The following is a 64,467-nucleotide window of genomic DNA, read 5'->3' on the forward strand; positions in this document are numbered from 1 at the left end:
TATTGGCGTAGAAGGCAATGGCACCCCACTCCACTACTCTTGCCTGGAAAATCCCATGGGCGGAGGAGCCTGGTAGGCTGCAGTCCATGGGGTCGCGAAGAGTCAGACACGACTGAGCGACTTCACTTTCACTTTTCACTTTCATGCACCGGAGAAGGAAATGGCAACCCACTCCAGTGTTCTTGGCTGGAGAATCCCAGGGACAGGGGAGCTTGGTGGGCTGCCGTCGATCGGGTCGCACAGAGTCGGACACGACTGAAGCGACTTAGCAGCGGCAGCATAATTGCTTTACAATGTTGTGTTAGTTTCTGTTGTTCAGTTGCTTAGTTGTGCCCAGCTCTTTGTGACCACATGGACTGCAGCACGTCAGGCCTCCCTGTCCTTAACCAGAGCTTGCTCAAACTCACGTCCTTGAGACAGGGACGCCATCCGACCGACTCGTCCTCCACCGTCCCCTTCTCCTCCTGCCTTGAATCTTTCCCAGCATCTTTATCTTTCCCATTAGGGTCTTTTCTAATGAGTTGGCTTTTCACATCAGTTGGCCAAAGTATAGGAGTTACTGTACAGCTAACTCCCCTCTTTTTGTGGATTTCCTTCCCGTTTAGGTCACCAGAGAGCACTGAGTAGAGTTTCCTGTGATACTTGCTCTCACATGTATATGCATGCATGCAAAGTCGCTTCAGTCGTGTTCGACTCTTTGTGACCCCATGGACTGTAGTCCGCCAGGCTCCTCTGTCCCTGAAATCCTCCAGGCAAGAATACTGGAGTGGGTAGCCATTCCCTTCTCCAGGGGATCTTCTCGACCCGGGGATCGAACCCGAATCTCTTTGTCTTCTGCATTGGCAGGTGTCCCAGGACCACTAGCGCCCCCTGGGAAGCCCAACATGTGCACATACCCCAAAACATATCCAAAAACATGCTCCATCCTCTTAGCACCATTGTTAACCTGAACACAGGCTACCTGCTTGCAGTGATAAGCAGTATGAGGCCCCAGGTAGAGGCAGCTGGCCCAATAGACCTGACTCCCAGCACCTTCTCCTCTGTGCTCTTCCTGCCACTATCCTCTGACTTGAGCTTTTGCTTCAGGATGACTGAGAATCTCTTACCTTAACCAACCATGCTTCACTCATACCTGGATATCCAACACCTTCAAACCCCAAATGACTAAAACTAGCTGCATTTTTCCCTCACAAGTCAAGCAACAGGAAGTTTTTTTTTTCAATGAGCTCAATTATTTTAACAGCACTACTGCTATTGTCACTGAAGTAAGAAAAAAATCTGCACACAGTCTTTGACTTTCTTCCTCTCCCTAGGCCCCAGCATCACATGAACTGCAAGCTTGTTCATACCTACTGCTTCTTCATTGTTAGCCTGGGTGAGGCTTCACTGAGCCCTTTACTTTCCATCTGGAATGTCCCACTAACCCTCCATCCACAGTCTTCACCTCCTACCAGCTTTTCTTTACTCCAGTACACCTTAAAACTGCAGAAGGATTTATCTTTCTGAAGTTCAGCTTTGCTCATGCCACCCTACTCTTTCCCTCTGGCCTGAGAATAAACTGCCAACACTTCACTCTGCATCGAGGCCTTCCAGGATCTGCCACCATCCGATTCCACTACCGTGGGCAAGTCCCGCACTGCAGCCACGTGGAGGCTAATGCTGGTCCCCAGACAGTCCAAGATTTCCTCTGTGCCTCACTCTGGATGATACCTCTTCCTTCAGTGGTTTTCTTCCACCACTTCCATTTCCCCAGTTCTTCATCCAAGTCATTTGCATCTTTCAAGTTCTAGTTCAAATGCCACTTCTTCCACACAGGCTTCTCTTAATTTCTTCAACTAGAACAAAAGCTTTGTCTGAAGTCCAGTCACATTCTATCTATTCCTTTCTTCCGTTCAAGTGAACAAATATTTATTGAGCTCTTACACTGTAAGGGAATATACCGGCCCTAGGAACACTGAGAGAAACACAAACAGGCATGCTCACCATCTTTGTGTATCTTACAGTCTAATATTTACACTTTCCAACTTATATTCTCTTCCTGTGTATATATTTCCCTTCTAGCCTGAAAAATTCATAAATGGGTATCAATGCTTCGATCTCCCAGACACTTTTTAAGCCTCTCTCACACATAGCACAAAGCAGAGTGTATCACATGTGCTTATTATTCAGTAAGTATTTGAATAAACCAATAAATATATTAAGGGTACCTAGACAGCTGAATGTTAGGGTCATTATTCACTTCCAAAACTTAAGGAACTGAGTAACTCTAAGCTCATTTCAGCTCAGTCGCTTTCTCATGTCTGACTCTTTTCCATCCCATGGACTGCAGCACACCAGGCTTCCCTGTCCATCACCAACTCCTGGAGCTTGCTCAAACTCATGTCCATCAAGTCGATGATGCCATCCAACCATCTCATCCTCTGTCATCCCCTTCTCCTCCTGCCTTCAATCTTTCCCAGCGTCAGGGTCTTTCCAATGAGTCAGTTCTTCGCATCAGGTGGCCAAAGTATTGGAATTTCAGCTCCAGCATCAGTCCTTCCAGTGAACATTCACAATTGATTTGCTTTGGGATTGACTGGTTTGATCTCCTTGCAGTCCAAGTGACTCTCAAGAGTCTTCTCTGATACCACAGTTCAAAACCATCAGTTCTTCAGTGCTCATCTTTCTTTATAGTCCAACTCTAACATCCATACATGACTACTGGAAAAACCATAGCTTTGACTAGATGGACCTTTGTTGGCTGAGTAATGTCTCTGCTTTTTAACATGCTGTCTAGGTTGGTCATAGCTTTTCTTCTAAGGAGTAAGCATCTTTTAATTTCATGGCTGCAGTCACCACTTGCAGTGATTTTGGAGCCAAAAAATAATAGTCTCTGACTGTTTCCATTGTTTCCCCATCTATTTGACATGAAGTGATGAGACCGGATGCCATGATCTTAGTTTTCTGAATGTTGAGTTTTAAGCCAACTTTTTCACTCTCCTCTTTCACTTTCATCAAGAGGCTCTTTAGTTCTTCTTTGCTTTCTGCAATAAGGGTGGTGTCATCTGCGTATCTGAGGTTACTGATATTTCTCCTGGCAATCTTGATTTCAGCTTGTGCATTATCCAGCCCACCATTTCTCATGATGTACTCTGCATATAAGTTAAATAAGCAGGGTGACAATATACAGCCTTGACATACTCCTTTCCCTATTTGGAACCAGTCTGTTGTTCCATGTGAAGTTCTAACTGTTGCTTCCTGACCTGCATACAGATTTCTCAGGAGGCTGCTAAGGTGGTCTGGTATTCCTATCTCTTGAAGAATTTTCCACAGTCTGTTGTGATTCACACAGTCAGAGGCTTTGGCATAGTCAATAAAGCAGAAGTAGATATTTTTCAAGAATTCTCTTGCTTTTTCTATGATCCAACAGATGTTGGCAATTTGATCTCTGGTGTCTCTGCCTTTTCTAAATCCAGCTTGAATATCTGGAGGTTCACAGTACACATACTGTTGAAGCCTGGATTGGAAATTTTTGAGCATTACTTTGCTAGCGTGTGAGATGAGCACAATTGTGTGGTAGTTTGAACATTCTTTGGCATTTCCCTTTTTTGGGATTGGAATGAAAATGGACCTTTTCCAGTCCTGTGGCCACTGCTGAGTTATCCACATTTGCTGGCATATTGAGTGCAGCACTTTCACAGCATCCTCTTTTAGGATTTGAAATCACTCAACTGGAATTGCATCAACTCCACTAAGTGGGCGAGTGCAAAAAATCTATGAATTCTTGATTTTAAAATTATTCACCTATTAAAGTGTACTCATAACAAAGTTGAGGGCACAAACTTCAGAATCAGATAGAACTGGTATGAATTACAGCTTTTCTATTTACCACCTGTGTGTACTGCACTATGATGGATCTGGGGGAATAACTTAACCACTCTGAGCCTCAGTTTTCCTGAGCCAAGTTTGGATGAGGATTAAATAGCAATAAATGCAAGGCAACTAACACAGTCCCTGACGTGTCCATGTTTGACCAAGTGAGGCTATTACTATAGCTATTTATTTATTGCTATTGCTTTCCTCTGAATCACAGCATATCAAAACCATTCCCCAGGGCTTGTTGGGTAACTGACTCAACCGTTTTTGCCAGTCATCTTCTTTCTTGCCATCTTCCACTCAGCAGAGCTAGAGATGGCCAGTGATCAGTTCTGGCCAAAGAGACATAAGCAGACATCTGCCAGAGAATTTCCAGAAAGATATTCGCCTTCCCACTAACAGAGATGGATATGTCTGGGAACTGCCTTCCTGCCAGCCCTTCTTCCTGCCTTAAATGTAGATAACACATTGCTTGGAGCTGCAGAAGAGTCTTGAGTTGATGAGGGAAAAGCCAGAAGAATTGATAGGCTGACTCAGACAACACTGAGCAGCTGAGCTAACGTCAGTAGTTGTCTGACTCCAGATTCCTCATGTGAGAAAAGTAAACCTTTTTTGTTTAAGCCAATGTAAATCAGTTTTTAATCTTTGCAATAAAACACAATCACAACTGATTCAACCTCTTAAAGTACTTTATGATATGTGTAAGAGAACATTATTAAAAGGCAAATTAGAGCTTCCCCGGTGGTCCAATGGTTGAAAGTCTGCCTTGCAATGCAGAGCACACGAGTTCGATACCTGGTCCCGGAAGATCCCACATCCCGTGGAGCAACTAAGCCCATGTGCCACAACTATTGAGCCTGTGCTTTAGAGACCAGAAACGGTAACTACAGAAGCCCACACACCTTAGAGCCTGTGCAACAAAAGAAGCCACCGCAATGAGAAGTCGAGCACTGCAACTACAGAGTAGCTCCCGCTCGCCACAACTAGAGAAAGCACATGCAGCAGTGAAGACCCAGCACAGCCAAAAATGATTAAATAAATAAATCTCTTTTTTTTAAAGCAAATTAATAATAGCTCTGTTCTTTAAAGACCCTCCAAAGGACAAAAGTTGAATACTTTTATCAAAACTTTGTATAGGAGTGTTCTACCTTAAAGTCTAAGACAGATTAAAATTAAACTAAGAGTCATCCTGAAATCAACTAATCCTGAGGGGAAAAGCTAGGACTCAGGACTAAAATCTGAATTGTCAGGGAAGGTTTCAGTGTGACTATCACCTAGATATGGCTCCTGCTCTAGCCTATTGTTCTATGTCTGAATAGAGGACTGTGAGCGAAACTGAAGGATCTGTGTGAACCTTTGGGTTTCCATTCAGCAAATACTCAACCCCCTTCCCCTTCCCACTGCAGGTGTATTTCCCTGCCCTTTGACTTCGGTCTTACCTATGTGTCTGTTTTTTCAATTATATTTTTGAGAATGTGACAAAAGCAGAAGCTTGAAATATAGTAGCATGATTGGGTTTCCCCTTTTGCACATCTGCTTCTCATCATGAATGGACTCAGGTGGCCACTGATCCAAAGAGAAGGAGAGATACTAGGAACAGACCAGATCAAATCATCAGCTTGAAGTCAAACCTTGTCCAGCCCAGCCAATATTATATCAAACCCAGGAAAATTGCAGATGTGAGAAAAACAAAATGGAAAACAAAAAAAAATATGTGTATTTCTGTACAACATTGAGTTTAGGGTATATTACTCAACATTATCATAAAAGTAACCATAAAAAACTATGTCCCAACAACTCTATAAGATACAGATGTTCAAGTTTCCTGGCTTTGGATCGCTTTAATAAAGCGGTTTTCAACCAGGAGTGATTTTGCCCCCAGGTAGATATTTGGCACATCTAGAGACTGGGACAGAGAAGCCTGGCGGGCTGCAGTTCATGGGATTACTAAGAGTCAGACACTACAGAGCCACCAAGCACAGCACAGAGACATCATTTACCATCTGATGGCTCAGATGGTAAAGAATCCATCTGCAATTCAGGAAACCTGGGTTCAATCCCTGGGTCAGGAAGATCCCCTGGAGAAGAAAATGGCAACCCACTCCAATATTCTTGGCTAGAGAATCCCATGTAGAGAGGAGCCTGGCCGACTATAGTCCATGGAGTTGCAAAGAGTCGGACATGACTGAAGCGACTTAGCAAGCAGCCAGAGACATTTGAGCTTGTAGTAAATTGGGATGGGTAGCATCCAGTGGGTGGATCCCAGGGACACTGCTAAGCATCCCACAATGCAAAGGACAGGCTCCACAGCAAGGAATTATCCTGCCCAGACTGTCAGTAGTTTTGAACTTAAGAAACCTTGTCCTAAAAAAGTAAAATGCTAATAAGGATGACATATTCTTTCCCATTTTGCCACACACCTCTACTCAGCCAAAAGAACACCTGGGGGTGTATATGTGTGTGGCAACATTGACTGATTAACTAGTTACATGAATAAATACTTAGTGAATGCCTGTCACCATTCCAGATGCCAAGGAACCAGGGTTGAATTAAAAGAAGCAATTTTTATTTTCATGGACTTTACATTCTCCTGAAGCAGACAGGTGATAAACAAGTAAAACAATTTTAGATCTCGTGCTGTCATGCATGCATGCTCAACTGTGTCTGACTCTTTTGCAACCCCATTAACTGTAGCCAGCCAGGCTTCACTGTCCGTGGGATTTCCCAGTTAAGAATACTGGAGTAGGTTGCCATTTCCTTCTCCAGAGGATCTTCCTGATGATTCAGGGGTCAAACCTGCATCTCCTGTGTCTCCTGATTAGAAGGCAGATTCTTGACCACTGAGCCACCTGGGAAGCCGTGGTTTTAGATCTAATGAGTAGTAAAAGGGTAATGGGATAAAGGATGATTACATGGGAAGACCTCTCTGAGTTTAACGTCATGATGAGGAAAGAGACCCAGTCATGCCATGGTTTGGGCAAAGAGCATTCTGGGCAGAGAAAACACTAAACACAATGGCCATGAGACAGAAGCAAATGTGATATCAGTGGAGCAGAAAGAAGGCCAGTGTACCTGTGGCATACTGGGTAAGGTAGAAGATGAGGTCAGAAAGACCTCTGCAGATTACACACTGCTGGCAGGATACCAAATGCAGATTCAAATGAAGCTCTGAGATGCCACGCCGTGGAGAGCTTGGTGTCTGGCAGTGACCACAAGCAGTGTGCACAAATATGCATGAACACATGGGTAGAATGTTTCCCTGGTATATGTGGAAAGCTGGAGTGGGGGTGATGACTTTACACTGAACTAAAGAGAATAAGTTAATAAGCAGGTAAGGGTGAGAGCAGGAGAATTTGAATTATTTTTGTTACCGTATCCCACAGCCAGCCAATTGATCCTAATGAAACTTAGGGAGGCATCTGAAACTAGAGAAAGAAAACTGTCCTGCACTTTCTTCTCTCACACATCTTGTGCTTCCTTGGATTGTGCCTCTACATTCCTGGCAGGCCCTGTGTTCTGAAGACCAGAGCACTGCCTCCTGACTACTTCCCAAAGATAACCTCGCGGCTTTTGGCTCCAGATTTCCTCCTCTGGTGTTCTGGAGCGTGGGAAAAGCTAAAATAAATCATTTAGGATCTCTGAAGCATAAGGGAAACCCTGAAAGTCTAGAGGCCAAGTTTATAACGTGCCATGTATCCAGAGGTGGTTTCTAGGCACACACAATTTTTATTTTTTTATGGAAACCAATGCTGTCAGATAGACCTAAGTGAGCAGATCTCTCCTGAATTGTAATTGCCCCACTTCAGGCTCGGTAAGACTTCCAAGGACAAGGATTATGTCCATTTATTTTTAACTGTATCCTCAGCTCCTAGTACTAGTGTCTGATATCGAATAAGCACTCAGTGTATGTGAGGTGAACAAATAATGCTTCATGGGCTTCCCTAGTGGTGCAGCGGATAGGAATCTGCCTGCTGGTACAGGGGACATGGGTTTGATCCCTGGTCCAGAAGATTCCACATGCCGAGAAGCGAACAAGCCTGTGTGCCACAACTACTGCGCCCACGGTTTAAAGCCCCCAAGCTGCAACTACCGAGTCTGTGGGCTGCAACTAAAGCCACATGCCTGGAGCCTGTGCTCCACAACAAGAGAAGCCACAGCAACGAGAAGGTCATGCACCACAATGAAGAGCAGCCCCTGCTCCCTGCAACTGGAGAAAGCCCATGCAAAGCAAACAAGATTCAGTGCAGCCAAGAATTCATAAAATTATTTTTTTAATGCTTCATGAAAATAGTCTCCAACTTATAAAAGTTAGATAACACAAAACACAATAAAATAGCTGGACACATCTATTCTCAAAAAGGTCTGTATATTTACAGATATATACTTCCAAGAGAAAAATAACTGTAACATTCAGTCATACGACCAGTTCATTTTTTTGAGCACCTACCATGTACAATGCATTGTACTAGAAGCTCATTTTTTTCCGAGACAGGAAAAAAAAAACAGTAAGTCATAGATGCTTCTGGGATGCAGAGGCCTACAACACAGAGTGGAGAAAGAAATACCTACAGTATGGTTTATTGGTGAGTAGAGAGGGAAAGGTCAAAAAAGCCCACACATGCTCCTTAGAACTGAATCTAAGGCTGCCTTTTTTTTTAAATCCTAATATATTTAAGCAAAATATTTACAGTTCAAATTCCATACCCAGCTGTTTTTAATATATCTAGATCAGTGGTTCTTAACTAGGGAAGATTTTGCCTCCAAAATGACATTTGCCAATGTCTAGAAACATCTTCAATTGTCATGACTGGCAGTATCCTACTGGAATATATGAAACAGAGGCCAAGCATGTTGCTAAATATTTTAGAATGCATAGGACATTATGTTGTGGACAGCCTTCCACAACAAAGAATTATTTTGTCCAAAATGTCAACAGAGCCAAGATTAAGAATCCATGATCTCGAATGAGAGAAAAATTAGGAAGTATCACAGAGATGATGGAATTCCAGCTGAGCTATTTCAAATCCTAAAAGATGATGCTGTGAAAGTGCTGCACTCAATATGCCAGCACATTTGGATAACTCAGCAGTGGCCACAGGACTGGAAAAGGTGTTTTCATTCCAATCCCCCCAAAAAAGGCAATGCCAAAGAATGCTCAAACTACCACAGTTGCACACATTTCACACACTAGCAAAGTAATGCTCAAAATTCTCCAAGCTAGGCTTCAACAGTACATGAACTGAGAACTCTCAGATGTTCAAGACGGACTTAGAAAAGGCAGAGAAACCAGAGATCAAATTGCCAACATCTGTTGGATCATAGAAAAAGCAAGAGAATTCCAGAAAAAAACATCTACTTCTGCTTCATTGACTATGCCAAAGCCTTTGACTGTGTGGATCACAACAAACTGTGGTAAATTCTGAAAGAGATGGGAATACCAGATAACCTTACCTGCCTCCTGATAAACCTGTATGCAGGTCAAGAAGCAACAGTTAGAACTTAACATGGGACAACGGACTGGTTCCAAATTGGGAAAGGAGACGTCAAGGCTGTTTATTGTCACCCTTCTTATTTAACTTACATGCAGAGTACATCATGCGAAATGCCAGGCTGGATAAAGCACAAGCTGGAATCAAGATTGCCAGGAGAAATATCAATAACCTCAGATATGTAGATAATACCACCCTTATCACAGAAAGCAAAGAGGAACTAAAAAGTCTCTTGATGAAAGAGCAGAGTGAAAAAACTGGCATAAAACTCAACATTCAGAAAACTAAGATCATGGCATCTGGTCCTATCACTCCATGGTAAATAGATAGGGAAACAATGGAGACAGTGACAGACTTTATTTTCTTGGGCTCTAAAATCACTGCAGATGGTGAGTGCAGTCATGAAATTAAAAGATGCTTGCTCCTTGGAAGAAAAGCTATGACAAACCTATACAGTATATTAAAAAGCAAAGACATTACTTTGCCAACCTAGGCCCATGTACTCAAAGCTATGGTTTTTCCAGTAGTCATGTAGGGATGCGCGAGTTGGACCATAAAGCAGGGTGAGAGCTGAAGAACTGACGCTTCTGAACTGTGGTGTTGGAGAAGACTCTTGAGAGTCCCTTGGACTGCAAGGACACTTGCAAATCTTTCAATCCTAAAGGAAATCAGTCCAGAATATTCACTGGAAGGACTGATGCTGAAGCTAAAGCTCCAATACTTTGGCCACTTGATGCAAAGAACTGACTCACTGGAAGACCCTGATGCTGGGGAAGATTGAAGGCAGGAGAAGACGACAGAGGATTAGATGGTTGGATGGCATCACCAACTCAATGGACATGAGTTTGAGCAAGGTCTGGGAGATGGTGAAGGACAGGGAAGTTTGGCATGCTGCAGTCCACAGGTGGCAAAGAGTCGGACATGACTGAGGGACTGAACAACAACAACAAAAACAATGGAAATAAAAATACAAGTAAATCATTTAATCAAAGTTTCTCTAATATAATTAATGTGATAATAGGATCATTTAATAGCCAACTCAAATGTAAGTCAATAAAACACAAGTAATGAAACAATCTATTTTTTTGTGATAACTATGAATGAAGTCTCAAGATATGTACAGATTAAACATTTAATCAGCCATGTTCCTAGCACTGCATATCAAACACAAGGTCTTAGGAAAACACTGCTTGATTAGAATTCCAAAGTGAAGAATGTCACACAAACAGAAATTGTGGGTTCTTTTATAGCTTTCAGCTTATAGGATGTAAAAGGCTTAGCACATTCCTTTTGAGTTTAAAATTACATTACATAGTCGTATGTTCAGCATCCTTTAGCTGGATACGTTTGTTCCCTGTAGGAAGTTTATAACTTGTAAAAGGAGTTTTATGCAGAATACAAATTGGGAGTATTACATGACTACCTCTTGAGGACACTGAGTTGTGCAAACAACATCGTTTTATCTGACGTAGTGGCTCTAGATTGGTCTGTCTGTTCACCCCAGGGCTGTCTGGAATTATAGATCAGGGACATCACTGTCATACCCCAGCTGCTGCAGAAAGCTACTGAAAGAAAAGGAGATTTATGAGTATTTTGGTTATACTGAACCAAGGATACAGGAGCTATACAACAGGGAGCCTGGTGGCTTTAAATTGTAGGCATTATGCAAAAAGAAAATGCAGAGTTGGGTGTCAAGGGAGCCCTCCAGGAGCAATAGGACATCTTTGTAAAATCTCTAAAGAATAAATTTAACAGTTATTAAAGAATACCACCCTGTTGTTCCAGGCACTGAACTTTATATCCCATGAAGAGATACAAGGGATTTGCAGGCAAACATCTGTCATTTAACAGTGAGATTGACCTCAGCTCTGACAAGCAATTCAAACCCCAGTTGAGGAGAGTTGTTTAACTCTTTGTGGTGGCTGAGTTTGGAGCTCCAATATTAGCAGGTTAATAATATCCTTGACAGCAGAGGACCTCTGATACTGAAGGAAAAAAATTATTAGGAACAACTATGATTGGTTCTGTTATACGAGCCATTTATCATTTCTCTTTATATCAAACTATCAGGTCATAATTAATTTTGCCCAAAGGCCTATGCAAACATTATGGAGAAACGAGTCGATGTGATATAATCTCCAAAACACATGATGAAAGATCAGGACTTGGTTAAAATAAATGTGAAAAAAAAAACACCCAAATTTTTGTATTAATTTTACATAAAGATTTACCAAGCCAATACTTCCTTTTCTCTCTTTTTTTAAATGAGCAATTTTTTTATTATTTATTTTTTTAATCTTTTGGTCATACCACAGGGCATGTGGGAACTTAGTTCCCTAACCACGGATCAAACCCAGGTCCCCTGCATTAGTAGTGCGAAGTCTTAACCACTGGACTGCCAGGGAAGTCCCTTCTTTTTCTCTTTTATCTCTAAGTAAAAATAAATAAATAAACTCTGACATTTAGGTAACAGTAAGAAAAGTAAAATGTAAATGCTGAAAGCCAGCTAAGCACCCCAGACAGTACTAGGTGTTAACTTATGCTCATTTAATCTTTGCTTCAGTTATACAAGGAAAATAGTGTCTTTATTTTATACATGAGAAAACTGAAGCTTTTCTTAATTTAAATGTTTTTCTCAAAATAGGCAAAACTAGAACACGGTACTGCTGCCACAGGGGTGGGGAACAGAGGAGAAGAAAGATGTTTCATTGCAAGGCTGAGAAGCGGTGTTACACTGTGCTGCCACAAGAAATTATATTTTTTGTCAGACACATGAATATTAAACTCATCACTTGAAAGAGAAAACACTGTAAGTTGATTATAAGCTCCTCATAGCTCCATGCCCATGTATCCAACAGCTTACTTGGTATCACCATTTCAATATCCCACAGGGAATACCAACCTATCATGCCCCCAAATTCATTTATCATCCACCTCACCTAAACTTGTTCTTTTTGCATCTCCTACCTTAAGGAACAGTATTAACATGGTTATATCCTTGTTTAGAAAACAAACAAACAAAAAGCAAATAGAGTTAAAAACAAAAACTTACTGCTTTCCCAATGGAACTTCCCACTTTACATTTAACACTATTCTTTCAGACTTTTTTCTGTGTAAACACATTTATGCATTTCTATACAAATATAGTGGCCACCAGTCACTTTCCTGGTGGCTCAGTGGTAAAAAATCCACTAGCCAATGCAGGAGATGTGGGTTCAATTGTTGGATCGAGAAGATCCCCTGGAGAAGGAAATGGCAAACCACTCCAGTATTCTTGCCTGGAAAATCCCATGGACAGAGGAGCCTGGCAGGTTACAGTTCATGGGGTTGCAAAGAGTCAGACATGACTTAACAACTAAACACCAACAACATACAAATATATAGTTTGGAATTTACATATATATATATATATATATATATATATATATATATATACATACATATACACACACATGCAGTTTTTCCAAATAAAATTCTAATATATCATTGTTAATTATCTAATATATCATTAACTGTAACTTGTCTTTGGATATTATTCCATGTCAAAATGTACAGGTCTCTCCCATTCTTTCTAAGGGCTATCTAGTATTCAACTGTCATGATTATACTATAATTACTCCCCTTATTATTAAATATTTAGGTTGTTTCCAATTTCTCATTATTACAAATAATATTGCAAAGACCATTTCTTTAGATATAGTCTGCTTCAGTTGTTTCTAGACACATTTCCCCCCTCCCCCATAGTTTATCTAATCTCTGGAGCTGGAATGCATTTTACAATTGATGACTTTTCCTATGATTGCTGTTAACCAGGTGGCATTTTTTTTACACCTTCTCACAATAGTAAAAAAGCATCAACCTCAATACATTTTAGATTAGATGTAACAAGTTATCTTTGCATTCATGTGCATTTCAGATTTCAGGAAAGTGAATAGCTACTTATGAAGAGGGCTGGATCAAATAATCTGTGCTTTTTAAATTTTGCAAGTTACTTCCAAATTGCCCTCCTAGATAAGGTGAAACAATTTATTCAGCCATCCACCATCTGAAAGAGGGCCCACTTTCCTCATCCAAAGTGGCTATGATATTTGAATATTTATCAACATAATGTTTGATAAATTGGAGCTCTTTGACTTAACCTTTGATCGCTTGTACATATTGCAAGTATTTTCCCCGCTTCTGTCACTCCTTTCAACGTCATTCAGGGTGTCTTTCACTCTGCAAGTTTCTTTCATGTCCCAAATTTGTCAGCATTTTTCTTAATGTATTCTGGGGTTTATATCTTGCTTAGAAAGACCACCATCCCAAAATTATGATGATTTTCCTACATTTTAACTTAGTACTGGTGTAGTTTTTTTAACTATGTCTGTTTTATCCATTTGAAATTTATTTTATGTATAGAGTGACATAGGTATTTACCTTCCTCCAGTGTGACTGTTCTATACTGTCGGTCTCCAAATCATTCAGTGTACTTTATCTTTTACCCTTGGTTCAAATTGGTATCTTCACAGTATACTATGATTCTATATATTATATGTGTTTCTTTAATCCATTTCATTGATCTACTGACCTATTTATCTTTAATGTATTACTGTAGTTTTGTTGTTCATCTCTAGTAAGAAACATAAGCCAAATTCTCCTCATTGTTGTATTTTCAAGTTTGTTTTTCTTGGTTATTTACTTTGTGTATGAATTTTTTAATCAGTTTAAATGGCACATGCTGCTAATAGTACCCCAACATCCATTTTCACCTTCCCTACAAAATCTGAATAGGTCCCTGATTTTTACCAGAAACATAACAATATAAAATATATACAATTCCCCACCTTCTTAACAGGTGTGTTCATGTGGGTGTTTTAAGCAATGGGATTAATGGAAGTAATATTCACATACTGAGGTGTGGGGAAGTCATTCTGATACATAATTTAACTTGAACTTTAGGCTAATAGAAACAGCCAGTTTGTGGTCTATTAAACATGCATTGTACACCTGCTTCAACCATTTAAGAAAAGAATGCATTTAAAAATCAAAATGGAGTAACTATGGTTCAAACATTCAAAATGGAGCTGGGTGGCCATTGTGGAAAACTTATTGGGGTGGTAAATTCATTAATTCATTTGAAGATAACTGACATCTGGACAATACTGAGCTTTTACCAACGAAAACATTAAATGTTTATTTTTTAGCTGTTTTACATCCTTCATTAAAGTGTACAGTTTTCCTCATATGGATCTTATACTTTCCAATTGTTTATTTGTAAATAGTATATATAGTACAGATTTATATTGCAAATAGGATTTTAAAAATTACATTTCAAATTGGCTCTTACCAACCCATAGAAAGCTACAGGTTTTTGTATGTTCAACTATTAAACAAAGCTACCTTTCATAATTTCTAATAGCTTTTCACTTGAATCTCTTGGAGGTACTATCTCCACAATCACATTACCTGAAATGACATTGTTGTCTCTCCCTGATATTTCTATCTCTTGTGGTTAAATGATTGTTGTGTAACCAACAGGCTTGATCCTGACTTGAATGTGGACATTTGCTGAAGATTTTTGGTAGATGTCCTTAGCCAATTAAAAAAATTTTTTTCTCTATTCCTAGCCTGACAAGACTTAAATCTGCAGGGAGTGTTCAACTTCAGAAAATATTTTTCCAGCATCTGTTGAGATTATATGATTTTTTCCCATTTAATCTGCCTTTTATAAAAGTCATAGTATTGAATTACATTAACAGATTATTTAGTATTCTTTGAATAAATCCTACTTTCCCATGACCATAGTCTTTCAGACTTAAGTTACTAATGTTTTTTTCAATGATTATATTTGTTCCTGAGATTGCTTTATAGTTATCTTTGACAGACAACATTCTGGAATAAGAGTAATGCTAGTCTCAGAGACCAAATTCAGAAGTGTTTCAGATTTCTGTATAATCTGGAATAGCTTAAATAAAATGGAAATTCTTTCTTGAAATTTCATTTTTATTTTAAAGCAAGCATCACAAGGAAAGTTTTTTGATTTGATTTTTATTGATTGTTATCCACCTGTTAATTTCTACTTTATTATATTGTGATAATAGAATGGACCCTATACAACTTCTCTGTGGCCTGCTTTATGATTATTTTTCATAGTATTTGAAAATATAACTATTAAAGTTTTAGAAATTTATGATACAAAACCTGTGTCCTCAACTTTGAACTCTTCATCTAATAATTTTTGAGAGCCATGTTCAAATACTTAGCTATGATAACAAATTTATTTCACAGTTTTTCATCACATAATTAACTTGATTTCAGGTTACTGAGACATCACTTTGTCTACAAAGGTCCATATAGTCAAAGCTATGATTTTTCCAGTAGTCATGTATGGATGGAAGAGTTGGACCATAAAGGATGAGTGCTGAAGAATTGATGTTTTCTAATTGTGGTGCTGTGGAAAACTCTTGAGAGTTCCTTGGACTTCAAGGAGATCAAACCAATCAATCCTAAAGGCAATCAACCCTGAATATTCACTGGAAAGACTGATGCTGAAGCCGAAGCTCCAATACTTTGGCCACCTAAATTGAAGAGCTGACTCACTGGAAAAGACTCTGAAGCTGGGAAAGATAGAAGACAGGAGGAGAAGGGGACAAAAGAGGACGAGATGGTTGGATGGTATCACTGATTCAATGGACATGAGTTTGAGCAAACTCTGGGAGATAGTGAAGGACAGGGAAGCCTGGCATGCTGCAGTCCATGGGGTTGCAAAGAGTTGGATACAACTGCGCGACTGAACAAACATGTTATTGAGTACTTAGTATGACAGTTAATTCCCAAATCCTTTTATGTTCTAGAATTTCTAAAATGCATTCATTGTTTACTCTCTCAAAATAAGTTTGATAGAATTCTAAATTCCAAACAATTTGTCTTCATACCTTTAAAAGTAACAGTTTATCTTTTAGTATCTCGATGTACAGATAACAAGTCTGAGACCAGTGTTATTCTTTTCCCCTTTTAAGTTTTCTTTAGATACTTTGAGATTGTTATTTTATCCTGGAATTACATAAACTTTGTCAGGATTTATTTTTCATATGTCTCCTTTTCCATTATTTTTTCTCAGTACTTTTTAATAGGCTTTTTAATACGAGATCAATCTCTCATCAGAATTTTTTTTTAACTGAAGGAAAATTGTTTTACAATGTTGTGTTGGTTTTGGTCATACACCAATATAAATCAGTCATAATTATGCATATATATCCCTTTCAACTTAGACAATTAAAATTTTTTTCCAATTTTTTTTTTCTGTTCTCACCTTCTGGAACTCATACCCATATACATGCACGAATCGTTCATTCAAAAATATTGATCACTTACCGAACACCTGGCACTGTGATGTATGCATAGTGAATTCTCTCTATATATGGCTCCTAAGCTTCCCACGCAGCCCAATGATTAAGAATTCAACTGTCAATGCAGGAGACTCAGAAGTGGGTTCAATCCCTGGGGAAGGAAGATCCCCTGGAGGAGCAAACGGCAACCCACTCCGGAATTCTTGCCTGGGAAATCCCATGGACAGAGGAGCCTGGCAGGGTACTGTCCATGGGGTCTCAAAGAGTCAGACAAGACTGAGCAACTAAGCATACGCGGCCTCTAAATTCATCAGGTTTTATTTTAAATGGATGGTATTTACCTGGATCGTCTATGTCTCTTTACTTTTCTATTTTTCACCTATTTGATTTTATAAGATTCTGTAATTATTTCTTAGGTCAAAATTCTAGGTCAGTAGTTTGATTTTCAGTCATGTTTATTCAATTACTTGGCCTAAAAGAGAAATTTTTATTTTAGCAACTATTTTTTACTTTCAAGATACTTCCTTTTCATAGCAGTTTGCATTTTAAAAATTAGATCTCTCAAATCTCTTTGAAGATTAAAATACATAACACTGCCCAAGGATTACATATAAAGTTCATTATTATAATTACTAATTATTATTTCACATAATACTAATTATACTTACTCTGAAGTTCTTTTTCCCTCCTGTTTTATTTTCCTAGGAATTACTTTTGCTTGTTAAGATTATTGCCTTTCACATTGCTCTTCCCCTTCAATTTTTGTTGCTTCTAGGTTGTTGTCCAATATGAAAACCTAGGGATCAGCAAACTTTTTGTAAAGGGCCAGTTAGCAAAGTATTTTAGGCTTTGAGGGGTAACTGTCATGTAGTCCGTTTTTGCTTCCTGCTGCTGCTGCTAAGGCACTTCAGTCGTGTCCGACTCTGTGTGACCCCATAGACGGCAGCCCACCAGGCTCCCCCGTCCCTGGGATTCTCCAGGCAAGAACACTGGAGTGGGTTTTGCTTCCTAAAGCCCTTTAAAAATGTAAAATTCATATGAAAACAGGCAGTGGGAGTCTTACAGATGGTAGTCTGCCAACTACTAGATTTTTCACTATTGTTACCTGGTTTATTTTTATTTCGAGGAAGCTAGCATTCTATAATATTTGTTGAGGAAGGTGGGAAGAAGTCAGAAAGAAAAATGGGAAATGGACAGCCCCCAGGTTTTCGTTTGCCTGTTTTCTAAGTATGAGGAATCAAAGCTCCTTGTGGTATCCACAGAACACATAAGGTGTTGCCACACTTCAATGGCCCTTAGACACAACCTCTGGGAGTCTCCTACATCAGAAGTTTCACTCCATTTAGCAAAAGCAAGTTGTGGCAATGGCTTTCACTTGAAGGATTCTATGAACCAAAGAGCTCTGAGCTTCCCTGTTCTTCACCATCTCCCAAAGCTTGCTCAAACTCATGTCCATTGAGTCAGTGATGCCATCCAACTATCTCATCCTCTGTCAACCCCTTCTCCTCCTGTCTTCAATCTTTCCCAGCATCAGGGTCTTTTCTAATGAGCCAGCTCTTCTCATCAGGTGGCCAACGTATTGGAGTTTCAGCTTCAGCATCAGTCCTTCCAATGAATATTCAGGACTGATTTCCTTTAGTATTGACTGGTTTCATCTCCGTGCAGTCCAAGGGACTCTCAAGAGTCTTCTCCAACACCAAAGTTCAAAAGCATCAATTCTTCAGCACTCAGCCTTCTTTATGGTCCAACTCACACATCCATATACGACTACTGGAAAAATCATAGCCTTCACTAGATGGACCTTTATCAGCAAAGTAATGGCTCTGCTTTTTAATATGCTGTCCAGGTTGGTCATAGCTTTTCTTCCAAGAAGCAAGTGTCCTTTAATTTCATGGCTGCACTAACCATCTGCAGTGATTTTGAAGTCCAAGAAAATAAACTCTCTCACTGTTTCCATTGTTTCTCAATCTATTTGCCATGAAGTGATGGGAACAGATGCCATGATCTTCATTTTGTGAATATTGAGTTTTAAGTCACTTCTTCACTATCCTCTTTCACTTTCATCAAGAGGCTCTTTAGTTCCTCTTCACTTTCTGCCATAAGGGTGGTGTCATCTGCATATCTGAGGTTATTGATATTTCTCCCAGCTGTCTTTGTTCCAGCTTGTGCTTCATCCAGCCTGGCATTTCCCATGATATACTCTGCATATAAGTTTAATAAGCAGGGTGACAACATAAGAGACTTGACGTCTCCTTTCCCAATTTGGAACCAGTCCGTTGTTCCACGAACAGTTCTAACTGTTGCTTCTTGACCTGTATACAGATTTCTTAGGAGGCAAGTAAGGTGGTCTGGTATTGCCATATCTTGAAGAATTTTCCAGTTTGTTATGATCCATGAAGTCAAAGTCTTTGCCATAGTCAATGAAGCAGATATTTTTCAGGAATTCTCTTGTTCTATGATCCAACAAATGTTGGCAATTTGATCTCTGGTTCCTCTGCCTTTTCTAAATCCAGTTTGAATATCTGGGAGTTCTCAGTTCACATACTGTTGAATCCTAGCGTAGAGAATTTTTAGCATTACATTGCTAGTGTGCGAAATAAGTGCAATTATGTGGTAGTATGAACATTCTTTGGCACTGCCTTTCTTTGGGATTGGAATGAAAATGTACCTTTTTCAGTCTTATGGCCACTGCTGAGCTTTCCGAATTTGCTGGCATATTGAGTGCAGCACTTTCACAGCATCATCTTTTGGGATTTGAAATAGCTCAGCTGGAATTCCATTACCCCCACTAGCTTTGTTTGTAGTGATGCTTCCGAAGGTCCACTTGACTTTGCACTCCAGTTTGTCTGGCTCTACGTGAGTGTGAGTGATCACACCATCATGATTATCTGGGACATGAAGATCTTTTTTGTATATTTCTTTTGTTCTTGCCACCTCTTCTTAATATCTTCTGCTTCTGTTAGGTCCATACGATTTCTGTCCTTTATTGTGCCCATCTTTGCATGAAATGTTCCTTTGGTATCTCTAATTTTCTTGACGAGATCTCTAGACTTTCTCATTCTATTGTCTTCCTCTATCTCTTTGCACTGATCACTGAGGAAGGCTTTCTTATCTCTCCTTGCTATTCTTTGGAACTCTGCATTCAGATGCTTATATCTTTCCTTTTCTCATTTTTACCTCAACCTCATTCTTAAGAGAGGACTATGTTACATGATTATATACTACTATAAAATATAAGATATAAATAAGTATGTTTTACAATAGCGTGATATTGTAAAATATAAATAGAATATCCAGATGTTATAATATAGTCAGGTTATAGTCAAATCTTGGGTACTCTAAAAACCACTCCTGTCTCAAGTAGGATCATAAATTCAAATGTTTATGGGGAGAGGCAGTTAATATAAATATGTTAAGACTGATATATAAGGCTGAAGAAGCAGAAAAGGAACAAAACACAGAGCCACAGATGCCACCCTAAAAAGATTTGAGTGTTTATTACACTGACTGGTATTGAAAGTCAATGAAGGATTTTAAGTAGGGGAATAACACAAGAGGAACCTTGTTATATGGAGAAACTACTCCTCCTATTATTATGACTTTATAAAATGCTAAGAAATAGTTCAGTAAGAAGAGAAAGAACAAAAACAAGACCCTTTTCTGACTCTGGAGGTCTGTAACAGGTCATTCCAATGCTTTCATAAAATATTATGGAGACTCTCTTAAACTTATAACAGCTTATTAAAGGACAAATGCCCCTCTTTGATATGAGAGTTTCAGTAGATTCACTAAAATTTCTGTAAAAGCACTACAAATATTCTCAAATGCAATCAATGAGACTACCCACAGAATCACCTGGGATACCTCTTAAAAACACACCACTGCCCAAGAATATGACCTAGGATATCTGGGGCACAGGTGCCCATAAATTCTCACTTTAACAAAAATTAAGAACTACTATCCTTATCTTTCCTCAGAGCAGCCTCTTCTAACATTTAAGGTACCCTAAGGATGAAGCGTCTACTAATGAAAGCTGACAGGTACAGGTTCCAGAAAATGCAAAGTTCTGAAGATAGGCAAGTTTCATTAAAAAACTAAAAAAGGCCATCAGAGCTGGTGGCAAGAATGATATAAAGTCAGAGATCTAAACAAGGCCTGACTGCCATGATAAGGAGTTTGGATTGTACAGGTACCAAAAAAGCCCCCAGAAAACTAACTTTATCTGAATTACATTTTTAAAAGATTATACTTTTGTGTGGAAAACTGAATCCTAACAAGGTAAGAGTGGAAGCAAGATTAGTTAGTAAGCTATTTCAATAGTTCAGGAAGGAGATGATGGTGACTTGAACTGGAGTTGGTAGCAGCTGAGGTGAAGAGCGAGCAGATAAATTCAGGAAGTAGAAAACACAGACCTCCTGACAGACTGGAGGCGATGGTTATTGTTTAGTCACTAAGTCATGCTTGACTCTTTTGCAACCCCGTGGACTGTAGCCCACCAGGCTCCTCTGTCCATAGGATTTCCCAGGCAAGGATACTGGACTGGGTTGTCATTTCCTTCAACAGGGGATCTTGCTGATCCAGGGACCAAACCTGCATCTCCTGCTTTGGCAGGCAGATTCTTTACCACTGAGCCACCAGGGAAGCCCAAATGCAGAGTGCATCACACAAAATGCTGGGCTAAGTCAATCACAAGTTGAAATCAAGACTGCCAGGAAAAGTATCAACTTCAGATATGCATATGATACCACTCTAATGGCAGAAAGTGAAGAGGAACTAAAGAGCCTCTTAATGAGGGTGAAAGAGGAAAGTGAAAAAGCTGGTGTGAAACTCAACATTCAAAAAACTAAGATCATGGCATCCAGTCCCATCACTTCATGGCAAATAGAAGAGGGAAAACTGGATGTAGTAACAGACTTTATTTTCTTGGGCTCCAAAATCACTGCAGATGGTGACTGCAGCCATGAAGTTAAAAGATGCTCCTTGGAAGGAAAGCTATGACAAACCTAGACAGCATATAAAAAACAGAGAGAGCACTTTGCCAGCAAAGGTCCATATACTGAAAGCTATGGTTTTTCCAGTAGTCACGTACTGATGCGAGAGTTGGACCATGAAGAATGCTAGGAGATGAAGAATTGATGCTTTCAAATTGCGGTGCTGGAGACGACACTTGAGAGTCCCTTGGACTGCAAGGATTCAAACCGTCAGTCCTAAAGGAAAACAACACTGAATATTCATTGGAAGGACACTGGAAGTAGATAGTGATAAAAAGAGACTACTACAGGTTAGTCCCTAGGCATCTCGTTTAAACAACTGTGCATGTTGTATATAAATTTCTTTGGTTACAGAACTACATGTTTAGCCTTTTGATAAAGAAAACAATACTTGGATAACAGAAGTTAAAAGTGTATTAAAGTGTTACATTTATGTAATATCACAAAAATATTGAAAATATAAACACTAAGGATCACAAAAATTTGCCTGCAAACTAAACTGCCTATATACAAATTATCTGAAACGATATACAAAATTTAAACCTCTGAATTAAGCACAACACAATATATTTTATTAATACTTAGCAAATAAACTAATCTGAATAAATGTTTTTACATGTTTCTGATGAAAATTACTACTTAGATGCTCTTTATCTCTCATTCTAAAATGTTTAGAAGTTGTTACAGAAACTCTTGTTAAAAAGAAATCTTTCCAAAAGTTTCTCATATCAAATTACCTGGGACCCTTTTTTTAAAAAAAGTACTGGTGCGCCAAAAGAATGCAATACAGTCATCCCTCAGTATCTGCAGTGGTTGGTTCTAGAACCCTCAGAGATACCAAAATCCACAGATGCTCAAGTCCCTTATACAGAATGGACATTCTGTTGTTGTTTAGTTGCTAAGTCAAGTCCTACTCTTTTGAGACCCCATGGACTGCAGCCCACCAGGTTCCTTTGTCTATGGGATTATCCAGGCAAGAATATTAGAGTGGGTGGCCATTTCCTTCTCCAGGGGATCTTCCTGACCCTAGGATGGAACCCACATCTCCTGCATTGGCAGGTGGGTCCTTTACTACTGAACCAATTAAGAAGCCATAACATGGACACAGTATTTGCATATAACTTATGTACATTTTTTCCTATACTTTAAATCATCTTTAGGTTACCTATAATACCTAATACAATGTGTTACGTAAAATGTAAATGCCACATAATTGTTGCCAGTGCTTGGCAAATTCAAGTTTTGCTTTTTGGAAGTTTCTGAATTTTTTTTTCCTGAATATTTTTGATCTGCAGTGGGTTGAATCTGGAGATACAGAACCTGTGGATACAGAGAACTGGCTACAATTCTAATCTAAAGAGATCTCGTCTCCTTTTATGTTAATCCTTCCCCAAAATTTTAAAATAAATGAGAAATAGGAAGATCTATCAAATCCTATAACTTCAGAGCACAAAGGCTCTCTGGTGTCTCTTTAAGTAAATACAGACTCCTAGATAGGATCTAAATTTCTCTAATCTTCAACTAATCTTCTCTTATTTGACACCCAATCCCAGCTTAAAGGAGATCAGTCCTGAGTGTTCATTGGAAGGACTGATGCTGAAGCTGAAACTCCAAAAATACTTTGGCCACCTCAAGCGAAGAGTTGACTCATTGGAAAAGACCCTGATGCTGGGAGGGATTGGGGGCAGGAGGAGAAGGGGATGACAGAGGATGAGATGGCTGGATGGCATCACCGACTCGATGGACATGAGTTTTGGTGAACTCCGGGAGTTGGTGATGGACAGGGAGGCCTGGCATGCTGCGATTCATGGGGACGCAAAGAGTTGGACACAACTGAGCGACTGAACTGTACTGAATCTAGTCCACTACAATAAACCCAAATTGACCTAAAAAAATCTATTTTTAGAAGTCTGTTGTACACAAAAAGAGAGATTATCTGTGAAATTCTACAAATGCCCATACATTCACCCACTTAATGCCTTAAAATTACCTACCCATATGTTCATCTATCCAATGCCTCAAATTTTTCAGAAGCTAATTTCACTGGACGTATCCCCCTCTCAAAAGATTCCTTACCAGAGTTAAGATTCAAATAAGAGCAATAGTTTTTTCAGTGACACAGTCAGTCATTTGAAGACAGACTATCTATCTATCTATCTTCCCCAATGGCTCAGCGCTAAAGAATATGCCTGCAATGCAGCAGACCCTGGTTTGATCCTCGGGTCTGGAAGATTCCCTGGAGGAGGGCATGGCAAACATTCCAGTAGTCTTGCCTGGAGAATCCCATGGACTAAGGAGCTTGGTGGGCTACAGTCCACGGGGTCACAAAAAGTCAGACATGACTGAAGTGACTGAGTACACAATCTATCAATCTCATCTTCTAAGTATGAAGCATACGAGCTATAAAAAGGAGAGAAATAGTCAAGAGAGAAATAATTCTTTTTTTAAAAAGTGATCGTTTGCTTCTTGGTTCTTCAGCCAAAAGCAGGCATGACAAAAGAATTAACATCACTATGAAAAATTATTTGTATTCAAATGTATTTCCAAGAAGATTTCAAGATCTGACATGGGCACAGAGAAAATGAGTGAATTAAAACAAGTATAAACAGGTCAGTTACAGGCTGATCTCTAGTTGAATTATGTTTAAAAATATTTTAATCATACTTTAAAAAAAGTGAAATAAATTTTTTTCCTTAATTCAAGTCAATTTAATTATTTTAAAACACTCATATACCAAGATGAACTCATATATTAAGGCAAATTCCAATTTTATATAGTCATTTGATTAATTCTGTTTCATTTTAAATTGCTAGTCCAGGGAGAGAAATTTTGTAAAAAACATTTTATTGCTACAAAGGGAAACATGGTCACAAAAAGCCTTTAAGCGTATCTTAACGCAAATTACTATATTCAATGTCCAATGCAGTAAAAAAATACACAGAGCACAAAATACTTGCCCAACTTATCTCTTCTAGGGTAAGTATTCAAAACATTAATGCACACTTGAATATATACTCCCAAGAGCAGCATTTAAGTTCAAATGATTAGAACAGACATACTAACAATACACATCTGTTATCCTCAACATCAATAAAGTAATAAAAATTAAGCTTAAAAATTATACAAACAATTTCTCGAAACTAAGTAGCTATAAAAACTAAACTAAAATAGTCTTACCTTCATTTTATTAAACAAATGGCAAACATTTAGAAATTATATAAAACAAATTGTAATGTGTGGAATGCATGCAACATGGGTGTTAACTCTCATATTTTAAACTACTGAAATTCTTACCCTTTTCCACATTGGGACAAAATTTAAAGCTTCTTTTAAAACTGACTAATACCTTATATTTAATTTTCTTCTGCTTGGTCAACAGAAAAGCCGACAGGCTCTTCCTTTGCTTCTTCTTCCTCTACTTCCCCTACCCCCTCCCCTTCTCCCTCTCCTTCCCCCACTGCCCCCACTTCCCCCTCTCCTTCTACATCCCCTCCTTCCTCTGTGTCCCCCACTCCTTCCACTCCTCCACCTTCCCCTACTTCCTCTGCTTCCTCTACTTCCCCCACTTCCTCCTCTTCCTCCTCCTCTTCCTCCTCTTCTTCCACAGGTTCATCAATCTTTTCCTCTTCCTCCTCATCTCCTTCTATTTGTTGATCTTGAGAATGATCTTGAATTTCAAAGGGATTCTCACCCTAAAAACATGAAAAAAAAAGCTTTTAAAAGAGCGCATTTATTTTTTAATCAGTGAAATTTTTATTTGCTATATCATTAAAAACAAATACCATTTGAAACTTAATTTCAACTTATATTAAATCTATTTAATATTTTTTGAGTATCTATTTCATACCAATGTGGGTATATATATTCCTGAAGTCAGTACTTTATACTCCATAAAACAAAGCAGATGAAGATTTATGTTCTACTTAATTATATCAGTATTCAATGCACTACTGTTGCAAGTTCTCTTTAAAAAATTCAAATGAAAATCAGTACGTTTGAAAACTCAAATGAAAATCAGAAACAAATTAAGTATCATACTTTACTTTTACTTTAAAAAAGATAAATCTGTAATTCACTAAACATTCACAACTTTAGTATTTTAATTTACTTAAATAATTATGTATCTGGATTATGTCTCATAAATTAGAGCATATCAGAAGGCTATATTAATAATATAAGAAATGAAGAGACAATGAAGGTTATTAAAACAGGGAAGTATAAGACTGGTGCTACACTTTAAGATACACTAGGTAGGAAGATGCAGGTTGAGTGGCTGTAGCAAGAGAAAAAATATTAGCACTGAGCTACTCTAATAGCCCAGGAAATGAAAGGGTAAAAGTGACACCATTGACAGAATGGGTAAATTAAGATGGGGAAAAGCAGCAGGTTTATACTATATATAATTTGAATTTAAGAAGTCTAAATGTTTAAAGGGCAACTATAAATTTGCAACTCAGAAGAGGAAAGACTTCAAAGTCAGATATTTAGATTTGTGAATTGCTTGCACAGTGAATAGTGAAGCCAGGTCTTAAAAAGGATAGCCCAGGGCAGAGCTGAGGGAATGAGAAAAAAAAAATGGCTGAGAATAAAGCCTACTGAAAAAGCTTGTACTTGGGGACAGAAGTTAGAAAAGGAATACTTAATGCAGAAACCTAGAATTATGAAATACCATCTAGCAAAACAAAGTTTCAAGAATGAATTAATAGATCAACACTGTTATATGACGCAAATAGGTAATAGTAGAAAACAACCGAAAAAGTTCACTAAAGCTGGTAATAATTAGAGCTGAGGAAAGGTACCTGAGGGATTTATTGTACTATCCCCTTAACTTCTGTTATGTTTAAAATAACAAACAATAAAATGTTACAAATTTTTATTTGAAAATTAAATTAAGTCACTGGTAATCTTAGAAAGAACAGTTTCAAAAGTATAATGTAAATGGAAGTTGGATAGCAATGACTGCCCATGAATGAATCTTCACAATTCCCTCTTAAGCTCCCAAAACACTGGCCCAGAGTCCATAACTCTGAGATATTGATTTAATCAAGTACTGAAGCTCTTGCTAAAAGCACAAAATGAAATAATTTCAGACTTAAACCTCTTGAATCAAGTGTCCAGGAAAGAAGTTCGGTAATCTGCATATTTAAGAAGCATTTTTATCAGCAAAGTTTTCTGAGAAGCCCTAATTCAGAAGGTCTTATAAGGGGCCTGGGTAGCTTTTAATTGATTTTAACTTCACAGGGGATTCTAATCATACACCTCCTATTGGGAAATACTAAAGAGTGAATAACATATAGGAAGTAAAGAGCACAATGCAGGGTAAACCACCTTTTCAAGTATGATGGTAACAGAAGAGATAAGAAGGGCTAAAGTCTAGGAAAAGTTCAGTCATTTTTAGTTTAAGAAACTCATAAACATGTCTCTTTGGGAAAAAGTAGTAAGATAATAAATGGGAGGAAAAAAATCTGATGAAAATAAGGCGATAACTGATGAAACAAGAACACAGATAAAGCACAAAGAAGAATATTTTCCTTCACATATAACAATGAGAAAAAAAATACATAATTCTAAAGTAGAAAGGAGAAAAGTTAGAGTTCACATCCAGTGGTCTTCAATCTCCCTAGAGCTAGAGAAGAGATAAGAATATGGTAAGTGAAGGGAGTAAGAATAAAATCTGGATATGTGAAGAGTGAAAAGTTTCAAACAGTCACTACAGGAAGCACATTACATTGATTGATAGCAAGTAAAATTACTGTGAACTGCAGTGACATCTGGCAAACAGTACTGGCACAATTCCATGATATTTTTTAGCAGGAAAGACAGTTAGTAAAGCTAACCATAAATGGCAGAGTTGAGAACTAGTAAGCAGTAGAAAAATTAAGAAAAGAGTTTCAGAATGGCAGCACTGCACTGTTATAAGGGCTGACCATGAGTGTCCAGGCCAGAGTGAAGGCAGAACATATGTAAGTGGAGAACTGGGAGAAATCGATGAACTGATTATTTCACAGGACAAAGATTTAAAACGGTATTTTGTCATTCTAAGCACTTAAAGATCGAAGTGTTTTTAAGCCATGACCAGAGCTGATTATGAGCAGAAGTTTTCTGTGGACTCTAGAACAGCAAGAAACGGAGCAGACAGGACTGCTGAACAAAAAATGCCAGACAAAGAGCATCTCCAAGTAATGAGACACCAGTGCTTCTTGAATTTTAACATGCATATAAATCAGCTACGATCTTTTTTTAAAATGAAGATTCTTATTCAATAGACCTGGATATGAATTGATACCCTGCATGTCTAAAGAGCCTCCAGGGTGATGTCAATGCTGCTGATCCTTGGATTGCATGGAGTAACAAGGTTCTAGAAGATTCTCAGTTAAGTTACTTTCTCCACAGTATGTACTTGAGGCAAGATATCTCAACATTTCCCATTCCATGAAGTGACTCTAAAGTGCAGCTTGAAAACCTTACACAGAAATTCTACTTTGTATTCTTTTCTCATTACAAATTACCTTCATACATCATTGGAAACAATTAACCTCTCAAGTCTGTGATATAGCAAGGATAATAAAAATCTAATCTTTCCTAATTTAGCTATGATGCTTTAATCTTTTTGACACCGTATCTCCAACAAAATATGATTTCAAATTAGGGCTGTATTCACCTTTTAAAAACAGTGTGCAGTAAACAGTGCCAAATAAAATAATCAGAAAATAGGGCCTTCTGGAACAAGCAGAAAGAACTGAAATTTATTCAGCTTGGAAGTCATCTGGTTGAGGAATAATATGTAAAGAAGGATCACTGGAATAATATATGGCAAAAATCCTGGGAAGCAGTAGGCCAGGTATACCTACCTAATTGTTCACCTTTGAGTTTCCTAACTGAAGCAAACCTCCTTCCTTCTGGTCTTATGATGCTATGAGCAGGAGCTTTGTTTCTGAAGCAAAGTTTCTGAACTTCCTGCTTCCCATCCAAGTGTTATCCAGAAATGACTTATCTAATTGGTATGCTTAGAAGAAGAAATACCAATTGGATAAGTCATTCCTCTTAGGAATTTCCCTTCACTAGGAACATCCAAAAGAGGGGACAGAAGGGATTCACTTGGGCATCAAGACCGTCTTTCATGTCTTCTAAGCAACGGAAAGGGTGCATTCTAGTCTGCTCTGTCATGTGGTCGACTAAGCGAATCCTACTGCTGTCCAGCTGAAGCAGTCACAGTAGTTGGGGGGGAGGTAAGTCTATCTAGGAGTGAAATATTAGAAAGTCCACAATAACTATCTAAGACATATCATCCAAAGTCACCCTTTAAAAAAAAAAATCAAGGATAAAGCTGACATTTGGGTCTTCTATCAAGATTCTTGTGTATCTCTCAAATGACCCAGAGCTAGAAAGGGAATGAGAAAGGAATGGCGTCTTGCTCCTGCCCCCAACAAATCCCAACAATTAGGAAAAAAGACATTTTACCTATATGTATGATATCAAGTAAAATTATCCTAATTTTGTGCTATATTAAATATCACAAAGAGTTACCATGCTATATTTAACTGTTACAACATTACAATATAACCCAGTTTTTGCTCTCAAGTCTTACCTTAATGAAACGTTCGTATCGTGCCTTCACTATTGGATTATTTAAAATGCTTGTAGCAGTCAAGACACTCTCTCTTTTTATTTGTTCCTTATAAGCCTATGAAAAACAGAACACACTGAGACACTTGAAAACGATGCCATGAAAAATATTTCCTTAATTAAAATGACTGCATGCTCAAATTCTTAGAATTAAATGACTTAATTTCTGGCAAATAAAGCTATAGAACAACAAAAGCTATTGTGACTACAATCTAAATGATCTATGAATTAAAACAATGAAGATTCAAAAAGCCAGTGAACTTCAACAAAAAACACCCAGTCACTAAATACTCTTTAAGTCCAGGTCTACTAAACACTTGCTTTCTCTCCAATCTATTCTGGAGCTACCTTACCCAGCCCCAGCTACTCCAACCATTAATTTTCATGCTATCAAACTAAAGCCTTTAATACTTGAATTTTTAATTTGCTTTTCAAACAAATTTCTCATAAAATAAATATTTTTATTTGAAATAAATAAATAACCAACATAGGAGCAAAATAATACTAATCAAGAAGAAAATAGTAAAACTTTCCTAGAATGTCTGAGTAAATTCTACTAAAAATGTAACAATAGAAAGTAACTGGCTTTTTTTTTTTCCCAATCATCAAAAAACAAGTCTTTCTTTTTGTTCTAAATACACAAACACACACTCATAAAGCAATTTTGCACTACCTTAAAAAAATGTTAACAATAAAAAAAGCAGTTCAATAACAGCTATGATTTCGATGTGCCAGGTACTACTTTAGATGCCCTTTACATTTTAATTAAACTAATCCTTAATCAATCACATAAGATTCATCCATCCTCATTTTATAGATAAGGAAACTTAGACAAAGAAAAGTTTATTACTTGCTTAACGTATGTATGTACTGAACCAGGATTCACAGAAGTCTTGCTCTGGAGCCCACAATACTACACTTAACCACTATACTACACTGCCTCTCTAAGTATCTTTACACTAAGTCACTCATGAGATTAACTGGATTGTACACAAGTAGGCAGGTGTGAAACAATAGCCTTTAAAGGGCAATAAGGGATTAAACAAATAATTCATTGACTTCATTAAGGTAGATTAAAACTGACCTGCTTTCCTTTGATATGATCAGGAGATTTTAAGTGCTGCTGAACTGAGCTATGTAAAGCAGGGATATACACACTGCAAGCACTGCAGTGAACAGTCTCTACTTTCATCATGTGATCATCTGCAGTAACACCTACAAAGGAAATGCAACTATTAATAACAAAAGCAAGGATCCATATACTTCTGACAAATCAAGTTTTCACTATTTCATTTCCATTACGATTTATACTCCTTCTTCCAAAAAAAGGACCAGAGTATAGAGTTTTTCTACCGTATCTCATAAATCTGCATAGATTAAAAATGAAAGGATAATTATTTGCTTTCATACTTTATTCAAGATTCCACATGGTATTTAGTTGCACTGAGCAGCTTCAGAATGCATATAACAAAACCTGATAAATTCTCTCTTCATTTTTGTTACAAATAGTTTCCTTGTTATGGCTGCTTAGATACACACATCAATTAAAAGTGGACATTTAATTTCTAAATATATGAGGTTTTTAAAGTATCTTTGATATTAATCTCTCATTTTGATATTAATCTCTCATTTTGATATTAATTTCTCATTTAAATGCCTTCTTCTCTACAATCATCACCTGTGTTTTTTCAGCTTGTGAACTTTACTGAGGCTTTCAATAGCTAAGTCAAAGATCTCTCTTGGTAAATGTCACATTGCACTTTAAAATATGTGGGTTATTTTCAAGTATCTTTTGATATTGATTTCTAACATAACTCCACAGTGCCAGGAAAACAGACTAGGATTTCAAAACATGACATTTTTACACCTTGTTTTATGTCCTTGGCTTTGTTTCAGTGTCTCCTGGTTTTCAGTCTACGGGATGTTAAAAAACTATATGGATAAAAGATTAAAATTATAAAGTATAATTACATTATATTTCCTACTCATCTTATACAATGATTTTCTGAGGCCTGTAAGTTCAACCCCCAAAAATATAATATAAAAATGTTGATTCTGTAGTAAAATAAGAATTTTCATGCTTATGAATGTGGGTGAGTAGAGACGGGAAAAAGAAGTCAAAATTGGATTCATAAAAGACAAAAATATATGTTAGATCTTAAAAACAGTGATAGAGGGTTATTACAAGTGAAGGCTACTTCGTATGTTTTTAAAACCTATTTTATTTGTTGATTTCTACACATCTCAATAGAAAGAAAATAACAGCTTTGGTTCCCAGGCTTATCACTGTATCTCTGGTTCCTTGGAACAGTGCCAGCCACATAATAAGACTTTAGTAAATACGTTAAATTATTAAGTTATATGGCGAAGGCAATGGCAACCCACTCCAGTACCCTTGTCTGGAAAATCCCATGGCTGCAGTCCACGGAGTCGCGAAGAGTCAGACATGACTGAGCGACTTCACTTTCACTTTTCACTTTCCTGCACTGGAGAAAGAAATGGCAACCCACTCCAGTGTTCTTGCCTGGAGAATTCCAGGGATGGAGGAGCTTGGTAGGCTGCTGTCTATGGGGTCACACAGAGTCGGATACGACTGAAGCAACTTAGCAGCAGCAGCAGTAAGTTATATGTACGTTCATAGGAACCTTCTCTAAATGCTGCATATGAAAAACTGTTAGGAACACACCAGTTTCCTTAGAATTATATCATTTTTAAAGAATCATGTATTTTTTTATGTTGAGAAAAACTGATTTGGCTCTTCCTTGGGTAACTGAATTTATCATGACATTTGATTAAGAAAACAACAGATAACATGCAGCTTCAACTAAATAAAAAGATCTTCATGATCTTTCACATGTCATTCTTGAAGTAATACTGTAAGGTACTATATGGTGACCATCTGTATCTGCTGGTTCCAGCTCTGCAGATTCAACCAACCATGGACAGAAAATATTAAAAAAAAAAAAAAAAAAAAAAAAACTTCTAAAAAGTTCCAAAAAATCAAAACTCCACACTGATAATTATTTACATTAAGTATCATAAGTAATCTAGAGATGATATAAGAAATATGGCAGAAACAACACAATATTGTAATTATTCTCCAATCAAAAATAAATTTAAAATAAAATTGAAGAAAATGTCTAAAAAATAAAGTATATAAGAAGACATGCATGGTTTATATGCAAATACTACACCCATTTTATATAAGGGATTTGAGCATGACAGATTTGGGTATCTGCAGGAAGGTCCTAGAACCAACCTCCGTCAGACCCAGAGAAACAGCTGTCTATGCAAAAGAAAGATCTAAGAGAAAATGGCACTTTCTGGGAACTGCAAGTAATTTAGTATTGCTGGGGCACAGACTAAAGAAGGAACAAAAGGGAAAAAGAGCAGGGCCAAGATCATGAAGAGCTTTGTATGCCATGCCTAGGAATTTGAACTTCATTCTGTGGAGGATACGGAAGCCACTTTATTACTTAAGTTCTTCAAGTAATAAAATCGTGTAGTAGAATAAGAGATAAGACTGAAAGGAAGGAAACTAATTAGAAAAATAGAACACATAAGACTTAAACAAATTCAGTATTTAAAAAAGACGTAAAGAAAACAGACTTGGTACGTATTCAAAAGATAGAATTGAGAATCGACTGAACAAAAATACTACAGACATAGTAAAGCAAATGTAAGTACTAAGATTAACTGCACAGTTCTGGCACTGATGGGGCTACTTTCCAAGATAAATGAAAGAGATACCTGTTAAGTTTTGTCTTGTTTTCTTCATGGGGTGGGGGATACTCAAGGGAAGGATACATTTTTTTAGTATGTTCAATTTGTGAGACTGCTAAAGAGAGATGTCAGTAGGCAGCTAGATGTAGGAGACTGGAGTTCAGAAGAGATATCTGTGCTGGAGATATAAATCTATAAGTAATCAACATATAGATATTGATTTAAATTCTGTATATAAATTAATTCATCAGGAAGAAATATAAAGAGAAATGTTAACAGGACTGACAGAATACTGAAAAATATCAACTTCTAAAAGCTTAGTAGAAAAAGAAAAGCACAAAGAGTAAAAATGACAAGGGAGTAAAGAGAGGCAGTGAGTACCACAGAAACCAAGGGAGGAAATAGATTCATAAATAATAGTTATCAGTGGGAAATGTTGCCGAATAAAACTGAAGTTAGTGTTGGTGTCCTCCAGTATAGCAGTTTCAGTACACTAATGATAGCAGAAACTTGTCCACTGTGGGTAAAGCAGTAAGTGACAATGAAGAAACAGAGACAGTGAGAACTATGCTTAAAGAAGTGTGGTTGCTTAAAGAGAAAGGCAGGTTGTAGAGGAATTAGTGTCTATGTTTTTCTTTTTCTTTAGGTCTTTTTTAATTTGTTTAAGTAAGTGTATAGGCTTCAGAGACAGAATCAAAGACAAGGAAAGACTGAAAAACAGAAGAGAAGAATTCACGATTTGAGCAGAAGTCTTTAAGGAGATGAGAAGGAATAAGAGATAGATGACATATACAAGTATAGGCAGCCCTCTGTATCCATGGCTTCTGCATCTACAAATACTGGAAAACCAACTATGGGCCTTGAGTATCTGCATATTCTGATACCTCATGCAGGTCCTGAAACCTCTCTCTCTCAGATACCTAGGGATGACTGTATCTTCCAGTACAAGCAAAGCTGATACTTTCTCTATGAAGGAAATGAAATGAAAGACGTAAGAGAAGGTAGTGATAAACTTGTAAGCATGAGAACAGGAATCAAAGGAGTTCATTTCTGATAACCCACTCAGACCTACCATATATGACTATGTACTGTATCACTCTAATGGGCATCATTTACAATGAAATAGGTTATGGTATATAAAATATATATGTAAATTTCTAAATCAATTTGTTAACTTACCTTCCATAACATCCTTTTCTATTATTTTGACTGCCTCTGTTTGATTATTTGTCTGTTGCTTACGAATAGATGTTTTCTTGAATTTATTTACCATACATTCCTAGAAAACAAAATAGAAAGAATCCAAAAAGTTTTTAGTGAGTACGCAGTATAGGCCCAGCACCATGCTTGGCCTATGAAAAATAATAGTACCTATTATATAAAACTGATGTTTTCAAGGAGCTTACAATCTAATTGAAAGGACTATAATGAAGTACCAGGAAACTACAAAAAGTATTTACTTTTCAAGATGTATTAATATTTTAGGCATATATATATAGAGGGAGATCAAAGACAGCTGGAATAGACAAGAGATCTCAGAGCAAGTGAATACTTAAGTCCTAAATGACAGGAACCAGTTAAACAAAATTACAGAAGAAATTTAATTAAGGTACACAATTCTCCAAGGATACAGAGGATACAGGATCACTGTACTTCTAACCTTCTAACAATTCCATCTCTTTTGCCTAAATTAATTGCAAGTACAGTTAGCAGTCCAGCTCCAGCCCTGGCCCAAACTATCCTACCCTTCTCCAAGTCACTTCTACTTACACTATCACTCAGGCCTCTTCTACTTAATAGCGTCGTGTGTGTGTGTGTGTGTGTGTGTGTGATTTCCAATCACTGTTAGTTCACTAAATGTATGTGTGTGTGTGTGTGTTTGATTTCCAATCACTGTTAGTTCACTAAAGGCAATATCTGTGTCTTCAGTGTCTTCAGGTGCTGTGCCTGCATAGCACCTGCTCTTAAGTATTCGAGAAAAACTGTTGAACTGATGACCACATCCTGATAAAGGACGCTAAACAAACAGGCTCTCTGGCTCTGAATTCAATTCAGACTTCCATTTATTCAAAGTCACTAAACTGCTCTGAGCATAATCTTTTAGGATAAAGACGAATTGGTGTAAGGTTGAAGTGAAATATGAAGAAAAATACCCAGCAAAACAGCAGGTACATAGAAGACTGTTAATACACGATAGCTGATTTGGTATCAATAAACAGCTGTTAAAGGAATTTTCCTGACACATGTCAGAAACTTCTGTAAAAAATGTAAAATGTACTCTCAAATCACAAATCTACAATCTATGAAAGAGGAATTCACATCTACTTCTAAGCTAAGTTTAACACAACTTTTTTTAAGTGAACAGTAAATTGAATTCTTAGAAACATAAAACAGGAGAACTATGGGTAACGATGAAAATCAAAGAAATTCAAATGTCAGATCAAGTGCCTCTCACTTCAAAAATAACTACTTACATGCAAAAACTCCATAACCACTTTATCAAATTTGGTTTGTTTTTGAATATGATCTAATGTTTCCTGATGTGAAGGACTTTCCAGATGGAGTTCAATATCTTTTTCTTCAAATGTTCGAAATTTACAAAATGAACATGTGAATGCCATTCTGTAAAGGGAAAAAAAAAAGTTTTTCTTTAAATATTACCTTATTTACTTAGAAAGCATTCATAAGGCTATACCAATGAAATCAATTTTACCAGCATAAATGATTTCCTCTCCTCCAAGTAATGGCTGATTTAAATTTAGCTCAAGTCAGAAAAAAAATAGCATTTAAATACCTGTCTGGACAACACTGTCATCATACTAATTGGCATTTCTGGACCACACTGGAGTTACTGGGTATGAAAAACAGAATCAGTGGATCTATTTCATCTAACCCTAACTATCCACTTCAAGTCTAGATCAGAAAGCCAAAGCAAACTTCAAGCAGTATCAAGTTCCAAAGTTCCACTAACGTTACACTCTTCTATCTTCAAGCTTCCAAATCACTGATGTAGAAACAAAGGTAGGTAGGACACCAGAAAACCATAATTCACTCTATTGGAGCTCTCAGATGATCAAAAATCACTTCAGGGTGAATAAAAGGCCTGGTCTGGACATATGCAACTCATTGAAAAGCTCAAGAGTCACTCCAGAATGAATTGTCCCTTTTCTCCCATTTAATTATTCTTACCTCATATATCCCTGTTACTTCCTTTTCTTCAAATTATGACAATAGTCTCTTAATGGGTTTCTTTATCTTGAGTCTCCATTTTCCACCTAATTCCTTAGAGTACTATTATATTTATTTTCCTGAGTAAGAGTATAGAATCTGAAATCTACTGCTGGGTTTATTTCTTAGCACCCTTATGTGACTTCAGGCAACTTAAATTCCCTGGGTCTTAGTTTTCTAATCTTAACGAGGTGAGAACCCTCACAGAGCATCCTCACATTTTGGTCTTCCAAGGGGTTGGGGATGTGGAGGCTGCGTAGAAGAGGTGGTGATCCTAGAACCAATTCACTATGCATATCAAGGGATGACTGTAAATATCAAAAAATCAAAATCATTCCTATATATCTTTGATCAATCCTCTTCCTTTGACTCTCAGGAATTTTTTCACATCCCAATTAATTTATCTGCCTTTTCTAAGAAACATGTTTAGGTGTTTTTTTTGTTTTATTTGATGCTTAAACATAGTATTTTATTGATTCTAAGACATATTTTTTCTGATCGCATTTCTGAAATCAGTCTGTATCATAAAATTAATGAAACATCACAATCTCTTTTGGCCAGACAGATTATTGCTTGTGCACCAAGAAAAACCAGGAATTCTAGTTGTAAAATCTGTATAGAGTGATGGTCAGTGGCTTGAAAGTCTCAAGGACAGTGATAAAGCATTCTTTTAGACCTTGAGGAGCAAATAGTTATGGAGGAGGTGGAGAGTTAGCAAACTGAACATATCTGTCAATATCCTTGAGACAGATATCAAACATAGGCTAACTCTACATAACTGCAGAGTAACTGTAATACCAGGTTAAAACACCAACAATAATAATTTTTTAAAAAATACAATCTTTTTTAAAATTTGATTTTTAAACTCTTTTAAAAAATATAACATTGTATAAGTTTAAGATGTACAACATAATTATTTGATATATGTATATATTATGAAATGATGAGCACTATGATTTTAGTTACTGTCCAGCACCTCACTAGTTGTAATTTTTTTCTTGTGATGAGAACCTTGAAGATCTACTCTCTTAGCTATTTTAAATATATAATACAGTACTGTTAACAACAGTCATCATCTGTACAATATATCCCCAGAACTTATTTATCATATAATGGAAGTATGTACTTTTTGGCCATCTTTACTCATTTTTCCCACCCTCAAATCCTGGAAACAGTTTTTTAATGAGTCCAATTTTCTGACTCTACTAAGCACAAACCTGTATCCATCTCCATATTTCTCACTGTTTTTTTCTCTTCTGCGTCTTTGTTTCTCTCGCCGAGCTTCAATTCGCCGCTTTTCTTCTTCTTCATTTTTAGGATCAGTTTTTGCTAGGGGATCAGACAAAAAAAAGTTAAAACTAAAAATCACTTCTCCATTCTCCTTTTCCAGTCCCCAGTTCATAAACTACAGACAGATGATTTATTTGGTGGTCATTATCTAAATTGAGCTCACCAGAAAAATCAGAGTTTGAGATTACTCAGTATTTCTGAAACTTCATTCACATGAATACCTTCCTTATAAATTTTGTCTATTTACTTCTCACCTATGTTTATTATTTGCTACATTATTTTTCTCTAGACCCACTCATTTTTTCTTTTCTTCATTTTAAGTAATAATATCCACATTACCCAAAATAATTTTGAATTATCACACCTTGGCAAACATTTGACAAATAACCCGACCTTGCATGAAAGTGGAAAAACAGTGAGCACTAGAGAGAGCGCCTTGGATGCAAAAACTCAATATTAGAGCAGCTTTCTTAAAATTTATTAAAATGAATAAACTCTAAAAGCAGGTTCTTCCTCTTTTTCTCAAAACATGTCTTAATGTGAATATACAAAAATATGTACTATTTTAGCCATTTCAAAGTGTACAATTTAGTGACATTAAGTTTATCACAAGGTCATGCAACCATCACCACTATTTAGTTCCAGAACTTTTTAAGCAGTCCAAAGAGAAGTCACTAAAGCACCTGGTAAAACTACTAATCTGCTTTCTGTCTCTACAGATTTTCCTATCCTAGATATTGCATATAAAAGGAAGGATACAATATGTGGCCTTTTTTGTCTGGTTTCTTTTATTTAGCATAATGTCTTCAAGGCTCTTCCATGTGTTGTATCATGTATCAGTACCTCCTTCCTTTTTAAAGCTCAATAATATTTCATCGTGCAAATACATCACATTGCCTTTTCATTCATTCATCTGCTGAGGAACATCTGGATTGTTTCAACCTTTTGACAACTGTGAATAATGCTATGAACATTTGTACAGTTTTTGTTTGAATACTTCTTTTCAGTTCTTTGAAGTACATATGTAGAAATGGAATTGTTGGTTCAAATGGTCAGTCTACGTATAATCATTAGAGGAACCACCAAACTGTTCCCCACAACAGCCACATCATTTTACATTTTCATAGTAATGTATAAGGGTTCTAATTTGCCCACATTGTCATCACTTGTTATTTTCTCTTTTTTGTTAAGACCATCAACTTCATATGTGATAGGAAGTGATATCTCATTGTATTAAAGAAAAAAAAGGTTCTTTCTTATAATATAGTTAATTTTAGACTTTAAAAAAAACAACAACTCATCTGCCCTCAAACTTTTCCTTTTATTCACTGTTTATCCTTTTGGATTACCTTTGGAAAAATAGCTAATACAAAATCATGAACACCTGGGGATTCATGAACTTAACAATAAACAAATATTAAGTATCTGCTATGCATACAGCAGGATGTCTCAAAACCATATAAAATCAATACCTTAAAATTCAATATCTAGATTATTTTTCATCATTTTATAAGAGGTTAAACATATGTTCCTATTTTATTAACCATTTTCAACATCCTCTTTCAGTTTCCCTCAAACCCTCACTCTATGGAAAAAATTGGTTGTTTATGACCTTAAACTAAAGGCAATTTCATTTTCCTTTCACATGCTAAAACTGATATACACTGTACCTCTATCCAAACGACTGAATATGATTCCTTTCCTACTGCATTTCAACAAATCATACAGTCTATATATTATAGCGTAGCAAGACTTCTTATTCCTGAAGACTCAGCGGTTACCATTCAGAATGCCCACCTCATGCCTGACAGTGAAAGCCTGATTTGACTACAGAATTTTGGTTTCATTCTTAAGTTATATACTACACTACTCTCAAGTTTCGTTAAAAAGAAAAAAAAAAAGTTAAGTCACATATATCTGCTTTAGTGACAAATAAGTATCTATATCAAATTTTGTAATATTTATTTAACTATACCTGCAAAATACACCTTTGAAATCTATCCCAAGAAGATCAACTGAATTGCCTATTCTAGTAATAGTTAGAGTACACAATTCAGTAAATAACAATCCATCAAGTAACAGTATAAAACTTATTCCTACTAACACACACTTTAATCAGGTTTTCAGAATTCCAGAATATTGTTATTTTTTTACTAAATAATATAGATGTCCAATGCAAAGCATGGCAGGAAAGTAGATTTAAAAATAATATTTAAAGTGTTACTGAGTTTTGGATTATATTCATAATTTTGAGGAAAAATCCAATATTTGCAATTTCAAATACCATATTTTTTATATGATACATTAAAATGTCTATAATGTTGTAATTATAAAAAAAAAGTTGTTTTACATAAGGATAATATAATACAAAGTAATTTTCCACTACTATCACATGGAGCTTTACCTGAAGGGTCTCTAGAGTAAGACTTGCCCCGAATAAACCCTGGCTTTGCCAGCTGTTTGACCCAGGCAGCAAATTTATCTGTTCTGTTCCTGTGTTTTTCAGCTGTAGGGGTTTGGTACACTGCCTACACCTGAGCAGGCTGATGTGAGAATTACATAAGCAATGCCTGTTAAGCCCTTTAACACACTGCTGCCTAGTGTGCAGTAAGCATTCAGTTAAGTGCTAGTTTACTAACAATTGATACAATCCTTTTGTCAAGTTGGATACATTTATTAATCCTGAAGCCATTTAAATAGAAATGAAATTCAAAGAACAAAACAAATATACTGTCAGTATCCAAAAATATACAAAAAACATATTTTAAAGAGGACTTATCCAGGCCTCCCTGCTTCTTCCCTTCCACCTTCTTTTTTAAATAATTATTTGAAGCCTATCATGACTTGTTTGGAGAAGGCAACGGCACCCCACTCCAGTACTCTTGCCTGGAAAATCCCATGGATGGAAGAGCCTGGTGGGCTGCAGTCCATGGGGTCGCTAAGAGTCGGACACGACTGAGCGACTTCACTTTGACTCTCCACTTTCATGCATTGGAGGAGGAAATGGCAACCCACTCTAGCGTTCTTGCCTGGAGAATCCCAGAGACAGGGGAGGCTGGTGGGCTGCAGTCCATGGGGTTGCATAGAGTCGGACACGACTGAAGCGACTTAGGAGCATGACTTGTTTAGCACCTCCAACATCAAAGGAAGTAATAAATTCATCTTAACAATTAATGTATCTTATTTTTTAAACTGGATGCAAAGATGTTTTAAAAACTAGATCACAAAAATTTGAAAAATTTATTCATTGCAATGATCTTCACCTTGCCCAGGCCCAATAATAATAGGTAATCCAATATTAATTCTAAAGAGGAGAGAAATTTTTAATCCCTTGTAATGTCAATTTGGAAAGATAAAATACTTTTCAATCAAGGCAAAAATAAAATAAATATAAAAAACAAAATTCAGTGTACAGTCAAAAATAGGTAAAGTATCTGTTGTATAGTATTTGGTATTATGTTTTCACAAAGAATGCTGAAAAAGACATTTCCTTACCTTTTATTTATGTATATTCTTGACAATCTATTTTGATCAAATACACTTGATTTCATTTAGAGATATATTACAAAGTTAAATAAAATACAATAACAGAGAAAGTAACAATAATCCAGCTCAAATGTTTAAGATTTATTAAGACATATTTCATACCATATGATTCACCCTTTTGAAGTATGTAACCAATGTTTTTCAGAACATTCACAGATATGCACAAACATCACCTCAATCAACTCTAGAACATTTTCATCACCTCACAAAGAAATCTGGTATCCTGTTATTTATTTCTCCCTATATACCCCCACAGCCCAAAGCAACCACTAATCTACTTTCTAACCCTATAGATTTCTGTATTCTAGACTTTCAAATGAAAAGAATCATATATGTGGACTTTTGTGACTAGTTTCTTTCATTTTATTAACCTTTTCAAGGTTCATTTAAGTTCTAGCATATATCAGTAGCTCATCTTAAGGCTGGAAAATATTCTACTGTATGGATGAACCACATTTTGTTAAACCATTCATCCACTGATGAGCATTTGGGTTGTTTATACTTCTGGCTACTCTGAATAATGATGCTATGTGTATCCATACATAAATTTTTGTGTAGATATATGTTTTCATATTTCTTAATACATACCTAACAGTGGAACTACTGGATCTTATGGTAATTTGTTTAATCATTTGAGGAATTGTTTTCCAAAGTGCCTGGACCATTTTACATTCCCACCAATGGTATATGAAGATTTCTCCACATCCTTGCTAAGGCCTGTTATTATCTTTTTGATTCTAGTCATTCAGGTAAGTAAAAGTGGTCAATCTCACATGGTCTTGATTTTATTTCCCTGCTAACTAACTGTTGAGCATTTTTTATGGGCTTATTGGCTATCTGTATGTCTTCTGGGGGAAAAAATGTCTGTTCAGATGCTTTTTTCAAATGGGCTATTTGTCTTTTTATTGAATTTAAAAATTCTATATATTCTAGATACAAGTCTCTTAGAGGTATAATTTGCAAATGTTTTCTCCTTCTCTGTGAGCTGTCTTTTCACTTTCTTAATGTGTCCTCTGAAGCACAAAAGTTTTTAATTTTGATAAAATCCAGTTTCATTGTTGTTTGGTCAGTAAGTTGTGTCCAACTCTTTTGCGACTCTGTGGACTGTTGCCCACCAGGCTCCTTTGTTCACAGAATTTCCCAGGCAAGAATACTGGAGTGGGTTGCCATTTTTCTTCTCCAGGGGATTTTCCTGACCTAGGGATCAAACCTGCGTCTCCTGCACTGGCAGGCGGATTCTTTACTGCTGAGCCACCAGTGAAGCCCGAAGTCCAATTTACTTGTTTTTCATTTGGTTGCTCTTTCAGTGTCAGATGAATTTCTTGCCAAATCCAAAGTCATGAAGACTTACTCTTGTTTCCTTCTGAGAGTTTTATAGTTCTAGCCCTTGCATTTAGGTGCTGTATGTTAGTTTGTGCATGTGGCTATTCAGTTGTTCCAGCAGCGTTTGTGGAAAAGACTATTCTCTCCTCACTAAATAATTTTGACATCTTGGCTAAAAAAAAAAAAATTTTACCATAGATTTATGAGTTTATCTCTGGACTCTCAATTCTATTCCATTGATCTGTATGTCTGTCCTTGTGCCAGTACCACTCTGTCTTGATTACTGTGGCTTTGTAGTTAAGTTTTGAAATCATGAAGCAGTAGTCTCTCTGTTTTCTTCTTTTTTTATGATTGTTCGGCTATTGTAGGTTCCTTGAAATTCCCTATGAATTTTTGAATCAACTTGTCAATTTTTGCAAAGAAGTCAGGTGACATTCTGACAGGGATTGGGCTGAATCAGTAGATCAGTCTCGGGAGTATTACCATCTTAACATTAAGTATTCTGTTCTGTGAACATTTATTTAGTATCCCATTTATTTAGATCTTCTTTAATTTCTTTTAACAAGGTTTTATAGTTTTCAAAGTGTAAGTTTTGTACTTCTTTTGTTAAATTTATTCCTGAGTATTTAATTCTTGATGTTACCATGAACTGTTTTCTTAATTTCACTTTCAGACTGGCTCTAAATTTTTAACAATGTAAAAATGGAAGTATGATTATCTCTAAGAATAATGTCCAGAAGACAAAAGGCAAATTAATTTTCTAGAATACCTATCTTTTCCTGGCACCAAGGGCAATAAAAAATTTCTTGCCTTTGACCTCATGAAGGCAATTCTATGTAATGTAGCATACCACTTCCTCAATAATTATCCAACAATAAATATAACACCCATGAATCAAAATCATGTGTAAGATCTTTTTAAAAATATAGATGTTCTGGTCCCACCCTAAGTCAAGATTTAGGGAAAAGGGGTGAATCAGGGCCTGTGAATTTATAAGTATCTTGGTAATTTTGATATCCATGACTACAGATCTAATTTCTACAACTGTAATTATTGTACAATTTGTCTACAGAAACATGAAAAAATTACTTAAATGCACTGAGTTAAAAAAAATAATGAAAACTGCCTTAAAGCACAACAATTATGTTTTCCAACTTACTGGGTGATTTGCTGAGGCTCATCTTCTCCACAGGTTTTGCTAGCTTGGGTTTCTTGATAAAGGTTCCACCAGGCTTATTAAATGGTTGCATCATTTTTCTCTTTATTCCTCTTGCAGCAGCAACTGTCACATTGGTGGGTTTATTTTGATAGTCAACAACAATTCCAGGTCTATGAATGCTTCCAAAATCACTCATATGCTGCAAATTTGTGAAATCAATAAATATTAGCACAATATCCAAAGAACAAGTATGAATTCATATATAGATTACATTTTATCTATCTAGAATTTTTCAAATGAAAATTCCTCAGAATGTAACTAAATTTTACAAGTCCACTCTAAATACACTGAAAAACTCTGTAAATTATTACAGGAACTCAAATCCAGTGAATCAGTATTTTTATTTCCAGAAGAACAAATATGGATATTTCCTATTGTTTGATTATGATTCAAAATTACTTGAGATCATAAACAACGTTATGTGCCTGTCAGAATATTACCACTTGTACAACTCTCTGACAACTCCTCTTCAGAGTTCCTAATCGATGTTTTCCCATGAAAAGACCTTAAAAGAAATCTTTACTTTACTAAAACCTGGCTTAAAACTAAGATACACAAAGAAGACCATATCTGAAGTTTGAAGTTAAAAAAGATCCAGAAATGATTTAGGATTTCTCCCTGTTGAAAAAGGGATGAGAAGGCGAGATGGAACATTAGTATGAAATAGGAGAGTTAAAGCATAACCATGCATCAACTTCCAAGACACACTTCAGATCAAGAATTGCATCTGACGTTCCATTCACATTCTTACCTAGAGAAACATATTCTCACCCAGAAGCCCAAGAAGCAAAAGTTTACAGACGAAGAGTCATGCAACCAAACGACTCTTTGTGTCCTTTCTTCTCGTCGTTAACAAAACCCACTACACCAAGAAGCCACATGTTCATACAAATTTATTCTACTAACCTTACTTTAGAAGATAAAGATTGAGGAGTAATCTGAAGAGAAGGATCCAATGGGAATTGTACAAGTGAAGATTAAAAAGGAAAGACCTATTGGTTCATCTATTTCATTAACAGGAAGAAAGAAAGAAAAGTCCACTTCGACTAGAATGGTGGAAACAATACCTGTTTTTCTATCATGAAAACAAAATTGGTATTTGAAGTCTCTTTGAGGAAAAAAATCGTTTGCCTAAAGTAATATACAGCATGGAAAACATTAAGAGTTTTCCAAATTTTCAAACTGGAGTAGATTTTCAATTTCAAAATCCAAAGCCTATTATCCCAACTATTTTCAATTAATCTACAACCATAAAGCATGGTAGAACAGCAACATACTAGTTGCTTACATTTGTGTATTATGCTTAGGAATACCTATCTAACCTTGAATAAATTAAGTGTTTCCAGGTGATTCAAATAGTCATATCAGAAAAATCTTTATTAATTATCCATTAAAGGTGCAATGCATTTTACATAAGTAAAGAGTAACTGTTATAAATGCAAAATTTCTACACAAGTATGACAAACTATGCTGATGTACCAAAGATTAGTGAGCAGTCAAAAATATGTGCCCTACTACATTTTTTTAATAGAAGCACTTTCCTCTGCAAAGAGAATATTAAGAGCAACTGACTTCAAAAAAAAAACCAAACCAACAATTCTTACATGATGGCAAAAATACAATATTCTTTATAAAATCAAACTACATAATAACTCCACAATCTATGTACACTTCCTAGGTAAAATTTCTTGTCAGTCAAGTTACCTAAGAATGTAAAGGCATAATCTTTATACTACATATCCTGAAATTAAATATTTGAAGACTAGCATATTTATTCATTTAAGCAGTAATTTACAAAATATTACTTCCTGGGAAGAAGCCATAGACATGTTTCTATAGGGAAGAAATTATTTCTCAATAGTAAAACTAGCGACAGAGTTAAGACAGAACACCCAGCAACAGAACATACTGTAAGAGAGTGAGTTAGCAAAATTATACTGACCACAAATCATCTACAATCTACTATACATATCAACTTCTTCACCATGTAAACCTGGCTAAAGTACCCTCAGCTATCACCAACTGTTAGTCTCTCTTGTGTTTAATGTGAAATATGAAGCTTTGAAGAAATTCTATGTGCTGGAGTTAAGCAGCAAAGTATATACGTTTTATCATACATTGCACCTTTAACCTACTCAGAAACTCCAAAAGGGTTCATTACCTTTAAAATAATCCAAGAACTGTCCCACTAGCAAAACTGCTAGTGTTTACAAGGAAAAATGCAACTCCTTTTAACCCCTTTTAGACCAAACCTAATATCCTCACCTTTTTAATAAAGGGAGATTTAGCAAAACTATATGAATAGTCATCTCACACTGCCATGTATTTTCTGAGGTACTGGGAAAACTTTTACAGGCAACCTAAAAATTATGCTTCTGACTCAGCTTTTGCTTCAAAATACACTGGGATGAACAGTGTTTATTCTAGTTGAAAACCATGGTCTTGAAAGGGTTTAAAAGAGTGACTAGTGAAAAGAATCTGAAAAGATTCTGTTGTACTTACTCCTCGGCCTCGGCCTCTGCCTGTTGATGGTCCTCCAAAAGCATCATAGTTTCTGCTTCCAAACGTACTTTCAGGATAAGCAGGCGTTCCTCTCCCCCGAGAGCCTACAGGTGCAGGCTTCATATGGGGTGAAGAAAAACTGCTGTAGGAAGAGTAATTCTCTCTTCCTCTGTCCTCCATAAACCCAGGCCTCAATTTTGAACGGGAGTAAGGTGCTTCCCAGCTAGACCCGCCCTGGTTTCTACCTCCGAAAGAGTCAAGGCTATTCCGGTAGGAGCTCTCAAATCGACCACCATAACTACCTCCGAAGCGGCTTTGTTCGGGTTCATTAAAACCATAGCCAGATCTGTACAGATCTCGCCCACCCAGAGAAGACCTGGAGTCGTAAGACTCATAAGGTCCAAACCTGGAAGAGTTGCACAGTGAGGGAAAAAACAAAAGTAAGCTTACTAATGTTAGACAATTCAAAAGACAAATTATCAGATGACATTTATCAACTAAAATTCATTTATACCATACTGGTTTGCAGTTCTACTTTTATTCACACTTGATTAGGGCTGGGCAGTTCAACATGAGACCAGATAGAAAGCTATCTGAGTCAGTGTTTAAATATGAATTGAGTTAAGTAACCTTAGCTTAAATATCTGCTTTTTGGCAGCTTTCTATTTTATTAGAAAAGATTTGTCTGTCATTATTTAAGCCCAGCCCTAGTCTTGGAAAAAGTCATTTGTTAAAGTTCACAGACTACTCAAACTTTCTTTTGAACCCATCTCTAATACTGTAAAATACAAAATATTTACAACATTTTGGCTTTCAATAGGGACACAAATTGAAGACTACAAGGATGTAGGCTACTTGTCACACAGAAGAGATCCTTTTGCACCCCCAATAATCTATATGACAAAACTGCTTCATTATGTCTACAGCAGTCAAAATTGGGAGAATTATCTGGTTATAAAATTTAACAACCTGCTAAACTTTGGTTAACGTTAATAATCAATTCTTAGTCACTTTTCACTTGTATACTAATAAATCTACAAATCTAGAAAAATAAGCACATAAAACAGAACATAAAAGACCACCAATATATACCCTTTGCATATGAATTTTCAAGGCAGATTAGAAAGAATACATGTTATAATGTCTTCAATTATTTGAAAAATTATTCCCTATTATCACATGAAATTATCACATAAAGCTATTCTAAAAAAGGGAGCACACAGTCTCCACAAGGTTTTAATAGAGTCAACAGAAGAAACAAATCATACTTCTCACCAAAGCATGGATTACAAAAGTTGCTTATCTTACAACATAGTTTTATAAAGGCCCACAATTACATGAGATAAATTATAACATCTACATAGTTCACACACATTACATTTACAATGTAACAGGGCAGCAACTGATAAAGTAAAATATTTAAACGTATTACATTACTTCAAATATTTATCACTAAATAGAAGGCACTTTACTTCTGAATCCTAGTAACCATATGAAAATCATTCCTCCTTCCAACTACATTTTTCAAAACATCTATCACATAAGCAAAATTGTTGTATCTATTTTTCTGATTTTTCTCTACTATAAACCATAATGGCACACTTAAGCAGAAAAAAGGAAAGTAAGTATCATTCAGTCCATCCTTAAGGAAACCAGATCCTTCAATTTATGAAGAAGGACAATACTTTCAAAAAGTTTCCTAACTAGTTTTACTTATATCAATATTTCATAGGAATCTCTGCACCTCAAAAATCTCTGCGCCTCCTTGGCCTAAAATGTGGTCAACCCTAAAGCCTACAGCAGTTCAGCTAGGTTTAAGCTTTACACAGCATCAACAATGAAACATAAGTACAATCAAAACTGTACTGCATTAAAATAAACAAAGATATTGTACTCATTCATGGCTTTAATATAAAGCTCCTTGTCTAGACCAGAAGTGTTTCTGGCATAAGTAGAACCTGCCAATAAATAACCTAAACATGATTTAAAGAATATTTTTATTATTACAATATGCTCCTGTAACTCACATTAAAACTAAAATTAAAAGAATAACTATCTTAAATGTTTCTTACAAACTGAGTGTTGCTAGACAGATTTGGTTAACTTCATTCTAGTCAAAGACTGCTTTGCTACTCTATAAAGCACTCCACATTAGTGAATACATTTTTGAAAAATCATAAGAAAAAGCTTCACAAATAATATTTCCAATAATATTTTTATATCATTTGTTTAGGGCATTTTGACTGACAAGGAGTTAAAAAAAAGTCACTGCTAAAGACAGAAAATCTTACTCTAGTATAATGAAATAATGGTTTTCCTGAGGTTTTCCTAAAGTAATGTCTGCCAATGATGTCAAGACAGTTTTTATAACCACTAACACCTTTAAACATTTAAGGTGATTATTCAGTTCTAAATATAGTTTAAATATCACAACATGCCTAAAGAATACTTAAATTATCTAGAATCTTATAGTCATCTACTTATTTGGCCAAGTGATGAAGCAATTTACCTGCTACCCCCACCACCACCACTGTGATTGTCCATGCCATATGACTGGTTTAGGTAGGAGTCCATGGATCTTTGACCCCCATAGGATCCATGGCCATAGTCACGATCCATCCCTATAAAGAGTTTAAAAAGAAAAAAAATTAAATGATGCTCACCTTTAGTGGCACTCAAAAGAAGAATTTTTAGATAAATATCCTTGAATGCCAGACCTCCGTAAGATCCAGGGCCATAATCACGATCCATTCCTAAAAGACAGTCAATAACAAAAGGTCAATAAAATACCATTCTCAGTCACCTGAAATGATAATTCATTGTTAACATTAGCTAAATTCACACTAGACACTGAGGGAAAAACCATACAGATTATAATCTACTGAAAAACCAGATCTGCTAATGAAACCTAATTTTTTTTAAAAAAGCTATCAACTAAAAAGTTCTACATTAAAATTATCTTCAATTTAGCCAATATTTACACAACAAGGGTACTACCATAGGGTCCTATGTCATATAATCTACTGAAAAATCAGATTTGCCAATAAGACCTGATTAAAAAAAAAACATCAACTAAAAAGTTCTATATTAAAATTATCTTCAATTTAGCCAATATTTACATGACTAGGATACTACCATAGGGTCCTATGTCAGGTGCTACAATGGTAAATAGTTAATAATTCCTATTCTCAAGAAAATAGGGTATTTAAAATATTAAAAGGAAAAAAATTTTTATAGTATCATTTTCTGCATCTGCTGCTGCTGCTGCTAAGTCGCTTAAGTCGTGTCCGACTCTGTGCGACCCCGTAGACGGCAGCCCACCAGGCTCCCCGTCCCTGGGATTCTCCAGGCAAGAACACTGGAGTGGGTTGCCATTTCCTTCTCCAATGCATGAAAGTGAAAAGTGAAAATGAAGTTGCTCAGTCGTGTCCAACTCTTCACAACCCCATGGACTGCAGCCTACCAGGCTCCATGGAATTTTTCAGGCAAGAGTACTGGAGTGGGTTGCCATCGCCTTCTCCTTTCTGCATCTAACTCCTCTCAAAACATCTAAAAATCCGAGGCAGCCTCATTTTAAATCTGACCAATTGAAATCAGTTCATACACTAATTGAAATAGATATTTTTAAAAAGTAAAATCAGAATGGGGCCATTATGTGGTACTCTGCATATAAATAATGACTCAAATATTTAAATCCTCAAATACTTTGAATAAAGAGAATGAATGTGAATTCTAACAATGTAAACACTAAAAAAATTAAAATATAATCAAAGCACTAAGTGTTTTATTACAATTCCTATAATTCCACCTACATCCCCACCTCTCACATGAAAGAAAAATACAACAAAAAAGGTAATAAAATGAATTCACTATGATTATAAAATTGAAAAAATTTAAAAACCATTTACAATGTGTTTCCTATAAAGTCCTTTAAAAGTCTTCATTTATCACCCTCTCCAAGTTTTATGTACTAAGAGTATACACAAAGCAAGTACATTTATTTTTATTTTTTTAAAAACACTAAATTTAAATTATAATTACATAAATATTCTGGTCCTAACAACAAAATCTTGCAACTTTAAACCTGAAAGCAACCTAAATGATCAAATTTAACCTTTTCATTTGATAGATTGTGGAACCAAAAAGATGAAATGATTTTCCCAAAGTCTTATAAATATCCACCACTTTAGCTTCGCACTGTTGCTTCTACATGAAATGCTCTCTCTACTGCCCAAATAGTAGCTTACTGAAATTCTTTAATTTTTTAAAGTCCATTTCAAATACTAACCCTTACTGATGTTGTCTCAATTGATTATCTCTTTCTTTTGAATATCTGCAAAAGTCTGTAGTTTTTACATGGTGTTTATGATACTCTGCCTTATACAGTATTCTGCTATCTGTGGCCTCATTTATTTAATCTTTTTTTTTTTTTTTTGACTGCACCACGCGGCATGCGGGGTCTTAGTTCCACAACCAGGGATCAAATCCATGCACCCTGCAGTAGACGTGTGTAGTCTTAAACCACTGGACCTCCAGGAAAGTCCTGTGATCTCACTTTAAATGTACACTAGTCTGTGGTCAGGGTCTCTTTTTTACTAGTTTTTTATGGACCCCAGGCCTGCAGGTTTCAATAGCCTGTTGACCACTAGTTGCCAGGACCCTTTCAGGGGATCCACAAGGTCAAACTATTTTTATAAACATTATTGATACTAAAACATTATTTGCCTTTTTCACAGTGATGAAAATTTTTCTGCATTGATGATACAAAACCACTCATTGGTAAACAGTTTTTGCTATAGCACAGATCAAGGCAGTGACACCAGATCACACTAGTATTGATAGTTGTATTGCACACTTGCAGTAAAAAAATAAAATACAAAAGATAATAAAAATAATAAAATAATCTTCACTTAAAGAATGTCCTTGATGAAGAAGTAAAAATTGGCAATTTTATTAAATCATGACCTTTGTGTATACTTTATGATATTCTGGATAGTAAAATGGAAAGTATACATAAAGCAATTTTGCTGCATATCACTGCATAAAGTTTCATTAAGTGCCGTAGTTCTCTTTAGGAAAAGCCACTGAATTAGCCATTTTTTACAAGGAATACTGTTTTTACTAAAAGGAAAGACTGACATTCAAAAACTATGGCTTTCAGACTTGAGCTTCTGGCAGACACTTTCTCAAAAATGAAGTGGAACTGTCACTTCAAAGAAAACAAGTGATAGTATTTGTTGCCAAAGATAAAATTCAAGGACTCATGTGAAAATTAAAATTTAAAACTTGAGCTTGACAGTTTCCCAATACTTAAAAGGCTTTTCTGATGAAACTGACACTGGTATTACTGAATATAACTTTTTAATTTCTACAATAAAATCTGCCAATATTTGAAAAATCTGAATAACTCTATAAACCAGTATTTTTCAAATAACTAATACCTGATATTACAGGATTACACATCATAAAAAGATCCATTCAAAGTACAAGGCATACCAATGGATTTTAATGACAAAAAGTTTACCAATATAAAAAAGTACTAATGAGATATTCTAAATGTTTTTTGTCTATACTAAGACTTGAAATCAAGTTCATATTAAGACAGCACACCTCAATTCAGACCATCCACACTGAAAGTACTCAATAGTCATACACAGCTAGTGTCTACTAGTGTCTACCACACAGATAACACAGCTCCAGACTAATAAAAGTCATTTGTCTTTAGAGTTGATAAGTATACAATGTAAGTTGCTCATAACTCTCAAACAGAGAACAATTTCGACATTAAGATGAAGACTTCAAAATAAAAAGCTTTCCTCTAAAAAGTATTAAAAAGTAATTTTAGAGTTAGGTTCAGTTAGGTACACAAAACAAAAAAATTTAAATTGCTATTTCTGCTAATTTCTATTTTCAGTCAGCAGAGGCTGCCTTTGGATACTAAATCCATCAGTTTTTTGATTCTGTATATTTTTACTTCACTACAAAGTCATAAATTACTAACATTTATGGAACACTCACCTTTTCCCAGGCACTAGAGAGTACACAAAGATTAATAGAGCTATCTTTACACAGAATGTCTTTTGGTTTTTTGTTCATAGTACTGTCACTAATCAGTTAGTTAAAAAGGAAAAGAGTAAAAGTCTTTGTAAGTACTGCATATAATCAGTGTTGATTATAGGGATAGAGTCTATAAGAGGACCATGACCATTTACATATAAACTAGATTCTTCCAGGTTACTGAATGAATTTAAAAATCACTTTAAAAATAAAGTTATTAACACTATAACATATCTTTACTGTTAATAGTAAATGAGAACAAGGATATACTGTACAACACAAGGAATACTGCAGTATAACCTTCAAAAATTGTGAAACACTGTTATACATCTGACATATTTAGCATTCCATCAATTATCCCTGAATAAAATATATATTAAATAAGAAAGCTATTCATTCAAAATTAATCTGACATATTTTAAATCAAATCTACTCTACTGATTTGATTACACCCTTCTGGCTGAGCTGGTAAAGAATCACAATGCGATAGACCTGGAATCAATCCCTGGGTTGGGAAGATTCCCTGGAGAAGGGAAAGGCTACCCACTCCAGTATTCTGGCCTGGAGAATTCCATGCACTACAGTCCACGGGATTGCAAAGAGTCAGACACGATTAAGCAACTTTCACTTTCACTTTTCATAAATGATAAGCTCAACAAATGTTAAGTTCACTTATAATTAAATCACACGAGGTGTGGGGTAGTATGAAAAAAACAACTGACATGATCAAAATAACTAACAAGTTGGGTAGCACTAAGTAGCGAATGAGACCACTTTTTATCACCTCCACACTACTATCATCACGGTACAGGCCACCAGCATATCTCACCTACATAACTGCAACAGCCCCCCAGCTGATTTTCCTGTTTTCATTTCTGCAACCTTTCTGTTCATTCTCAAGAAAATGGCTAGAAGAATTGTGTTAAAGTGCAAGTTAAATTATGTTCAATGCCCAGTACCTTCCAATGGCTTCCCAACTTACTCCAAGTAAACAAGCCTTTAGATAATCTATAAGACCCTATATCAGTGGTTCTTAACCATGGGCAATTTTGACCCCCAGAAGGGGTCAAACAATGAAAACATTATTGGTTGTCACCAAAATGAGTAATGGGTGCTGCCTGTATCAAATGACAAGAGACCAAGAATGCTCCTAAAACACTCTACAGTGCATAGGACATTCCCCCACAACAAAGAATTATCTAGTCCAAAATGTCAACAGAGACAAAGTTGATAAATCTTTCCCATCACCTCTTAACTTGATCTATTTCCACTTAATTTCATCATCTGTGATCTCCCCTTATTCACTCCACTCTAGCTATACTAGATCCCTTGCTGTTCCTAGAGTACAACAGGTATACACCCATTTTTGCACCTACTATTCCCTCTGCCTCGAATGTTCTTCCTCTGTATATGTGTTGCTCACACCCCCAATTCTTTAAGGTCTTCACTTTCTCTTACTTCTTGTGTGTGAAGCAAATTCTCTTTGCTTTCACTGACTTCTGGCTACATACACCTCCCTATTCTAACCCTGTTTTAAGATCACTCAGCAAAAATCATCTGCTGTAGTCAAGCCCATCTTCTTAAGTCACTCTGAAGCACAATGCACTCAGCCCTACCTGTGTTCCTGCTTTCCCTCTATCAGAAATGCTTTCCTTTTTTTTGTCTATCTATATAAGAAGAAGGAAATGGAGACAATGGCATGGCTTGCACCTTCATCTCCCTCAACTCTATGCTCAAGTTACCCTGTTAGCAATTCTTTCCCTTGCTAATCTCTTTAAAATTGTAACACACACACACACACACACACACACAGCTGTCCTGTGTTATTATTCTCCTAAGCAATTGCTGCAATACAATAAATATTACTTCTTGTTTACTATTTCACCCCACTAGACTGTACACTTCAAAGGCAGGAATATTTGTCCATTTCGTTCACTACTGTATTGCCAGCTCCAATAACACTATCTAATACAAAACACTCAGTAAATATCTGTTGAATGAAGTCAAATTACATCCCTGAAATAATTTTTTATAAATTATTCATTTATAAAATGTAGATAACTCAGCCCTCAGTGTTGTCAAGCAGTGTTCTTTAACCAGAGGTGCATTCTAAAATGATTCGAAGTATCAATAGTTCTTAAAGCTGACACAGTTGGGACCATTTACCCTAAAAATTAAGATTCAAGAGGACTAGAGTATGACCTAAAGAGATATATTTTGAAAAAGCTCCACAGGGGAGTCTAACAATCACCCTTAAATGAAAACCACTACTGGAACTAAAATTAAGAGAAAAAAAAAAGTCTAACATTTAACTGTTAGGAAAAAATCTAACTTGAAAAGATATATGCACCCCAATTTTCACAACAGCATTATTTACAATAGCCAAGATATGGAGTAATCTAAGTGTCCATCAATAGATGAACGGATAAAGATGATGCAGTGTGATATGTATGTATGTATATACATGGATATATGTATGTATATACATGGATTACTACTTTGCCATGAAAAAGAATGGAATCATGCCATGTGCAACAACATGGATGGGCCTTGAGGGCATATGCTAAGTGAAATAGTGAAATAAGAATGATAAAAACTGTATGATTTCATTTATATGTAGAATTAAAAAAGAAATCAAAACAAAACAAAGCAAAACAATCCAAGCTTGTAGACATAATGAACAGATTGGTGATCGCCAGAGAAGGGGATAGTGGTTGAAATGGGTGAAGGGAGTTGAAAGGAAACAACTTCCAGTTATAAATAAGTCATGGGGATGTAATATACAGCATAGTGACTATAGTTAATAATAGTGTATTGCATATTTGAAAGTTGCTAAGAAAAGTAAATCTTAAAAGTTCTCATTGCAGGAAAACTATATGTGGTGATCAAGGGTTACCAGACTTACTGTTGTGATCATTTCACAGTGTATACAAATATGGGATCATTACGCTGTACGCCTGAAACTAGCATGTTAGATGTCCACTACACCTCAATGTGCTTGTTTTCAAAAGAAGGTCATAACGTCAGTGACAGAAATATTTTAAGCTTTTTTTTTTTTTTTTCCCCGCAATCCTGTATGTTAAGAAAATAAACTTCTGACCCTCTATGATTCTGTATTTCAAAGTCCTATATTTAGGCATAAACTCAACCCTCTGGTACATCCTAATGGAAATCATGGCCTTCTATCATTCCAAATCTTTTTGGTAAAAGTACTAGTCCTGCTCACTCCAATTTCCAATCCTGGATTCATTTTTATGCATCCCTCTTAATTTTCTACTCACTACTAGGCAGCCTGAAAGTTCTGCTAACTTTCTCAAGAAATGGCTTAATATTTTTAAAATTACTGTCATCACCTCCCAAGGCGTAAAATTCTTACACCTGAATTTATGAAACTTGATAATTTTCCAGTTTTCAATATAACCTACATGTGGATGAAAATTAAACTTCTTTTGGTAACTTTATTATATCACTCTCCTGCTCAAAAATATGTTTTCCAGCACTCAATATATATTGACTATTCCTATATGTTTAACCTTTTTAGCTGACATCAAATTTGAAGTTTCTCTAAATTCCTAGAGATGATAAGTAGCAATTAACTGCATGGTAATTATTCTCATGAAATGACACAGTCTTCTTTGTTTAGTAGTACATTTGCTTCAGTTTTATTTTGTGAATATATTACATTCTGTACAACAGTTGAAAGTTGCATTTTTCTGGCAATCACGGAATTTAATTCCACTCTCTGGGGTCCTTCATATAATGCTTTTATAACCTCTAACTGTTCCATACTCTTCTTTATGTTCTTATCCTGTCTGGCAAATCCTTAACTCTAATCTAAATAATCAAAACTCCACCCCAATTGTATTCTGCATATGTCATGATTTTATCTAGCTCTTTAGTCACTATGATGTTATACTTATATTGATAAGGCTTCTTTATATACTCTGCTGCTGCCAAGTCGCTTCAGTCATGTCCGACTCTGTGCGACCCCATGGACTGCAACCTACCAGTCTTCTCCATCCCTGGGATTCTCCAGGCAAGAACACTGGAGTGGGTTGCCATTTCCTTCTCCAATGCATGAAAGTGGAAAGTGAAATTGAAGTCGCTCAGTCGTGTCCGACTCTTAGCGACCCCATGGACTGCAGCCCACCAGGCTTCTCCATCCATGGGATTTTCCGGGCAACAGTACTGGAGTGGGGTGCCACTGCCTTCTCCCTTATATGCTCTAGACAGTTCTTAATATACTAACACATTTGGACACATTAAAGCAAATGACCTCAAAAACAAGGCCAAAATGAATTATGAAAGCAGCAAATAAAACCAAGCCAATAATCCACTCAATCTACATTACTCAATACCAAAGCCTCTAATTCAACAAAAATAACTCAGCTAGTTTCTTATAACTCATCACTCAATACAGTCAGGGCCTTTTGGAATAAAGAACTCAGAATTCAAATAAAGAGTCAAACAAATCTGAATAGCCCTAAGGTTTTCTGATTCCAAATTTCCTAACTTAAATACTATACATAGTATGACAACATTAACACTAACACATCCAAAGACTAAACAATGACTGAAACAAGGCAGAATTTCCTTTTTACATTGGTACTTTAGATGGGTGACAAAAAACTGAGATGCATTCCCTTAATGTATTTTAGATCAAATGAAAGAGGATACTCACCATTAAAGCTCTGATAAGTATTTCTGCAAGCAGAGTGTGTATAATCTATGAAGACACATTTAACAGAAAGGAATTAGTGCAATATTAGCAAAAATCTTGAATTATATACCCCTTTACTAAAAACAAACACAATTTTTAAACTGCCATTAACTCAGCTATCTGCAAAAACAGGGTGTTAATAATTATATATAATTCATAGAGGAAAATATATATCCCTTTCATTTCACTATCTCCCCAAATGGCAGGTTTATCATCCAAATCATAGTAATGTAAAAATTAGTTAATAAAACCTGATATATAATTACAGCCAAAAAAGGAGATCCAGTACTGATTTACACAGCATAACAAAAGGGAAGGCAGATAAATTATATATCAAACAATGCAAAAAACAGGGACATGTGAGAATTTGTTCTATATTTTTTTTTTCCCAACTTACTATTTCTCTTAGCACTTAATTTGCTCTCTAAAGAGTTCAAAATCTTATTTGAGAAATGCACATGCATATATGTGTACACCTGTGTGTGCTATTTCTATCCAGGATATGGCATCATCACCAAAGATCGTAATTTCTTTGTCAAAACTAATTTGGCAATTGTTAAATCCTTTAGTTAATTCTACTACCAAATAGGAATTTAACAGAGCAGTCCTTTGGATACAATAGACTCCAACTACACTATACAGGATTAGAATCCAACATATTGTCAGGCAAATTCCATCCCCCAAATAAAGCAGTAGGGGTAAGGAGGGAGCATGAGACAGGGAACATTTTATCACTGGCATTGTTTACAATTTTATGCTTCACACTGTTTAGAACTGTGAGCAGATGGTGCTAATAAAAAGTAAACATACTAAGACAATGGGTTCCTTCATGGGGGGAGGGGACCATTCCCGTCACTCCCTCCTCCCACACTGGTAGTTTCTGCTGCACCTTGGGTGTTGGTACTGTCACCAAAGTTTGGTGTGAAAACACAGCAACATATTTTTAAAATTCATTACCAACTCTGGCATTTCAAATATTCAGTTTAAAGGTAACGATATCAAAATGAGTCAAAGTTCAACTAAAACAAACACTCGAGTGTGCTACTGTTAATATCTGAACTTCCTATTTCAAAGTAATTTAAAAGTATCTACAAAAGGTTATTCCAGTCCCCTTTCAAACACTTAGCTTCCCTGGTAGCTCAGACGGTAAAGCGTCTACCTACAATGCGGGAGACCCAGGTTCGATCCCTGGGTCGGTAAGATCCCCTGGAGAAGGAAATGGCAACCCACTCCAGTAGTCTTGCCTGGAAAATCCCATGGACTTTTCTGGTAGGCTACAGTCCATGGCGTCGCAAAGAGTCGGACACGACTGAGTGACTTCACTTTCATAGACTTGGCAGCTTTAATTCTTTGAGGCATGAAATCAAATCAAAGATCAAAAGATCATTTAATCAGGCTCAGCATATTCAAAGTTAATGTTCTTGGTTGGGTTAGAGGCTTACGACTAATTAGTGAAGCCATTTTATTCAGAAACGCCCGGTAACTCAGGACTAAATTCAGTTTATTCACATCCCTTTTCATGTCTCCCTAATACTGTCATTACGTACTCATCTTACCATGACACCAATCACTATAAAAGTTGGGCAAGATTTGAAGACAATATGAAAACCAAATTAATTTTATTTCGTGAGCGTATGAAACGGTATAAAGAACTGGCGTAAGAGATGACCGAAAGGTACTGCTCATTTAATTAAACAGCAGTCCATCCCAGGCGGTTGTGTGTAGGTCTGATTTTGAAGGGCACGTGATGCTGTGCCAGAATTTTGACTAACTTAACACACTGTCCAGAGAAAACGCTTTGGTTCACAGAAGCATTTTAAATTTAGGGATTAACGCCTGGGCACTGTTTGTTGGCGGATAAACATCCCACTTTGCTAACCAGAAATACCTTAATGTTCCATTCTGGATAGAGATCTACTATACTTAATCACTTACAGACGCCCTTTAAACTCATCTTAAAAACTAAGACACCAAGGAACACGATCATGAACAAGCCTCAGAAAATCCTATCTGGCGAGTAGTAACCTGGAGTTGGGGATTTACTAAAAGGATGATCTGGGTCGCTGCCCATCTGGCGAGCGCGAGCCGCGGCGGGGGAGGCCCGCTCGCCCTCTCGCCCAGAACGGGAAGTTGGAGGCTTCCTGGCAATTTGCTCGCAGCGGGGCGGGGGCCGATCTGGGGACTCCGGAGGCCGCGGCGCTCTGGGAGCTTCCTTCCCCGCGCCGAGGCCGGAGCGGAATTCAGGGTCGCGGGCCGCAGCGGGCGCCGGGCGGGGCGATCCGGGCGCGCGGGTCCCCACCGAGGCCGACTCCAGGCACCGGGCCCGAGGCGGGCAGGCGGGCGGACGGCCTCTAGGCCCGCAGAACAAAGCCCACACGGCCATCTTGAGACGGTAAACAGACCCCGGGGGCAGGCCACCCCGCCTGCCGCCCGCCGCGGTGACCAGCCAGAGGCCGCGCTTACCGTCCTCGAAGTCCATGGCGGAGGCTCGGGGCCGACGGCCTCGGCGGCGCTTGGCTAATCTGTGGCCGGAGAAGAGCACCCGTGACCCGCGGTTCCACACTACGAGTCAGCGCGACCAAGAGCGGCGCTACCGGCCCGGGAGCCGCAGGCCACAGCGAGGCTGGGGGGCGGGCCCGGCCGGCGCTGCCAGCCGCCGCAGCGCCGCCCGCGACTGGCTGGCGCGGGCTGGTGGGCGGGCCCTCGAATGGGGGCGGGAAGCAGGTCCGCTGTCACGCTCCCAGGTGCTGACCCTCTCGGAGCCGCCGAGGGGTAAGGAAGGTTAAAAAGGAGCCCCAAAGACTGGCCGGGCTCAAGGGAAAGAAAGCCGGGTTTTCTGGAAGGTCGGGCTGAAGCCCGCCATGTTTGATTCTGGCAAGAGCGAAAGGATCTGCTTGGAATACCTTCCCCCTGCCCGAACTAATATATACCACGTGCCGACCTTTCCCTTTTTATTGGCTGATAATGACTGATCGGAAAATGTAAAAAAAAAAAAAAACAAAAAAAAAAACACCTTATGGAGTTTCTGCCGTGGAGATTCAGAAGGCCAGGATATTTTTAGACCGCTGTGAGCAGAGAACAAATTGCTAAATAGGAAACAGGTACGAGTGTGATCCAAGACAGAACACGGTCGAGTTCTGAATTTCAAGGTGCAAAATGAAAGTGTTGTAAAAGTTAACAGAGGGAAGATTTTTGGAAGGAGTCATCCAGAACTTGAAGAACAACCACGGGCAAACACATATCAACACATATTGATACATATTAACACTGTATTTGGAGAAGGAAATGGCAACCCACTCCAATATTCTTGCCTGGAGAATTACGTGGACGGAGGAGCCTGGCAGGCTACAGTCCATGGGGTCACAAAGACTTGGACACGACTGAGCAAGTATCACTCAGCATTGTATTATTGTCACTATGGAAATAGTGTTGAGGACAGTGGGCAAAGTCACTCGCCCATAAGACAATGTGGGAAAAGACAACTGTTTGGTCATTCTAATCCTGGCGCAGCTTGAACTCCAGGTTAGATAATATTTTTTCATAGAGCAAATCGTGTCAATGATGAGTTGATCGCAGGATAGGAAATCATGAATCAAGCCGTTTGCCCTTCTTTGAGGTCCAATGAGTTTCCAGAACCAAGTTCCAAGAAAACAGTCTCTGGAAACATGACTAAGGAAAAACTCACAGGTATACTAAGCTGTATGACTATAGCCCCAGTGGCGCAGAGGTAAATAATCCACCTACCAATGCAGGAATCACAAGCAATGCGGGTTTGATCCCTGGGTAGGGAAGATTCCCTGGAGTAAGAAATGGCAACACACTCCAGTATTCTTGTCTGGAAAGTTCCATGGACAGAGGAGCCTGGCGGGCTACAGTTCATGGGGCTGTAGTTCATGGACACGACTGAGCACAGCCCCAGGTCTGGGTAGGCCACCGTTCCTTCCTCATCTCTTTCCTTCTCCACCCTCATTGATTCACCCAGTTCTCCACCCTTACAGTGTTTTCTTCTTTTTTTTCCCTCCTATGCATGTTTTCTATTCACCAGAGCAGAACATGTTGAAAACTGAACTCATAATTTCCTCAAACCTGTTCATCTTCTTTTATTCTTTCATCTGTGAATAATGCTGTGTGAGTGGCATCATGAGCAACCACCCACTACTAATTCAGTCAAGACTCAGCCCTCTCCCATTCTCTCATCCTCAATCCATACTGAAGTCTTTCATCTGCTTATTACCTCCTAAAATGTCTTATTAATAAGTTTGCCCATGATCTCCAATTCACTGCACTACCTGAGTTAGACTCTCATTATCTTTCTCCTAAAGTGTTGAGATGGCTTCCTGAGTAATTTCTCTGCCTTTCCACCTTGACCTTCTCAGGCCCCTCAGGGCCTCAGTGATATGAAGGCAAATCTGAACGCATCATGCATCTCTATCACGGATTAGGTAAAGGCAAAGCTTCTAACATAAAGCACAACCAGCAGGGTCTGGCCTCTGCCTACCCTGCCACCTTCCTGCATTTCTCCATCCTCCTCTCTCCCCTACTCTTTCCCTATTGATTGACAATTTTAAGCTACATACAGTTCCCAAAACACCCCAATAGTTTTTCATCACTCTGAACTTTTGCTTACGGTTTTCTCTCTGCTGCTCAGTCGTGTCTGGCTCTTTGTGATCCCATGGACTATAGCCTGCCACCTCCTCTGTCCATTGGCTTTCCCAGGCAAGAATACTGGAGTGGGTTGCTGGCCATCTCCTCCAGGGCATCTTCCTGACCAGGGATTAAACCCGCATCTCCTGCTTTGACTGGCAGATTCTTTACCACTGAGCCACCTGGGAAGCCCCCTGGTTAACCCTGCTGCTGCTGCTGCTGCTGCTGCTGCTAAGTCGCTTCAGTCGTGTCCAACTCTGTGCGACCCCATAGATGGCAGCCCACCAGGCTCCCCCGTCCCTGGGATTCTCCAGGCAAGAACACTGGAGTGGGTTGCCATTTCTTTCTCCAATGCATGAAAGTGGGAAGTGAAAGTGAAGTCGCTCAGTCGTGTCTGACTCTTAGCAACCCCATGGACTGTGGCCCAACAGGGTCCTCCGTCCATGGGATTTTCCAGGCAAGAGTACTGGAGTGGGGTGCCATTGCCTTCTCCGTGGTTAACCCTACTCATGCTCAAAACAGTTCAAAACTTATTTCCTCTAAGAACACTCTCACATCCCACCCCTGCTCCTAGACCGCCGCCACCGCTAAGTTGCTTCAGTCGTGTCCGACTCTGTGTGATCCTATAGATGGCAGCCCACCAGGTTCCACTGTCCCTGGGATTCTCCAGGCAAGAAGGCTGGAGTGGGTTGCCACTTCCTTCTCCAATGCATGAAAGTGAAAAGTGAAAGTGAAGTCGCTCAGTCGTGTCCGACTCTTTGGGACCCCATGAACTGCAGCCTACCAGGCTCTTCTGTCCATGGGATTTTCCAGGCAAGAGTAGTGGAGTGGGGTGCCATTGCCTTCTCCTGCCCCTAGACCAGTGCTTCTCAAATATTAATGTGCATATGATTCACATTCAGTCAGTCTGGGTTGAAGCTGGAGGGTCTGCATTTCTCACAATTTTCCAGGAGATGCTGCTGGCAATCAAACTATACTTGGAATAAGAAGCAAGGCCCTGGGCTCTATTAAAAGCCACTCCTCTAAGTTTCCTGGGACAGCCTCTGCTCTAAAACTATCTCCTTTGCATCAAATACTATGTCTCTCCACATTAAAAGCCTTTTGAGATTAGATCCAAGTCTTGTTGGTACCCTAAGTGCCAAGCACATAAGTTTTACAATTAAAACTGAGCTCTGTCTGAGACTTTTACCTTTTTTTCTTGTTATCAGAGTAAAGAAGTGATTTTGTAATCCAAGCTCTTCAGGTCTCGGCATGAGTGGAAGAAAATAAATATTGGGTCACTTCGTGAATCATGTGCATATATGTGCGCACGCACACACACACACACACACACCCCTTATTTCCCTGAAAGAGAAAACTGCCAGATCAGAGACTCATAACTCCAGGAAATACCAGAATACATGGATCTTTTCCCTCCTTCCTTCTTCCTTCCCTAATACAAAGTGTTCTTGCAGAGGCAGGTGGCAATACCTGAGGTACTCCATAATACTCAGGAGACTATCAAGTCATTCCCTAATTCATTTATTTGGGCTTCCCAGGCAATTAGGTGGTAAAGAATCGCCTGCCAATGCAGGAGATGCAAGTTCGATCCCTGGATTGGGAGGAGCCCTAGAGAAGGAAATAGCAACCCACTCCAATACTCATGCCTGGGAAATCCCATGGCCAGAGGGGTCTGGCATGTTACAGTCCATGGTAGCGCAAAGAGCTGGACACAACTTAGCACTAAATGACAACAACACCAATTATTTATTGTACAAATCTTGGTTAAGCACCAACTATGTGCCAAACATAGTTTTCTCCATTTGTTATCTCTTTCCTGCTCCCCAGAGTCTAGCTAGGCTACCTGGTCTTTTCTGGCTTTGCTAGGCTCAGATTTTTACCCTGAGGGGCCAATGTTTTAGGCAAAGTCTTAACATCATTTCATCTTCCATCTATTTCGCAAGAGATACAAGGTTAGTAAAGATCAGACCAGCAGAGTCCTTTGGGGAAAAAAAAGAGAATAGGGGTTTTTTAATGCAGAGGTTAAAGGATGTGTGGGCTGAGACTAAGGAAAGACTTCAGGGAGAAGGAGGAAATGAGGGGCCACATCTAAGACTCGATCCTGAGGGAGTGTCAGAGAAGCCCCACTATCCCACACTCTCCAGAACCTGAGAAGAGCCAGGTGACTGGACTTCCTGAGAACCCAGGGACCTTTGTTCTTCATCTCCTAACCCTCCACCTACATACCTTCTGCTCCAGCAACATAGGATCATCTGCTGTCCCTCATGAGAGTCATGTATTTTCACATTTCTATGCCTTTGCTTATCTTGTTCTCTCTGCATCTATTATGTTTCCTCTCCTCCGCCATTCTAAAGGTTCAGTATGCATGTTAGCTCTTTTTAAATCCCTCCTTCTTAGTAAGAATCCCCTTCCCTCTATGTTACCTTAATAGCAGTTAGTAACATTGAAGTTTAGTTGGAATTCATTAGTTACTTCTTTGTCTAGCTACTTTTTCATACTCTTAGGTATCAGTTCAGTTCAGTCGCTCAGCCATGTCTGACTCTGTGACCCCATGGACTGCAGCATGCCAGGCTTCCCTGTCCATCACCAACTCCCAGAGTTTGCTCAAACTCATGTCCATAAAGTCGGTGATGCAATCAAACCATCTCATCCTCTGTCATCCCCTTCTCCTCCCACCTTCAATATTTCCCAGAATCAGGGTCTTTTCCAGTGAGTCAGTTCTTCCCATCAGGTGGCCAAAGTATTGGAGATTCAGCTTCAGCATCAGTCCTTCCAATGAATATTCAGGACTGATTTCCTTTAGGATTGACTGGTTTGATCTCTTTGCAGTCCAAGGGACTCTCAAGAGTCTTCTCCAACACCACAGTTCAAAAGCATCGATTCTTTGGCACTCGGCTTTCTTTTTAGTCCAGCTCTCACATCC

General features: G+C 37.5%; 1 protein-coding gene across 5 annotated transcripts; it reads right to left on the reverse strand.

Moving 5' to 3' along the window:
• Nucleotides 1-24,493: 24,493 nt before the first annotated feature.
• On the reverse strand, nucleotides 24,494-59,557 carry ZNF326 (zinc finger protein 326). Of its 5 annotated transcripts, XM_006063374.4 has the most exons (12): nucleotides 59,364-59,556; nucleotides 56,862-56,906; nucleotides 48,841-48,876; nucleotides 48,633-48,744; nucleotides 46,124-46,529; nucleotides 43,562-43,760; nucleotides 37,461-37,572; nucleotides 35,490-35,637; nucleotides 34,195-34,294; nucleotides 30,377-30,507; nucleotides 29,255-29,350; nucleotides 24,494-25,358 (listed from the first exon to the last, which is right to left on the reverse strand). In XM_006063374.4, exons 1-12 carry the CDS (start codon nucleotides 59,377-59,379, stop codon nucleotides 25,020-25,022), a joined length of 1,740 nt encoding a protein of 579 aa, XP_006063436.1. In that variant the 5' UTR covers nucleotides 59,380-59,556; the 3' UTR covers nucleotides 24,494-25,019. The 5 variants fall into 5 exon arrangements, with proteins under 5 accessions (XP_006063436.1, XP_044800651.1, XP_044800652.1 ...); XM_044944716.2 differs by lacking the exon at nucleotides 56,862-56,906 and having other exon boundaries at nucleotides 59,364-59,557; XM_044944717.2 differs by lacking the exons at nucleotides 46,124-46,529; nucleotides 48,633-48,744 and having other exon boundaries at nucleotides 48,787-48,876; nucleotides 59,364-59,553.
• Between the last annotated feature and the right edge of the window lie 4,910 nt (nucleotides 59,558-64,467).

This window comes from Bubalus bubalis, chromosome 6 (assembly GCF_019923935.1).
Source record: "Bubalus bubalis isolate 160015118507 breed Murrah chromosome 6, NDDB_SH_1, whole genome shotgun sequence".
NCBI classification, from domain to species: Eukaryota; Metazoa; Chordata; class Mammalia; order Artiodactyla; family Bovidae; genus Bubalus; species Bubalus bubalis.

What these genes read in the sequence shown, in the direction of transcription:
- ZNF326 (XM_006063374.4), bottom strand. An exon ending in GGTGGTGGTGGGGGTAGCAG is followed by an intron (nt 46,530 to 48,632) that starts GTAAATTGCTTC and finishes CAACTCTTCCAG; the next exon opens with GTTTGGACCTTATGAGTCTT. An exon ending in ATCATATCAAAGGAAAGCAG is followed by an intron (nt 29,351 to 30,376) that starts GTCAGTTTTAAT and finishes TGTTTTTCATAG; the next exon opens with GCTTATAAGGAACAAATAAA.